At 50.9% G+C, this 70,664-nt stretch overlaps 2 protein-coding genes across 2 annotated transcripts; one reads left to right on the top strand and one right to left on the bottom strand.

Annotated features, from left to right (window-relative positions):
• The first annotated feature begins 26,349 nt into the window (after window positions 1-26,349).
• Window positions 26,350-33,721, top strand: CIB4 (calcium and integrin binding family member 4). The gene is made up of 5 exons (XM_065587284.1): window positions 26,350-26,568; window positions 28,389-28,530; window positions 30,070-30,179; window positions 30,401-30,489; window positions 32,888-33,721. Exons 1-5 carry the CDS (start codon window positions 26,350-26,352, stop codon window positions 32,907-32,909), a joined length of 582 nt encoding a protein of 193 aa, XP_065443356.1. The 3' UTR covers window positions 32,910-33,721.
• Window positions 33,722-39,239: 5,518 nt separating this feature from the next.
• Window positions 39,240-61,245, bottom strand: CIMIP2C (ciliary microtubule inner protein 2C). Its single transcript, XM_065587283.1, has 4 exons — window positions 61,228-61,245; window positions 60,672-61,025; window positions 57,974-58,086; window positions 39,240-40,092 (listed from the first exon to the last, which is right to left on the bottom strand). Exons 1-4 carry the CDS (start codon window positions 61,243-61,245, stop codon window positions 39,948-39,950), a joined length of 630 nt encoding a protein of 209 aa, XP_065443355.1. The 3' UTR covers window positions 39,240-39,947.
• Window positions 61,246-70,664: the final 9,419 nt, after the last annotated feature.

The following is a 70,664-nucleotide window of genomic DNA, read 5'->3' as shown; positions in this document are numbered from 1 at the left end:
ACATGTCCGGGAAAATGCCGGCCGGGCTCTTCCCCTCCTGCGGCGGCTCTGCTCCTCCCCTGACTCTTCGGCTCTGTTTAAGAGCCGAGCTGCCCGAGCACTATGGGCTTCAGGCAGCCCCCTTGCCTCCAGACCCCAGCTGCCGGCCGGGCACTTCCCCTCCCGGGCTCCAGCGGCGCAGGGTCCGGAGGCATGGGGGCTGCCCGAAGCCGGTAGTGCTCGGGCAGCCCGGCTCTTAAACAGAACCGAAGAGTCAGGGGAGGAGCAGAGCCTCCGGCTGCGGCGGCTCTGCTCCTCCCCGACTCTTCGGCTCTGTTTAAGAGCCAAGCGCTACGGGCTTTGGGCAGCCCCCATGCCTCTGGACCCTGCGCCGCTGGAGCCCGGGAAGGGAAGTGCCCGGCCGGGGGCGCAGGGTCCGGAGGCAAGGGGGCTGCCCGAAGCCCAAGCGCTACCGGCTTCACGGTTTGCCGGGCAGCCTCCAGACCCTGCACCCCCGGCTGGGCGCTTCCCCTCCCGGGCTCCAGCTGCGCTGGGGAAGCGCCGGCCGGGGGCTCAGGGTCTGGGGGCTGCCCGGCAAACCGTGAAGCTGGTAGCGCTCGAGCAGCCCTTTTCGCGTGGCTGGGAGTGGGAGGGAGGAGGGGGCGGAGTTAGGGCGGGGTTGGGGTGGGGAAGGGGCGGGGTTGGGGTGGCGCTGGGGGTGGGAAATGGGCGAGGCCAGGGCCCCGTGGAGGGTTGTTAAAGATGTTAACCCTAGAACAGAGTCACCTGGCCCTCAAGCTGCAGCTTGGTGCTCTCAATCACACAATAGCAGGCTGCGATATGGGGCAAAACCCCTGGGCATTCTGGGAGGTGTAGTCCCCAGCTTGCTTGGACTGGACAGAGGAGGTAAACTTCAGCTCCCAGAAGGTAGCACAACTGGAGGGTAGCGCTGCATGTGAGGACCCAGGATTGTAGCCGCCCTGCCCGGAGCAGGGAAGGAGGTATGGTGGGGGTGGAGCAGGTGGCAGGTCAGGAGGTCTCTGGGGAGAAGTGGGGGGGCGGTTGGGGGTCAGGGGCTTGGCACAGCCTATTGTTTTCTCAGGCCAAAAGGCTGCTGGAACTGTAGAAGAACCCTGGGACATGTATAAGAACCCTTGGCACTGCTGTGTGGCGACCTGTGGAGCTGTTAGTAGAGCCCTGCAAATCTCTGGATATCCACAGAGATCCGCATCCGCGGACAGTTTTTGCAGGTCGCGGCTCGGATGCAGATACCAATTTTGTATCCATGCAGGGCTCTATTAATGACTCTTCTGCACTACCTGAATGGGGTTTAAATTGTGGTTGAGTCTAGAAGCTAAAAGCTTCAAGCTAATTTAAATGAGACTGAATTTCCTCTTGTAAAAGCAGGGGGATTCCAAGCGGGAGTAGGGAGGCGGGATTCCCTCTGGATCGGGACTTAGTGAGACCAGGTTCGGGAATGCTGCATCCAGTTCTGGTATCCACACTTCAACCAGGGTTTTGAGAAATTGGAAAGGGTTCAGGAAAGAGCCACAAGAATGATCTGCAGTCTGGAAATCACACCTCATAGTGGGAGACTTAAGAAGCTCTATCGGGTTAGTTTACCCAAGAGAAGGTGAACAGGTGATTTTCTTTTCACAGTCTGCAAGTACCTGCATGGGGAAGAGATTTCTGACTCTAGGCAGCTCTGTCAGCTACCAAAAAAGGCAGAACAAAAGCCAGTTCTGGAAACTGAAACTAGACAAATTCAGACTAGAGAAAAAAGTGCAAATTTTCATCAGCGAGATTAATTAACCCTTGGCACAGGGCTGCCGTCGATTCTCCATCGCTTGGAGTCTCTAGAGCAAGGCTGGGTGGCTTTCTAAAAGATACACTTTGGCCAGGGCCGGCTCCAGGGCTTTGGCCGCCCCAAGCAGCCAAAAAAAAAAAAAGCCACGATCGCGAATTGCGGCAGCAATTCAGCGGGAGGTCCTTCGCTCTGAGCGGGAGTGAGGGACCGTCCGCCGAATTGTCGCCGAATAGCTGGACCTGCCGCCCCAAGCACCTGCTTGCCAGGCTGGTGCCTGGAGCCGGCCCTGACTCTGGCTCAAGCAGAAATTATCGGCTTGATACAAAAATTATTGGGTGAGTCTCTCTGGCCTGTGTTATACCGGAGGTAAGATGTGACAAGTGTAATGGTCCCTTCTGGCCTTAAAACTTGCCTAGAAGGAGCTCTCTAGCTCAGGCATTGGTGGCTTATGCATTTAACACTAAAGGTTCTGGGTTCAATCCCCACGACTGAGCGAGCCGGGAGTATATGGCAGGTCAATCTGTAATTGGTCCATAGTACCCCCTGGGGCATAGCTAAGCACTACTTAAAATTACTGCTGTGGTTTCTTTGTTTCAAGGCTGATGCTATATTCTTCAGGTGTTTTAATGCTAACAAAATTATATCCTTTGTAATACAACCGGTGAGCAATTTTCACCTGGCCAAATCAGTATGTCAGAAAATACACTTGCTAGGACCCACCCAGATGTACTTCCAGGATCGCAAGGCTCCATCTTGAATTCCCAACCCCAATAATGCTTAATTATATCAACACACGTGTCTTTACTGCCCACATTTGTCCATGGCATAGGAAATACTTTCCTCTTTCCCAGAGAATAGAGAGTAAAAAAAAAACACAAAGTGAGTTATACTTAAAGAATCAAATGACTGCTTGGGCGGGTTTGATTAAAATTCAAGAAATAAATGTATTTAGATACACGGTCGCGTACTTGCTGTGGGTTTTGTTTTTACATGTTTAATTAAAGTCATCTGCATGGAGGGCAGCACACTGTGACTGTGTGTATTCATTGAGTCGAGTAACAGGTCTGCTCTGCCAGCACCTGGAGTGCATGTTTTATGAGAAACCTTTCGATTGCCAAACAAATCCAGCCAGCTGAAAAACCCAAGAAACGTTGACAAAGGTTTTCAGGGAGGCTCCAATAAAAAAATTGTATTTTCAATACAAAAAAATCATTACTCAACAGGCTGAAAAATTCAGCCAGCTGTGAAAAGAACTCCTTGGTGCCATCATTACAGTAAAGGTGGGCAAATAGATTTTGTGTCTGGGCTGGTACATTTTGATTTTGCAAGGCTGTGCTCTGGGGTATAGATTCCACGGCCTCCAGGGACCACTGTGATCATCTAGATGGACCTCCTGTATCACACAGGCCAGAGAATTTCCCTAAAATAAGTCCCTTAGAAAAACACCCACTCTTGATTTTAAAATAGTCTGTGATGGAGACTCCACCATGATCTCTGGTATTTTGTTCCAATGGTATTTTAATTACCCTCACTGTTAATTTATGCCCTAGACTGAAGAGCCCATTATTAAATATTTGTTCCCCAGTGGGTACCTACAGACTGGGATCAAGTCACCCCTTTAACCGTCTTTGTTACACTAAATAGATCGAGCTCCTTGCGTGTCTCACTAGAAGGCAGGTTTTCTAATCCTTTAATCGTTCTTGTGGCTCGTCTCTGAACCTTCTCCAATTTATCAACGCCCTTCTTAAATGGTGGACACCAGAATGGGACACAGGATTCCAACAGCGGTCACAGCGGTGCCAAATACAGAGGTAAAATAACCTCTCTCCTCTTACTCGAGATTCCCCTGTTAATGCATCCAGGGATGGCATTAGCCCTTTTGAAGACAGCATCGCCCTGGGAGCTCATGGTCAGGTGCCTAGCCACAAGGCCACCCACATCTTTTTCCAGAGTTACTGCTTCCCAAGTTAGAGTCCCCCATGGTGTAGCTATGGCCTGCAGTCTTTGTTCCTAGATGCATATGTTTACATATAGCCATATTAAAACACATATTGTTGGCTTGTACCAATCATAAAATCTCAGGGTTAGAAGGGACCTCAGGAGGTCATCTAGTCCAACCGCCTGCTCAAAGCAGGACCTATCAGACAGTTTTTTTTGCCCCGGATCCCTAAATGGCCCCCTCAAGGATTGAATTCACAACCCTGGGTTTAGCAGGCCAATGCTCAAACCACTGAGCTATCCCTCCCCCACTGCTCTGTAGCAGTGACCTGTCTTCTCCATTATTTACCACTCCCCCAATTTTTGCATTCTCTGCAAACCTTCTTGGTGGTGGTTTTCTTTTCTTTCGGGATCATGGATAAAAATGTTACATTGCGTAGGGCCAAGGACAAAACTCTGCAGGTCCCTATTAGAAATACACCCACTCTATGATGATTCCCTGTTTCACAATTACATGTTGAGACCTATCAGCCAATTTTAAATCCCATTTAATAGTTTGCCATGTGACTTTTGTATCATTCTAGTTTTTTAATCAAAATGTCATGTGGTACCAAGTCCAATGCCTTACCAAAGTCTATGTCTATTACACCAACACTGCTACTATTATCAACCAAACTTGTAATCTCAAAAAAAAAAAAAAAAAGATATTGAGTTATTTGACAATATATATGTTCTATAAACCCATGTTGATTGGCATTAATTATATTACCTTTGTTTAATTCTTTGTTAATAGAGTCCTGTATCAGCTGCTCCATTATCTTGCCGAAGTCAATGTCAGACCAACAGGCCTATAATTGTCTGGGTCATCCCATTTATCCTCTTTAGATATTGGCACATTAGCTTTCTTCCAGTCTTCTGAAACTTCCCTGGTGTTCCAAGTCTTAATGAAAATCAACATCAATGGTCTGGGAGTGTCTCAGCCAGCTGTTTGAAAACTCTTGGAGGCAAGTTATCTGGACCTGCTGATTTAAAAATTTCTACCTTTATTATCTTCTGTTTAACACTCCGTCAAGATACTAGTAGAATGGAATGAGGGTTATCATCAGATGATCTGACTACGTCATCTGTTCTTTTTCCAAATATAGAACAGAAATATGTCCTGGACATTTCTGCCTTTTCTGAAATATTATTGATAGTACTACCATTTCCACCTAGTAATGGATCAGTACCATGGTCAGGATTCTTTTTGTTCCTCATATATTTAAACTCCTTGTTGTCTTTAACTCTGCTGGCCATCAAACTCGCCATGTGTCCCTTTGCTTCCCTTATCAATTTTCTATAATTCCTAGCTTCTGATTTATATTTGTTACTGTCAACTTCCCTTTTCCTCCATTTGTTCTATATCAGGGGTCACCAAACTTGCTGACCCTCCAAGACACATACGATAATCTTCAGAAGTTTGAGAGCCAAGGGCATCTGCCAGGGCTTGGGGCTTCAGCCCTGCGGGGCACACCTGCTGGGGCTCTGGGCTTCTCCCCTTTCCTGCTGTAGCCCCGAGTCCCAGCAGGTGCCTGCCATGGGGCTGAAGCCACGGGATGCCCCCCATCCCTGCAGGGCAGAAGCCCTAACCCCACCACCCTGCCGCAGGGCAGAAGCCCTGAGCTCCCCCCGCCCCAGTCTGGTAGTGGAGAATGGGAGGAAGTGTGGGGGCGGAGGGCTCTCACGAGCCAGAGTTTGGCCACCCTTGTTCTGTACTATGTTTTGTGGGGGTTTTATAGCTGCTTTCACGTCTCCTCTAAAACCAGGTCTGTGTGTTAACCAGTACAGCCTTCTTCCTGGACGTGGGACTGTGACTTTTTGGACATCTAGTAAAATCTTCTTAAACAATTCCCAATTATCATTCACATTTTTCTGATTAAATTCGTCCTCCCGGCTGCTTTGGCTCATAAGTGTTTTAGGCTTTATGAAATTGGCCCTCTTAAAGCAGCAGGTCTATATATTACTGGTTTGGACTTTATTCTGTTTGTACATTATAAATGTGACCAAATCAGGGTCACTTGTACCGAGGCTACCATTCACTTTTAGTTCTTTGATCGGTTCTTCTTTATCTGTCAAGATGAGGTCAAATATAGCATTCCCCCGTGTTGGCTGTAACACATTTTGAATGAGGAATTTGTCAGCTGTAATATTAAGGAATTCCGAGGATGGCTTAGTACTGGCAGCATGAGACCTGCAGCATCTGTCGCTCAGACTGAAGTCCCCCTTGATCATGCAGATTTTGTTCCTTAAAAATTGTATTATGACCAGCTCCTTATGCACCTGCCATCCTGTTCCCTAGTCTGATTTGATGGTCTGAAGCAGACACCAACTAATACCCAATCTTGTGCTTTATCTATTAGAACGCTGACCCATACGCATTCAAGCCCATCTTCCAGATTGTCAATAACTCAGAAACTGGCAATGCTCTTTTCAATGTATTATTTCCTGCAACACCTGGAGCGTTTCCCACAAAACAGAGCACATGTTTGCTAGCTAGGTTTTTGTTAATTGAATCATTAGTTCAGTTTTGTTAACTGAACATTCACAACTGGCGCAAAATTAATCATCTGACATATTTTCACCATTTGTTATGCACCAGCATTTCTTTCCTTGACAACTTCATCTGTTAGTAGAGCCCAACGTATTCAAAGGATCTTTATTTAGAAAGTCGGCAAGGCATTTACGTTCAGGAAGTTAAGGGGTTTGTTAAAAAGGCGACTATGGGATGAAAATTATACCATCCCCATCCAAAAAAGCTCCTCTTTTTGACTGACTTTCCACAATGTGTAGTTTGAAGGGTGGGGTTTTTTTTGGTTGTTTGGGTTTTTTTTGTGCCATGGGCAAAAAACTCAGCGAGGTCTTATGTGACTATTTCACATAGTCCTCGTGTTTCAGTTACTAAGCCATTTCCTTGAGACTGGGAATGCAAAGTTTCCCTCAAATCCAGGGATTTAAACGACTGTACAGGTGTTTGCAATGCAACATATGTCTCAGCAAATGTCTTTGTTATCCCCACACAGTGTCAGAAAAATGCTACTCTTGGTAGGAACCGTGATTATCGTTATCTGGATCACAAGCTCTTTCAGAGATGAAATTTAAGGTCAGCTTGTGTCTGTCTCTGGATTCTGTTTCTAGCTGCATATTCAGTGGTCCTGGGGCTGATCTGAGAGCTTGTCTGCCCTTAAAAAGCTGTAGCTGTAGCGCGTCAGTGTAGACACAACCTATGCCAACGGGCGGGGTTCTCCTGTAGGTGCAGGCGATCCGTGTCCCCAAGAGGAGGTCACTAAGGCAGTGGAAGAATTCGTCCTTTCATCTAGCACTGTCTACACCGGGGGTTAGGTCGGCTTAGCTACATCTCCCAAGCCCCTGGAAGACAGAGCTATGCCATTGTAAGACCCCAGTGTAGACCAGCCATCCGTGACAGTTTGCTTTATGGTCTGTCCAATGTTGGCTGAGAGATCTTTCCTCCTTCCTATTACTTTTTCAGCTCCTCTTTCCCTAGAGATCCGATCCAAAGTCCAATGTGCTCCCCGGAAAGACTCCATTGACCTCACCGGGTTTTGGATCCGGCCCGAGATGTCTTACAGCTCCGTGTACATGCTTTGTCGCTTGACTTGGTGAGCCTTCCCATTTCTCTCTGGGAAGCAGCAGGAATTAGCGTGTCTTGGGGCTGGTCTGCCCTGAAAACTTACATCAGCGTAGAGATGTCTCTCAGGGATCCGTAGTCCTGAAAGACGTCGCTCTGCCGACCTAACCCCCGGTGTAGACTGCGCTAGGTCAACGGAAGAATTCTTTCCTTGGCCAACCTACCACCCATCCGGGAGGCGGATTATCCATGCCGACAGGAGAACCCCTCCCCTCAGCATAGTTAGTGGAAAGCTTCAAGTATAGACAAGGCCACGGTCTCTCTTTCTAGCTGTCCTCAGGCAGGTCTTCACCTACACACCTCATGGCCTGAGGTTGTGCTGTAGGCCGCCCACCTCAGTTTCTGCCTTCAAGGGGCTTCTTAAATAAACTCCACACAGGATTATTTTTTATTATTATTATTATTATTACTATTTTGTCCAATAAGGCCCCTTTCCCCAGGATCTAATTTATTGATTGAAGACATAAACCAAAACTTAGTCCTGGAGCTTCTCTTCTCCCCCCGAGTCTGCTCTCTGTAGCTCTTCCCTGCCTTGGCAGGCCACTCGCAGCCCTATCTGGCGGAGTCTTTCTGCTCCTGCGGAGTGGTAAGAAGTGGGGCGTAGTCGGTCAGGCCTAGTGGTCCGAGCCGGAGCCAGGTGTCAAGCTGAGGGTCGGAACCGGGAGTCGAGTTGGAGTCAGAAGCCAGAGGATGAGCCAGGACTGGAAGCCAGTGGTCAGGGCAGAGCGTAGGCACAGGAGTCAGAGAGGAGGTGGGGATCAGGCATGAGGCAGGAACTGAGGGCAAGCTCCCAGGAGTGAGGCAGAAACCAGGAGCAGGGCAGAACAGGATGCAGGACCAGGGATTGAATGCAGATCACAGGAGACAGGCTAAGAGCGGGGTCTGATGGAGGGCAACCCCAGAGTCTGTGGGGTGGCTCGCACAGCCCACCCTGCAGGCTTAGGTAGTGGGTGTGAGCCACTCAGGCGCCTACCCGCCTGGGGCATTCTAACAGGACGTCGTGTGGAGCCCAACCTTCTGGGGCTGGAGGGGTGCTGCTCTGTCTGTCTCCCTTGGTAGTATGAGGGAGCTTGAGACCCGGGGCCCCTGCAGCCCTGGGTTCTAGATCTGCACCCTCAGATCCTTATGTGATGTCTTCTGTCCTTGGCCATCTTCAGCCCCCTGGGGCTCTGGTAGCCTCCTGCTCAGTCTCTGCTCTGCTCTTCTTTTGGACTCCGTCCCTGCTGCTCTTTGCAGGGGATTGAGCCGCTCCCCGCTCAGGTGAGCCGCCTCCGTAGTAACTAGGTTGGCTGGCCCCAGGGCTGTAGCTCTCAGAGGTGCAAACCACCCTGTTACCCCAATCTCGGTACTTGTGTGGCCCTGGTTACCATAGTACCTCAGCCCCTCACACCCTGCACTGTCATTATCCTCACAGCCCCTCGGGAGGTAGCGGGGTGCCACTATCCCATTGTACAGATGGGGACCTGAGGCACCGAGAGGCTTCACTGCAGAGTGAGCCCAGGGGCCGGGCACCCAGCTTAGCCTAGCCTGGGGGTGAACAGACACACTGCAAAGCCCTACCCCAATGACTGCATCCTCACTGGCCCTGCGCTCCCCTGTGTGTGCTGGTAGGACCCCTGGGACAACGTCCTGTGGTTCTTTGTGCTGCTCCGATTCGTTCTGAGCGAATTGTGGGAGAACGTGCTGGTCCCTCTGGGCACCAGGGAAGGACTGGGATTTTTTTCTGTCCTCGTTGCAAAGTGGGTGGGTTCCATAGGGTTGCCAACCCTCCAGGATTGTCCTGGAATCTCCAGGAATTAAAGATTAATCTTTAATTAAAGATTGTCATGTGATGAAACCTCCAGGAATACGTCCAACCAAAATTGGCAACCCTAGTTAGCAACCGCAATGAAAGCAGAACCTGGCTTAGGCACCCCTGGCCAGGCCAGCTAACCTGGGTTGAATGCCCCACTAAACTCAGGCCAGAGGGTTTTGTGTGTTGATGGGGGGGAGTTAAAGGGAATTCCCAGGTCAAAGTCCAGACTAACTGCAGTGAAGACAGATCCTAAGGACCATGCCAAAGGGCACCCAAGGTGTCAGTGGCAGAGTGGGGAACTGAACCTGGCTCTCTGAAGTAAACCCTGGCACCGCCCCGCCTCTCCCTCTGCCAGACGTCATCAGTTCTATTTTGTTACTGTTTGGCAGGGGTCATTTCTCCAGCAGAAGTGACTCCAAGCAGGACTCTGGAGTCAGAGAGAAAGGGTCGGTTTCCTGGTCTCCAAAATATTGATCAGCCTGAGGTCGGAATATTCCTCCGACTCTCAGCACATCTGTCCTCTCACTGGGTAGATTCCTTTGGCTGCTGGTTTCAGGACATCTCAATGCTGCACGGTTGTTTAGGACTTGGCTTTTTCTCTCTGGTGTGCCATGTGACCCTCTCTCTGATGGGTACAAGACAAGCTCCCGACTGCGCTCTCTGGGTTTTTACACTGGCTGAAATACCCAGGTCCCCCCAACCTGCCTGCAGACGTGTGCAGCTCAGAGCTGTTCATTCTCCTGTCTGAGAGAAGAACATTTACAGGGATGTCGTCCAGTTTTGTATATCGCAGTCCCCGGGCTTCCCACAGCGCAACACGGAGGGGAGCAAAACCACCAGCAGGAGCTGTGTAAAAGTGGTGGCAGGTTAACGCTGCCTGAACCCCATTAACTGCCCTGCACACCCTGCGACCCCCTACCTCGGGCACTTTGCAGAATGTAGCCAGGGGCTGGCAGGCAGTAGCCATCAGGGGAGTGCAAAGCAGCGAGCTGGGAGCCACTGGTCTCCTTTGCTTTTGCTAGCCTCCCCCTCTGGCTAGGGGAGGTGCGTTAACCGACTTTAGCTCTTACAGAGCTACTGAGTTGTGTGTTCAGAGCTAGTCCCCAACATGCGTCACCATCAGGGATTGAACACAGGAGCAACTCCTTAAGCCCTTGTAGTAGGTTTATATTCTCTTATGCAGACCAGCCACTAGAGGAGTGAATATCTGCTTAATTGCCTTTTAAAGGGATGTCTGAGGTACAGACAGGTCCCTGCAATACTGTGGCTTTTTTGCTGAGGCGACAAGTCACTGAACAACTCCAGATCGTCTCTTTGCGTCACATCGAATGACTCAGTCCTTTCTAATTACAATGATAGCAAAAGGGACATGTCATGAAGGGTTTGTTGTGTCGTGCTCAGCAGATCCCTGAGCAGTCAGGCGTGGCACAAACTCATTTCGGGTGCTGGAAATGCCGGGGGCCGTGTTTCCTGCCTTTCTCCTGGCCTCTGCTCAGAGTACATGAGAGACAAGGGCCGTCTCACCCAGTGTCTTTAATGGATCGTTTCCGATGAACATTTTGTATTTGGTAAAAACTCCATGTAAGCCGTTCACAAGGCTGCCGCTGCAGGCATTACCCTTGCTGCAAAGACGATAAAGAAGCAACCATGCAGGTGTGCAGAATGGAGAAGCGGCGTTCTCCACCAGACACGGCGAGGGCTCTAGCAGCTCTCAGCCTGTGTTATTTATGCAGAGAGCTCTGCGCTGAGTGTCTGTGCTGTCAAGAAATGGCCAATTATTCTCCTTTGTAGGAAAGTGCTTTTTATAGAGGTGCACAGAAAACAGACAGGCTTCTGCCGCTGCACTTTCAGCTTTTACCTGGTTTTTGCTGCTGAAGTTTGACAATATGGTGCACTTTATTTGTGAGGCTGGACTCCCAGCGGAGATCAGTGTCTCCTTGTGCTAGGTGCAGGACAGATCCAGGATGTGACATTTCCTGCCCTGAAGAGCTTATTGTCTAAACAGAAACACGTGGGAGAGAGGAAGTATCCTGCATCTTTGAAGGGGGTTAGACTGGATGACCCTGGTGGTCCCTAGTATCCTTGGCTCCAGTTCTCCACGTAGATCTAAGGCACCGAAAGATCAAATGAGTTGCCCAAGGTCGTCTGAAAAGTCAATGGTCCAGCCAAGAATCACACCCACATTTCTGCCCAGTGCCGTACCCACAAAATCCCCCTGCCTCTCTCCGTTGCTAATGCTGATAACCCAATCCTGCAAACACTGAGTGTCAGACCCAGCGCTTGCTACCAGGAATAGCCCCACTACCTTCAGTTGCTTCGATCTGGGGCAGATGTAATCGTTCAAGGGAAAGATCAACCTACAATGGAAGCTAAAATAAAACCACGTTTGGCGTTGTGGTCATGAAGGGTGAGGTCTTGCCTGGGCTGAGTGTGCCTGATCAGCAAACGCCTGGCTAAATGAAGTGAGTAAGAGGGGACAGTCATGACATATAATGTTGCTAATAAAAAAGCAAGCACAAATTGCAGGAGGGGGAAGATGGGTGGCAGGTGGAGCCCCCCTTTGGGGAGGCTGGCCTCCACCTCTGCCCCTTCCACCTTTGATCCCCCCCCGTGTGAACCTCCAGCCCCCCACCCCTCTCGCCGTTAGAGACCTGAGACACCCCACCCCCCCCCTGCGGCGGGAGCAGTGAGTCTCCCCCAGCCCCCAAGCCGCCTGGGGAAAGTTGCATCATCACAGCGTCTCCACCTGAGCTTTTGATATGCCCCATGCAGGTTCCAGGGCGGCGGAAGAGGCGGTATCTGCTACTCAGCTTCCTGGGTTCATCAATCATCTCTCTGGAGTCCAGGGACATGACTGAGGAACCCAGGAAGCTGAATAGCACATACCGCCGCCGCCTTGGAACCTGCATGGGGCATAATAAAGCAAAAACTTCCCCCGCCAAACCCGCATCCAGTGCTAGCGGCAGCGCCCGGGGAGGCGTTATACCCGCCGCCCATGAGGGGGAAATAGGGTTTCCAGTTTTGGTTGGACGCTTTCCTGGAGCGTAAGCTTTCATTAAAGGTTAATCTTTCATTCCTGGAGAGACTCCAGGACAGTCCTGGGGGAAACTCGTTCCAAGGGCAACGCCAGTGTTAGCATGAGAGAGAGAGAGAGCAGGGCTGAGGCTGGCACACTCCGCTACATTTCCGACCTCAGCGACAGTTCACAGCTGCTTCGCTGCAAACAGTGCTCCTCGTTGTCTCATTGCTTCCCCCCTCCCTTTCCCTCTCTTACGTGTGTCTGTCGAAAGAACAGGCGTAACCTCAACAGCAATGCCACAATCATCCAGGCCAGGGGGTCTCAAACTGGGGGTCGGGATCCCTCCGAGGGTTGCAAGGTTCCTACATGGGGGGTTGCGAGCTGTCAGCCTCCACCCCAAGCCCCGCTTTGCCTCCAGCATTTATAATGGGGTTAAATGTATAAAAAAGTGTTTTTAGTTTATAAGGGGGGGTCGCACTCAGAGGCTTGCTGTGTGAAAGGGGGCACCAGTACAAACATTTGAGAACCACTGATCTAGTCTGACCTCCTGCACTACACAGGCCAGAGAACCTCAGCCGTTCATTCGGTGTCAAGCCCAGAACTTCCAGTTGCGCTAGAGCATCTCTCTTAGAAAGAGATTTAAAGGTCCGGTCTACACTACAGACCTATTGTGACGGGATCCCCAGAGTGCAACCTAGACTGTGGGACCACTGAGTCCCCTTAAACGCTTCTCTCAATGCTGTGCTAGTGACAAGCAGCAAAACCCCATCCGGGTGCTGTGATCCCGCAGCCAACAGGCAGGGACACCCCTGGCTAAATTGCATGAATGCTCTTAAGCCGCTCATGAATTATACAGAGAACGACACCAGCAAATCTTCCCAAGCCTTGCACCCCAGTGATGTCCCATCTTACCCAGCTCATGACCTTCTCTTGGACAGTGTGAGCTCATTCATTCGTTCGCCACTTCGGCAAAGGGAAGTGGACAGGCACCAGTCTTTGTAATCTGAGCAATTTCCCCAAGCACTTTAGACAAACTCACAGGTAAGGATAAAACCTTAAACTAAGTTTTTTAACTACAGAAAGAGAGATTTTAAGTGATTAGAGATGTTAGGCACAGAGGTCAAAGTTGGGTACATAAGAAATAAAAATAGAATCACAGTCTAAATTCTAACTTTAACAGACTAAGCAAGATTTGAATCAAACAGCTTTTCTCACCCCACTGGATGTTCCAGGCCGTTTACAGTTCTTAATACGCAGGCTGAGTTCCCTTCTCAGCCTGGGACCAATCTCCCCAGTTCAAAGTCTTTGTCTTCCCGACAATCTTCCAGGTGTTGAGATTGGGGAGGAGAGAGGCCAAATCACTGTCCCTCTTTTATACTTTCCTCCAGCTGCTAGAAAGATCCTTGCTGTTGCACAGGAGTGAGGCCCCCTCCATCACGTCCGTGCCCCCCTGAGGAGTCTCTGGGAGGGCCATTGGGAGAGTGGATTCCTCTTAATGGGCCATCAACGCCTGTCTGGCCAATCTAGATGTAAATCTGTCTTGTCAGTTGCTGCTTTGTTGCCACTGAAAGGCTGGCTCTGGGTGTTTCCCGCTTTTCCACGTGTTTCAGCCACAAACACGCAGCGATACTTCATACCGTCACATACAATGGCAGAACACGCAATTCGCCAGGATAGTAACGGTCAACAGATCAAGACTTTTTGAGTGACATCTCACAGCATGTACTTTGTCCAGAACATATTGTAATCCTATCACAGCGGTGAATATGGGGGCTCCAGGGTGCGTTTGAGGTCCAGTGTCACACCCATATTGGTATAAACACGTCACTCAGGGGCGTGAAAAATTCACACCCCAGAGCAACATTGTTATACCCACCTAACAGTGTCGACACTGCTATGTTGGCGGGATTGCGTCTCCCATCAGCACAGCTACCGCCTCCTGGGGAGGTGGATTCACTACGCCAGTGGGAGAGAGTTTCATTGAAGCACCGCAGCGGTGTAGCTGCATCGGTGCAACAGATGTGCCCAAAGACTTCAAGTGATGGAGAATCCATCCTGGCCCTAGGTAAGTTGTTCCAATGGTTAATTACCCTTGCTGTTAAAAAACACACATGCCTTCCTTCTAGTCTGAACTGGTCTGTGTTCCTCGAGTTATTATGTAGTCCTGCCTTGAGTGCAGGGGCCTGGACTAGACGACCTATTGAGGTCCCTCCCAATCCTACCCTTCTATGATTCTTCTATATGAGTCCTTTTCATTTCTGTACATTACAGTTCTTCAAAGAGGGAAACCATGTCAACATTTCTTGCTGGGATGGAAAGTGCTCTGCGGGGACGGGGAGTGACTCAACACGGCCTCCAAACCCTGTGAGAACGAAGACCCATTTCACTTTTCAATTCTGTGCATTTGAACATTTCTGCTTTGTTTGCTCTGTGGAGAGGAGTTCTGTGGTAAATGCAAACCCGAACCCCTTTACTCCAAACCCCATTGGTTGGTTGCTCTATCTCAATCATGTTTCTTATGTCCGCTAAACTGTTCTACTTTTTCCGATCGCTCTCCAGGCCTTTCAGTCATTCTCCTACCGCCTGTTTCTAGACCCCCGTTCGCTTACTACTCGGTCCTGTTTGAGAAGCGAACACGGCATTTCCCGGGAGGGCGCCTCATTCGTGTCTCTAATTGGGTTAGAATGTTTTCAGTCTTCTTTCCTATCTCATTCTTTATTCACACTAACGTCTTGTTTGCTCTGTTTTAACCACACCCATGCGCTGAGCAGATGTTTTCATTGAACTGTCTGTAACGATACCCAGGTCTTTCCTTTGAGTGGTTATATGTAATTTAGAGCCCATTAATCTGTATGAATTGTTCAGATTTATTCCTTCCAATGCACATCACCTTTTGCCAACTCTGAAACTCATCAGCCATATCCTGGTGCTGTTCATCTGGCATTTTTCACTGCTCACTCCCTGTTCCAGATCATTAATAAATACTGTTGCCCCTTTGGCCAAGGCATTAGCCAAAAGTCAGAGTCTTGAAGGGTTGTTTCTGTTGGGAGGAGACATTGGTGATATGAGACTGGTGTATTCTTGGCATAATCTGGTTTGTTTACAAAGGACGGATCCAAAGGGTACGCCTACACTGGAATCAAGAGGCATGACTGCAGCTCATGTAGGCTTTTCCAAGACAACTTTGATCAAAATTAGCTCAAGTAACAGTAGCAGCATAGCCAAGATAGCAGGGGCAGTTGCATGGACTAGCCTCCCAAGTACATCCCCGCCAAGGATCTTAGATATCTACTTGAGTGGTTAGGCCATGCTATGTAGCCATGGGTGGTAAGAAGGAATTGAGGGATAGTTGGGCCTGCTCCACCCTTCATGCCCTGAAGTTGGTGGAGGAGGAAAGGTAGGGTGATGTGAGGACATCTAAGCCACAGACCTGGCCCCAGCAGACCAAAAAAGTCTGATCTCAGAAGCATGGGACACATGTGCACCAAGGATGGAATCCAGGTGGACACCACATCTCAAAGAACCACAGTTATAGTCAAGCAAGTAACCATTCTTTGCCTAACTCAGAAATCACCACGTCTGCCACTCTGGCAAGCTCTGTGCCCAAGAAGCTCCATCTCTTTGCATCTTCTCACAGTCATGCTTACATTTCCTTCTCCAGGCTTTTTACTCCAACACACGGTCACACAAACCTGCCTCCAATCGCTATGTTTGCAACCAGGGAAACCCCTCAGTCCGCGCAGCTTGGCGTCTCAGATTGTTTGCAGCTGGTTTTACAGCTACTTAGAAAGAGGCATAATTGATCCTTCTGGCAAACACACATGAGCTTTAATGAGGTCTGTGATTGTCTTTGGATCCAAGCCCTCACACCCATAGCAGCTATTAGCACCTTTCAGCATAACAACATATGAAACATCATTGCTCCTAATACAGAACCTTCCAGCCCCCTGCTGCTAACCTTTCGCCATGAGGAAAATCCACCATTTTATTTCCTCCTAGCCAGTTTCTGCTCCAGGACAATACTTTGCCTCTCATCCCAGGACCATTCCATTTTCTTACTTGCCTCTTGTGAAGGACTTTGTCAGAGACTCTCAAACGCAGTAGAAATCGCATCAGCCAGTTGTCCTTTATCCTCTACTTTCATGATAAGCTCAACGTCTTCTAACAGATCAGGGAGGTAAGAATTTCCCTTGCAGCAGCCACACTATTGTCTCTCTTGTATCAAGTATCAGGGGGTAGCCGTGTTAGTCTGTATCCACAAAAACAACGAGGAGTCCGGTGGCACCTTAAAAACTAACAGCTTTATTTGGGCATGTGTCCAAGTCTGTTAGTCTTTAAAGTGCCACCGGACTCCTCATTGTTGTCTTGTATTGTGATCCTTTAGGTGTCTTATAATTCTCTTTCGAATTGTTTCCACCAATTTACGTGACAGCAGCCCATCAAAGCACGTTAAGGCACTTTCAGTGCATGACTGCAGGGCCAACGTGGCCACTTAGGGGTGGCAAGGCTCCGAGCCGGGGCGGCTGACTTGGGCTCGCAGGGCTCAGACTGCCAGGTTAAAAATAGCAGAGGGCAGACGTTTGGGCTCAGGCTGGAGCCCAGGCTCTGTAACCTGGTCAGAAGGGAGGGTCCCGGAGCCCGGGTTTGTTTCTCCTTAGTGTGTGGAAGGCTGGTGCACAGCAGGTTCACACCCCAGCTGGCCACGCACTAAATCTCCGTACAGACAAGTTTTAATTACCAGGATCACCCCTCCAGCCTTTTCAACAGACAGATAGAGCCCTTGCAGCCTTCCAGCCCTCTGCTGTAGTAGCCAATGTTCTGTCTGGCCGGTGTCGATAGGGCCCCCATTGCCCTAGTATGGGAGCGCCTCGCAATTTCTTAGTTATATGCAATCTCTCATTAGCGTCAATTATCTGCTTATATGGCCCTCAGTGCTGTGATATCTGAGCATCTCCTCCTCATTCGTGGATTTTATCCCCCCTGCCCCCATCCCTTTGAGACCGGGAAGTGCTGTTCTAGACGTTAACCAATGGGGACCTGCGGGGAAGGTTAAAGTTAGTGACCTGGCTAAGGTCATGCCGGGAATCTGTAGCTCAGCCAGGAACCGAACCTGGGTTCAAACTGTTAACAACGCCATTGTCTTCCGCTGAACGTTCCACTACCACCCCCTACAGGAATCCTGGGGGTACTGCAGCCAGCAGGAGTATCTGCTTTAGTAGAGCCGTGCTGCTAGGGTGCTGGGCTGTTGATTCTCCCCCCTCTGCCCCGTTAAAAGCTCGCAGCACTCCCTTTTCGGGTAAGCATTTGGATGCCGTCTTTACGGCAGAGTTCCGGGAAAGGTTCCTTGCAGGAGGAACACTGCCCTCTTCAGGACAATGGGGTGCGTTACTAATAGAAATGGAATACAGGGGCCCACAGAGTCCAAGATGTCCCAGCCACTCACCAATATTCCACAGTGTTAAACACGGTTTGGTATACCCTGACCTGACACCACTGAAAAGCCTTTGACCATTTAATTAAAGACACAGGAAAAGAAGGAGAAAGAGTTCAAGCGTTTGAAATGTAAAGTATTAAATAAGGTTTTCATGTTAACTACATCCCTTGTTCCCTTCCCCTTTAGCCGGAGCCCACTTTTAGAAGCAACCCCCCCCCCCCCCCCCCCCTTGTGTGACAGTCTCTTAGAAGGTACCAAAGATAGCTGTCCTGCCTGGGGAACATGGAAGAAGTTAGCTGAGACAGGCTGAAAGTGGTGGCGGTGGTAAAGTTCGATCCCATTTCCAAAGAACGAAAAGCAAGACAGCCACCGACAAAAGGGGAGAGAAAAGAACAGCAAAGACAGAAAAGGCAGTTTCTGTCTCTGGCACTGTCCCTGCACCTTCACTGCTGCCAAAACACAGACACAGCCCACAGGCTTCTATCAGCCACTCTGAATCCTGGCAAACTTCTACCAGCATCGGGCTGGTTAGGGCAGTGCTTTTAGCTGCCTCTCTGCTCACAGGCTTACAGCAATGCTGCAAAATATGCAGGCTTGTCTGGCTAAACCAGATTAGGAACAGTTAACATGGATTCACCAAGGGCAAGTCATGCCTGACCAGTCTGATTGCCTTCTAGGATGAGATAACTGGCTCTGTGGATATGGAGAAAGCAGTGGAAGTGACTTTAGCAAAGCTTTTGATACGGTCTCCCACAGTATTCTTGCCGGCAAGTTAAAAAAGTATGGCTTGGATGAATGGACTATAAGGTGGATAGAAAGATGGCTAGATTATCAGGCTCAATGGGTTGTGATCAATGGCTACATGTCTAGTTGGCAGCTGGTATCAAATGGAGTGCCCATGGGTCAGTCCTGGGGCCATTTTTGTTCAACATCTTCATTAATAATCTGGATGATGGGATGGACTGCACTCTCAGCAAGTTCGCAGATGACACTAACTGGGGGGAGAGGTAGATACGCTGGAGGGTAGGGATAGGGTCCAGAGTGACCTAGACAAACTGGAGGACTGGGCCAATCTGATGAGGTTCAACAAGGACAAGTGCAGAGTCCTGCACTTAGGATGGAAGAATCCCGTGCACCCATACAGGCTGGAGACCGACTGGCTAAGCGGCAGTTCTGCAGAAAAGGACCAGGGGATCACAGTGGACGAGAAATTGGATATAAGTCAATAGTGTGCTTTATTCCCCTCTATTCAGCACTGGTGAGGCCACATCTGGAGTATTGCGTCCAGTTTTGGGCCCCCCACTACAGAAGGGATGTGGACAAATTGGACAGAGTCCAGCAGAGGGCAATGAAAATGATTATGGGGTCTGGGGCACATGATTTATGAGGAGAGGCTGAGGGAACTGGGATTATTTAGTCTGCAGAAGAGGAGAGTGAGGGGGGGATTTGATAGCAGTCTTCAACTACCTGAAGGGGGGGTTCCAAAGAGGATGGAGCTCGGCTGTTCTCAGTTGTAGCAGGTGACAGAACAAGGAGTAATGGTCTCAAGTTGCAGTGGGGGAGGTCTAGGTTGGATATTAGGAAAAACTTTGTCACTAGGAGGGTGGTGAAGCACTGGAATGGGTTACCTAGGGAGGTGGTGGAATCTCCATCCTTAGAAGTTTTTAAGGCCCGGCTTGACAAAGCCCTGGCTGGGATGATTTTGTTGGGAATTGGTCCTGCTTTGAACAGGGGTTTGGACTAGATGACCTCCTGAGATCTCTTCCAACCCTAATCTTCTATGATTCTTCTAAGATAGGAAAGTGGGAAAATAAAGTAGGGCAGATAAAGGACACATGGGGGCATAGGTGCCGACTCCGTGGGTGCTCCAGGGCTCAAGCACCCCCAGAAAAAAAATAGGGGGTACTCAGCACCCATCAGCCACGGCTCTTTGGTGATGCCACCGACCAGCTGTTTGGTGGCTGGGAGAGGTGCCTAGCGAGGGCGGAGAGCAGCGAGCTGGCAGGGACCTCGGAAGAGAGGGTGGAGCAGGGTTGGAAGAGATGCAGTGAGGGTGGGGCCTCAGAGGTAGGGGCGGGGTGGGGGCAGGAGTGGAACACCCCCAAGGAAAACTAAAAGTCAGGGCCTATGCATGGCTGGGAGGGGGACAAGCGAGTCAGTCTCACAGCTCAGGTAGCAGGTGGGATTCTGCTGGACCTGATGGAGGTAGCATTGCCACCTGGGTCCCTCTGGCCTGGCCAAGACATCTCTCAGGATGAGGAAGAAGAAGGTCTGGGGTCCCAGGAGATAGTGGGGGGGTGGCACCCATGATGGTGACGCTTGCTCCAGGAGCCCATTTTTCTCCTACTGTCTATCCTTAAGGATCCCAAAATAGACTGATGGATGGATTAGCCCAGACCCTCATTATTTTGTCTACCAATTAGGCCTATTTTCCAACACACCCATTTTGGTTCATGATTTCAGGTCTCACACTGTTCTTGTTCACCAGGTAACACAACCCTTGAGTTCTATCAGGAGGCCTTTTTGCTTGGCCTAATTCAGTCTGTCTCTCTTTTGTACCCTTGGCCATCACCACTTGTCGTTATAGGTTACGGTGACATCTTATGGACGTTCCCTCACTTCTTACAGCTCACAATGAGGGTACATTTGTAGGCCCAATTATCACAACAGGGGCCACTGCCGAAAATGTGTGAAAGCCTTTTCAGATCCCTGAACATCTTGGCTTTCTTCTCCCCAGGGAATAAGTGCTTCCATCATGCCGCTAGCTCTGCTCTCTATAAATACGTCAAAGGGATAAACACCAGGCAGGGAGAGGAATTGTTTAAATTAAGTGCGCGTGTTGGCACACGAACAAATGGATATAAACTGGCCACCAACAAGATTAGGCTTGAAATTAGATGAAGGTTTCTAGCCATCAGTGGAGTGAAGTTCCGGAACAGCCTCTCAAGCGGAGCAGTGGGGGCAAAACACCGAACTGCATTCAAGACTGAGCTTGATAAGTTTATGGAGGGGATGGAACGATGAGATGGCCTACAATGGCATGGAGCCGATCTGCGACTGCCAGCAGCAAATATCCCCAATGCCCGGTGATGGGACACTCGATGGGGAGGGCTCTGAGATACCACAATGCATTCCTTCCTGGGTGTCCGGCTGGTGAGTCTTGCCCACATGCTCAGGGTGTGACTGATCACCATGTTTGGGGTCAGGAAGGAATTTTCCCCCAGGTAAGATTGGCAGAGACCTTGGACGAGGGGGAGCGGGTTCACCTTTCTCTGCAGCATGGGGCATGAGTCATGTGCAGGTTTAAACTAGTGCAAATGGATTCTCTGTAACTTGAAGTCTTTAAATCATGTTTTGAGGACTTCAATGACTCAGCAAGAGGTTAGGGGTCTGTTACAGGAGTGTGTGGGCGAGGTTCTGCGGCCTGCGATGTGCAGGAGGTCAGACCAGATGATCACAATGGTCCCTTCTGGTCTTAAACTCTATGTGTTCGCTGCTCAGGTTGGACTGTGCATTACAGACATGGATTATCTTTAACTTGCCCATTATTATTATCCTGGTAGCACCAAGATCGGGGCCCCAAGGTGCTGTGCAGATGCATAGTGAGAGGCACTTCCTGCCCTTACAGTCTAAATGGACAAGACAGACACAAAGGAGGAAACTGAGGCACCGAGGGAAAGTGACTTGCCCAAGGCCACACAGCAGGTCAGTCCCAGGCAGAACTGGGAATAGACCACACATCTTCTGACTCCTGCGCTAACTGCTAACCTACGTTGCCTCACGTGCTCTGCTTTAACTCGGCCCGACTCCAACTCATTCGGTGGATGGCCAGAGCTGTGGCAGACGTGGCTTGAGCGGCAGCTGGAGCTCCTGGCTCGGTTTGGACCTGTTTGGGGTTGAAAGCCAAGTGAACGGTTTTAAGTCCAGAGCAGGAATGAGGCCGAGAAAAGCAGGTGACTTTGTTTGCTCCACTGGGAGTGGTGGTCAGAACTGCCGTGCGGGCTAGTCCAACATGACTTAAGCTCCTTTTCCCGTAGGCGAAGGAGAGGGAGCATTCCCAAGGGTCCAAGCACTGCTGCTGCTAATCTGAAGGTTCCCTTAGGAGGGACATCCTGTTTGTAGTGCTGAGTAGAGGGTTGGCTCCATCTCTGGGCTGTCCCTAGTCCCACCCAAAATTGCACAGAGGCTGCCTAGGTATGTAGGTTCCCGTGTTAGTTACGAGCTTTTGGAGAGGTAGGTACTGAGCACAAGGAAGAGACAGGTGTGGATTTATTTGACCACAGAAGAAACTAGGTTGATTCTGGTAATGGACCCGCAAGGAGTGTCAAAGAGACTTCCTTCTGGGCCCGGTTTTTCAAATGCTCACCACTGGGGCTGCACTTTCTAGACTGTGTTGAGTTCTCTTTGAAATCTGACCAATGGGATGGATGCCTGGTCTACACTTAAACGTTTTGCTGGCATAACTCCATCCGTTTGGAAATCTCACCCCTAACCAACAGAGCGACGCCGGCAAAAGCCCTAGTGTAGACACAGAGCAGCAAAAGCGTGGTGCTGGCACGAGAGCATATTAAATCTGGGGAATTGATATAAACTGTCTCTCCAGTAGGAAGCTTCCCATTCACTGCTACAGACTAGGGACCGAATGGCTAGGCAGCAGTTCTGCAGAAAAGGGGTTACAGTGGACGAGAAGCTGGATATGAGCTGACAGTGTGCCCTTGTTGCCAAGAAGGCTAACGGCATTTTGGGCTGTATAAGTAGGAGCATTGCCAGCAGATCGAGGGACGTGATCATTCCCCTCTATTCGACATTGGTGAGGTCTCATCTGGAATACTGTGTCCAGTTTTGGGCCCCACACTACAAGAAGGATGTGGAAAAATTGGAAAGAGTCCAGTGGAGGGCAACAAAAATGATCAGAGGGCTGGAGCACATGACTTATGAGGAGAGGCTGAGGGAACTGGGATTGTTTAGTCTGCAGACGAAAAGAGTGAGGGGGGATTTGATAGTTGCTTTCAACTACCTGAAAGGGGGTTCCAAAGAGGATGGATCTAGACTGTTCTCAGTGGTACCAGATGACAGAACAAGGAGCAATGGTCTCAAGTTGCAGTGGAGGAGGTTTAGGTTGGATATTAGGAAAAACTTTTTCACTAGGAGGGTGGTGAAGCACTGGAATGGGTTCCCTAGGGAGGTGGTGGAATCTCCTTCCTTAGAGGTTTTTAAGGTCAGGCTTGACAAAGCCCTGGCTGGGATGATTTAGTTGGTGTTGGTCCTGCTTTGAGCAGGGGGTTGGACTAGATACCTCCTGAGGTCCCTTCCAACCCTGATATTCCATGATTCTATGACAGCTATGTCAGCAAACCCTTTCCACTCTAGACAAGGTCTTGGGATCGCTGCTATTTCAAATGCTCTGTTGTCCCAGCAATTGAGGGGATTGATAGAGAGCCTAGTTCTTACCTACAAATGAAGGGTCTGACCCTGCAGACTCTTAAGAAGGTAACTTCACTCCCATGAGTAATCCCGCTGAACTCAATGGGGCTGCTCCTGTAAGTCAATGTACTTTGCCAGCGTGAGCAGTTGTAGGATGGAACCTGTAATCTTGCATTTTAAGTGTTCCCAAGTAATATTACGTGGCTAAAGCTAAGCACTCCCAATAAACCACACTTGGTTTTCAGCTCAGCTACAGACAATTGAATGGACTGCAAGACCCTGGATGACGCTTTGAATGGCAGAGCCCAACTTTATTCAAAAGAAAAATGACGAGTTAAGCAAACAGGCCTACGGTTACCATTGCCACTGGTGTTACCATGATACACACACAGAACGATGGACTGGAGTATCAGGGGGTGATCCACTGACAACAGCAGGACCAGCCTTATTACCCGCTAACCTAACAGTACCCTTGGATGTTAATTGGAGCTCTCTTAATTTAGCAAGGCCACTCATTTTATTCTCCATTATAAACTCCTATTAAACCCACCCATTCCCATAATCACATTTCAGACACCTCTTTGGTGGCTGTCTACATCACACACTATTTAAATTAACATCTGTACGAAGGCTCTCCCCATGCTGTCACTATAGGTAGCATTTCAATAAAACATTCCACATCCTCAACCACTTATTACAAACCCTGCTAAAACCAGTTACAACCAAAACATGGCCCCAGTATAACCTGGGCCAGGTCCTTGCTAACGTCAGTTTGCCCATGTTACTGTCTCCAGCTTAGCTCTAACTTTTGCTCCCACTAACAAGCACAATTTCCCATCCTCCTCTTTTCTTAGTCTATCTTAGGTCAAACCCTAACATCTGCTTATTTCTTAACCTAACACGTTTTATAGGCTCCAAACCCCAACTGTATTTGTGTGTGTGTTAGGCAGGGGTGAAAGTGAGCCGGTCCGAGCCGGTATGGCACACTGGTAAGAAACCGGTACCAGCCCGTACGCAACCCATGTTGGAGCTTTAATGTCATTGCCTCCTTTTGCCTCCCCGTGCCGCCGACAGGGGAGGGCAAAAGGGGCCGCTGCCCCGGGGCCGGCGATTTAAAAGGGCCCAGGGCTCCGGCCGCCACTGCTCCCGCGTAAGAATTTAATATTACTTTCATCCCTGGGGTTAGGGTTGCCAGGTCTCCAGTTTTCGACCGGAACGCCTGGTCGAAAAGGGACCCTGGTGGCTCCAGTCAGCACCGCTGACCGGGCCATTAAAAGTCCAATTGGCGCCACAGCGGGGCTAAGGCAGGCTCCCTGCCTGCCCTGGCTCTGCGCACCTCCTGGGAGCAGCGACATGTCCCTGCAGCCCCTAGGCGCAGGAGCGGCCAGGAGACTCCACGCGCTGCTCCTGCCCTGAGCGCCAGCTCCACAGCTGCCATTGGCCGGGAACTGCGGCCAATGGGAGCTGTGGGGGTGGTGCCTTCGGGCAAGGGCAGCATGTGAATCCTCTTTGGCCCATAGGGGCTGCAGGGACATGTCATCACTTCTGGGAGCCACCTCAGGTAAGCACTGCTTGGAGCCCGCCCCGCACTCAGAGTCCACCCCATACCCTGAACCTCCTCCCCCACTCCTGAGCCCCCTCCCACACCCCAATTCCCTCATAGAGCCCACACCCCACACCTCCTCCTGTACCACAACCCTCTGCCCAGCCTGGAGCTCCCTCCCACTCTCCAAACCCTTCGGCTTCACCCCCCAACCCAGAGCCCCCTCCTGCACCCCAAACCCCTCATCCCCGGCCCCGCCCCAGAGCCCACACCCCCAGCCGGAGCCCTCACCCCTTCCCACACCCCTGCCCCAGCCTGGTGAAAATGAGTGAGTGAGCGAGGGTGGGAGAGAGCAAGCAACAGAGGGAGGAGGGATGGAGTGACTGGGAGTGGGGCCTCAGAGAAGGAGTGGGGCAGGAGCGGGGCCTCAGGCAGGGGGGCGGGGCAAGGGTGTTCGGTTGTCTGCAATCAGAAAGCTGGCAACCCTAGTTGTGTGTGTGAGAGAGATCCCCTGGCATTAAACATTTTTACTGTTTTTGACATGCTCGATTTGTAATTTGACCTACGGCTACCACTTGGGGTTGAATTATTTGCTGTGACCACCTTGCTGGCCCAGTACAAGAGTACTCTGGTTCTAGCAAGTTCTTTCCATTTTTGTGAGCACTTCTATCTGTATAGCCGGTGGAAGAAAACCATAACCCTATTTTTATTGTTGCTTAAAAAGGGAATTAAATGTTTATTGCTGTAAACCATATGTGCGTTTTGATTTCCATTGCAGTTCCTTGGTCTGAAAAAGGGAGTCCCTCCCCCCTCTAGATGGCAGTAGAGCATCACTTGTCCTTTGCATTTCTTCGTTTTGCTCTAAAAGGACTAGTGCACCTCGCACCTCTGCCTCCATGAACCAGGCTCCTCAAACTCATGAGACTTGGCTTAGAAATCATGATGTTTTAATTTGGCAACACTAGAGGAAGCCCAGTCATGGTTCCAGGGCCCCAGAGTGCTGTTCAGACACAGAACAAATGATCACCTCATCATTTTTTAAATTAATGGAGATATCCCATCTCCTAGAACTGGAAGGGACCTTGAAAGGTCATCGAGTCCAGCCCCCTGCCTTCACTAGCAGGACCAAGTACTGATTTTGCCCCAGATCCCTAAGTGGCCCCCTCAAGGATTGAATGAACAACCCTGGGTTTAGCAGGCCAATGCTCAAACCACTGAGCTATCCCGATAATGTCTTACAGCTCTTCTCTTTGTAAGAACAGTGCTGGTCTTATAGAATCATAGAATCTCAGGGTTGGAAGGGACCTCAGGAGGTATCTAGTCCAACTCCCTGCTCAAAGCAGGACCAACCCCAACTCAATCATCCCAGCCAGGGCGTTGTCAAGCCTGACCTTAAAAACCTCTAAGGAAGAAGATTCCACCACCTCCCTAGGTAACCCATTCCAGTGCTTCACCACCCTCCTAGTGAAATAGTTTTTCCTAATAACCAACCTAAACCTCCCCCACTGCAACTTGAGACCGTTGCTTCTTGTTCCGTCTTAGTTGACGCAATGTGATGTATTCCATCATCTGAGCCAGCCGGGCTCTAAAGGGGATTTGTATAAAGCTTTTTAAAGGGGTTGGGGGGGAGGGGGGAACTATGTAAGATTTAAAAGAACAGTCACAGGTGTCGCGACGCACCCAGGAATCAGTTTGTTTAGTAACAACTTTATGTAACCTACATGTATGACCAGTACAACAGATGCTATCCTGTCCCTGCCAGTCGATAGCTCTCTCTATGTAGAAGAACCGGATACCCTGAGACGAGATTTTGTAATGGGAGGCGTGGGGGAGGGAGAGGATGAGGATGACAGTGGTGGGAATCGCTGGTTACCTGCTTATGGAAATAACGCGGTGGGTTTGAAACCTTTCAATTGCCTGTGTTTGTACGAGTGGTGGGTCTGGGTGAGTATATCCCTTACCTGCGCAGGGCTCTGGGCCCACCACCAGACAAATAATACCTAGGTTGATTTGCAAATAGTTTATTTTAAAGTATGTTTATTTGTAGTGCTGCTCACCCAGAAAATGAGCACCTCATGAGGGGCCGGCTGTGACAATGCTGATTTCAGTGACTTGCCCAGCATCACACAGGGCCTCTGTGCCAGAGACAGGGACTGAATCTACTTTTCCAGTGGGGCATTCAACTGTCTTACCCACGAGACCCTCTTCTTTCTTCCTGCAATCTCCTGCCTCATTTGCTGCACATTTGCCACTTTTTTGCAGCAAGAGTCAGGGAGCCTACAAACAACAGCCTCCTTCACTATACAGCCCTGATTTCATTCATCCGGCCCGTGCATGGAATGGGGCAGGGCTCCTGTGGGAAAAATGGTATGTGGTCATGTAATCAAAGATTATAGCATAATGCACAAGTGGACAGAGTTAAGGTTATGCAATCCACATGCTTTATACCACAGCATTTGGTACTCTGGGTCATGGGAGGGGCCAGGGATGCTCAGGCAATATTTTATAGGCTGATCCCAATCATTGCACCACCTTGGATACAGGCTACAGACTTGTGTTTCACTGGCAACTGAGAGGACCAGTCAGCTATTGCCCCAAGGGCTGGAAGCTGCTAACTGGGGAGCTCCCCAGAGTGTTGATTTGCTGCCAGGGTCTGAAGTGTTTGACAGGACTGAGAGACGCTGCCGTTTCTCCAGCTCTGAAGAGTTCAGGTGACTCAAGTTCACACTACTCCGGTCACACTGCAAAGAAGATCAGAAGGGAATGTGTTTTGACGTGTGAACTGATGGACAGAAAATGTTATGTGGAAACCTTAGATGTCAAAATGTTTGAAACAGAAACAAAAGGGGGAGAATTGATACAAGCAACACCAGTAGACTTTCAGACAGTAAGCTTTTGTTTACAAGTTATTGATAGTATTCCATATTTCATATTATTTACAAGGTGTTTTGTGAGCATTTACTAAGAAAGTGGCTGCTGCTTCTCCAAGAAATGACTGGGAACTATGACCCTCCATTTCTCGTGGTTTTACACACAATAGCTCTGAAGTTTAACACTGTGTAATGCCTTCTGAACAGACAGCAGTCTGGCCAATGCTTCAGCAAAGAGTTAAGCTCTGAAGAACACAGCACCTACTATGGCCACACTATAGAGACTGATAAATCATCTCTGAGAGAAGATCAGAGAGAAATGGGTCTGTATGTGTGTGTGATAAAGTGTGTTCTGTTGAAACGATGCCCTGAAATATATGTAAGACAGGAAAGTGCTGCTATCTGGGTGAGTGACACCAGGAGGTTTACAATCTAATAGCTTTTCTTTAAGAGTTAGCCAGAAGTATTCCAAAGACCATTTACAGGGCTGGGTGTGTATTAAATGGTTACTAAGAAGTTGTCTTTCTCCCTTTGAAGCTGACTGGGAACTAGAATCACCTATATTCAGGGTTTTGCATGCAGTAGCCGTGAGGTTTAACTGTGTGTAATGCTTTCTGGAAAGTCATGGAAAGACAGACTCTGGCCTGTGATTCAGCGAAGGGTCAAGCTGAGGTGCAGGACAAAAAAACAGGAGCATAAAGGTATGGAAAATACTGTCTCGGTACCACCTAGTCCATTACAGTTGTCCACGTAGCCTTAATTCTGGCGTTTCCTACCTGTCAAGAATTCTTTTAAAAGAGAGGTTGGCTGGGACAGGGGATTGTCTGCAGTATATTTTATATATATATATATAAACAGGGTATATTTAAACAAATCCCGCTTCTTTTCACACAGGTGAATCCCTTTAGGGACAGAATTTGCCGAGTGTTCTCCACGGACGGCACCTTTACGTTCGAGGATGTCTTAGGCATGGCCTCTGTTTTCAGCGACAAAGCTAGTCCCCGTCTAAAAATAGAATATGCCTTTTATATTTACGGTAAGAGGTCCCACTCCACCAGCAGCAAGATTTAACAAGCCAACAAAGCGCCAGGCTGTCCCCGGGGTGCGTGACGAGCTCGTGCAGGGTTTCATCTGGGCTCCCGGGACACAGGGTTTTACTGCGCTGGTGTTGGGACAGATGTGTTAGCTTTTGACGTGTGCGTTTTAATAACCCATGTGCTTAAAGCCTGCAGCAGCCACTATTTTATACATTGGAACAAATAGGCCAAGATTTTAAAATATAATGAGTGATTTCGGGTGCCCGACGTGCGCCACCTCCAAGGGGTCAGGTTTTCAGTCAGGGCTGAGCAGCCCTTTGAAATGCAGGCAGTGACATGCCCCAGCTCCTCCCCACTCCCTGCCCTTCGCGTGAGGCAGGCTTCTCTGTGCCCGCTATGGATCAGGTCCCTGAAACCAACAGCCTCTGGCAGCGCAAACGGTGCCCTCCGGGTCTCGAGGCCTCAGAGCGTCTCTGGACACTCCCAGAACTGCCAGCAGAACAGGGCACACTGGCCTGTAAGGTCCAACTCAGGATCAGCACTTTGCTTCTCACCACAGCCCTGAGATAGATTGATAGTGTAAAGAAAAACAGGCTTATTATCAAAGACTGGCGATCCAAGGGATAGTGACTGAGGATATGGGAAACAAATGGCTACATGTGAAACAAAATCCGACCATGCTTTCTAGACACCAGACTTGACTACAAGTCACACTCTTGTCTAAAGAAGCTTTTCTCATGCAAAGTTCTCGCCACATCTGACAGAGACCCTTTCTCATGAAGCAAAATCGCTGCCCTTTTTTTCCCTCAGTGAAGGGTGCCTGGGCCTCTCCTTTGGCCCCCCATATATACTCAAGCAAACCTTTGATATGCACCTCAAGATCAGGTTCTCTTCCCCAGTTGGGTTTCTCTTCCTGTTATTCTTTCTGGAGTTCTTTCTTACACTCACTCATTTGCATTCAGTCCAGACTGGTTATGGGGAACCCATTGGGAAGGAGACAATACTCAATTTACATGAAAACAGATAGATGGGATGGCAGACACTGCCTCTTTCATCACCTCTTTGTCACCTTGGCTGATGCCTAATACCTCGATGCAGACTTTAAGAACATATTTTCACTCTATGTACATAGGTCCTTATATAGGATCTGTACACACATTGCACAGTGATATCAATGGCTAGCATGACACCAGCTTCCATTTGAGACCTCACATGATGTTCTTTGATGCACCTTAATGTACAACCAGAATTAGGAGATTCATAGAATCATAGAATATCAGGGTTGGAAGGGACCTCAGGAGGTATCTAGTCCAACCCCCTGCTCAAAGCAGGACCAATCCCCAACTAAATCATCCCAGCCAGGGCTTTGTCAAGCCTGACCTTAAAAACCTCTAAGGAAGGAGATTCCACCACCTCCCTAGGTAATGCATTCCAGTGCTTCACCACCCTCCTAGTGAAATAGTGTTTCCTAATATCCAACCTAGACCTCCCCTCTGCAACTTGAGACCATTACTCCTTGTTCTGTCATCTGGTAGCAGATTTCAACGAGAATGGCTTTATTGACAAGGAAGACCTGCAGAGCATCATCCAGCGACTGTTAAACAGTGACGACCTACCAGAGGAAGAGCTCATCACACTGACAAACCATGTACGTGTCCACGTTCCTGCTATTTGATTTGTTCACGTGGTATCCTCTGTGGTTTCACGGTGTTACCAATCGTGCTGTTCTCGCTCTTTCTGGGATGGATTGTTTCATCTCGAGCCTCAGACCTTATCCAACACCCGCTGGGTCAAAATAAACACAACAGCGCTAATCCTTCTCTCTCCTCTAAGTCCTTTGTCTGTCTCTCTCCCGTCCCATCCCAACAGGTGCTGGAGGAGGCCGACCTGGACAATGACAACATGCTGTCCTTCGCAGAGTTTGAACACGCCATGTTGAAATCGCCGGATTTTTTACAGTAAGTGCCATTCTTGTGATGGGTGTTTGAAACAGAGAAGTGGGAGGGGTGGGGGGAGGACACGGGAAAAGTAAAAGGGGTTCATGTTGTACGCAAGGCAGTTGTCTCCGCTTGCCTCCTGCCTAGATGTTGGATTGCACTGTCCTCTAAGCAAGGGCTTACATGCCATTGGAACCATTTACCAAGGGCCGGGATGGATACTCCATCACCGGCATGTTTAAATCGAGATCGGCTGTTTATCTGAAAGCTCTGCTCTAGGAATTATCGGGGGGCAGGTCTCTGGCCTGAGCTACGCAGGAGGTCAGACTAGAGGATCACAATGGTCCCTTCTGGCCTACGAAAGTGATGCTTGACCATGTGCTAGAAAAACCATGCTATTGAAATATTACAGGTGTCACGGATCCACAGGATCAGTGCTACGATCCCAGCTTTGGAACGGTCTTTAGGAGGCGCCCTTGCAATGTGCCAGACCCCCAGGGGGTCTCACTCGTCCTCTGGTGAGCGTTATGCACCCTCACCACCTCCTTAGACTGATCCTGTGGGGCCCCAGCCCTCCCCTTTCACACCGCGAGCTCTGTTCAGCGGGTCCAACTGAGCCAGACTCCTGGCAGAGACTTGTCCGCTCTTCAGGGATTCATGCGCCCAGGACTGCAGTGACACTCAACCAGTGCTGTCAGCAGGAACCCAGCCTAGGAAGTCCGTAGGTTATCACGGAGATCGGCAGGTTAAGGCATAGCCCAAGCCCACTCTGGTTAGCCCACAGCCCAGCCAAGCTGTAGTGACCCCCGTTGTTCCAGTTCTGTCTGTCTCTTCTTCTGACCCCCTTGGTCAGTTCCCAGAGGAGAGCCCCGACTCCTTCCAGCAGCCAACGCTTATCATAGAATCATAGAATCTCAGGGTTGGAAGGGACCTCAGGAGGTATCTAGTCCAACCCCCTGCTCAAAGCAGGACCAACCCCAACTAAATCATCCCAGCCAGGGCTTTGTCAAGCCGGGCCTTAAAAACCTCTAAGGAAGGAGATTCCACCACCTCCCTAGAGAACCCATTCCAGTGCTTCACCACCCTCCACCTCACACCTTCCCAGTCCTTTGTTCTCCCACTGGGCAATGTTGCTCAGCTTCCCTGCGAGAGGCGGGGAAATCCTTCTCCATTAGGGTTGTTGGGTGTTGGGGGTCAATGTCCTGCTGACTGGCTTGGCCATTGTCTTCTCAGAACCTCCATTGATATGAGGCCGTTTTTTTTCTCAATGATCCATTCAGGCAGCGAGGCGAGATTCATACCTGTGCCCCTGGGCCTGGTCTACACTAGAAAATTAGGTCAATTTAACTACATCAGTCAATGGTGTGAAAAACCCACGCCCCTGAGCGATGCAGTTAAACTGACGTAATCCCTGGTACAGACAGTGTTAGGTCGACAGGAGAATTCTTCCATCAACCTAGCTACCACCGCTTGGGGGATGGTCCGAGAGAACCCCTCCCATTGGCCTGGGCAGTGTCCACACCGAAGCGTTACACCAGCACAACTGTGCCAGTGGATCACTGTAAGTGTAGACATGCCCTTAGCCTGCCCTGAGAGCAAACAGCTTCCCCCCACCCCCACCAACTGGGTAACAATATGAAATATGGGGAAACTGAGGCACACATCGGCATCATAAAAATATTACAGAAAATTCCCATTTTGTCACATCAGGCAAAGGGAATCTCACCATGTGGGAGCAAATAATATTCTGAAGGCCTGATCCTGACCTCTGACAACACTGGGCCCTCTGGGTTATGCTGTAGGGCTGAGTTAAAAGCAGTGGATCTCAAACTCTGGGTTGGGACCCCAAAGTAGGTCATGACCCCATTTTAAGACTTGCTGGGACCCAGGGCTGAAGCTGAAGGTGGCGGGGCTTGGGCTGCGGCCCCCTCTTCCCCCTCCCAAGGTGGCGGGGTGAAACAAGGGTCGAGCGAGGGCCGGTCCTAAACTTGCCGGTGAAACAGTTTCTCAACAGAAAATTGGGGGTTTCGACTAGAGTGAAATTTGCGGTGGTCAATTTCCATTTCTCACAGTCAAATCAATCAATGAATAAATGCTGCTTTCCCGGCTGTGTCCCTGCCCCGGAAGAGCTCACACTCTAGACACTGGTCTCCCACCAGAGGCGACACATTGGGGGAGATTTGGGGGGTCATGTGTCCCCCCAGATTTGCTGCTTGGCTTGTATTGAGCATGCTCCCATGGACTGAGCATGCTCGGTAATGGTGCAGAAGTCAGCTGCCCTCAGGGTCGGCAGGCGGGGGGGTCATCTGTCTCCCCCTGAGTCTGCAGCCCTGTTTTCCGGGTGACGCTGGGGTTCGCAGAGGTCCACACTGCTTGTGACCCGACAGGAAGCGTGCAAATAATCACCGTCTTTCCCCAGTTCCTTTAGGATTAATTTCTGACCACGGGGCACCGTGCAGGACACAAGCGGCTTAAAGGGATCGCAAGGCAGCACATCGCTAAAGCCAAACCCTCGCTCAGTCCCCTGGCTGGTTAGTGAGGCATCTCCTGTGTTCTGCACAGCAAGAGACGCAGGGGAGAGAGAGCCTGGACTACTGGACTTCAAACCTCAAAGCCCGTCTGTACTTTGTGAAACCGAGGCCAATCTAATCATATGGTGTGTGTCGTCTCCTCTCTCTGGGCACGCGGCCTGGGGGGAAGCAATTGACAGGGAAAGGAGCAGAGACATTGTTTCTTGATGTAAAATATCTCTGAGAGAGGAAGCGTGGTCCAGTGGTTAGGGTGCGAGGCGGGGCCTGGGGAGACCTGCTCTTCAATGGGATCTGGGCAAGTCACACCCAGGTCCTCGCATCACTATTAATCCTGCCCCTCCAGGGAATCCTGAGTCCAGCTCTCCTCGGGTTCAGCCCAGTTTATAGGGCATGAGGCTGCCAGCCCTTGGCTCTGAAGCCTTCGCCCTTGGTGGGCCAGGCCTGCCCTCCGCCCAGGGACCCGTTTGTTCAGCCCCTCTGCTGCATCCCTGGGTTGCTTCCTGCTGGGGCCTTCCCCAGTCTCTTCCCGGCTGGCTCTTCTGCAGGTCCCGAGACGTAGGGGAGCCGAACGCGTGAGGAGAAACAAAAGTCCTGCCCCAGGGAGGCTCTGGTCCCAGCCCCCAGCAGGTCCTGCCTTCTAGGCAGCCCCGAGGCAGTCTCTGGTTCGGTTCTGGCCCCAGCCGAGCTCGGGAGCTCCCCTCCCTCCAGTCACCACGGCTGAGCTGGGCCTTTCCTCTTGAATCTCCTCCCTCCAGGCTCCGCACCGGGCACAGGGTGCAACGGGGTGGGGCTGGCTGGGCCCACAGGCCCCCATTACCCCCTTCCTGGTCAGCGTGGGGCCTGTACCCTATCCCGGGTGCCTCACGTCCATTGAAATCAATGGGAGTTAGGCACTGTGGTGGGATGTCTCCTCCGCCAGCCCCAACCCCTGCCCCCCGGCCATGGACACTGCTACAGATTCACAGTCCCAGTCTCGAGGGGGGGACGTACGGGGAGTGGTCCCAGCCGATCCCAGTCTTTCAGGTGGGGGAGAGGTCCTGGCCTTTGGGGATAGGAAAGGAGCTGATTGAAGGTGCCAGTGCCCACCATGGGCTGGAGAAGAGACAGCAGTTCCTCCTGGAGCTCCGGCCCCTGACACACCGCCCCCCCACACACACACCCCTGGCTCCTTGCTTCCCAAAACCCAGGGCCGCCAGCCCCTCCAGCTGCTTCCTCTCCCCCTTCTGCGCCCAGCCTGCTCTGGGAGGAGAGACGGCGGCTCAGCGAGGACATACGGGTGCCAGGGGGCAACACAAAGTGCGGGAACCCCTTACACACACACACTGCTTGGCAGGTAACCCGGGCCCCTCCTTAGGACAATTCTGGTTCTGCCTTTGTCCTCCACAGTGGCAGAGCAAGAGTTAACAGCGCCAGAGAGCAATCAGTGCCCCCGGTTACACCTCAAGGGGGGCCGGGTTTAGGATCAGGCCCAGCTGAGGGCTGCCTAGGGGTGGTGGGTCCCAGGGGAGCAGAGGAAGGCCAGCAGGGCAGGAGAAGGGAGCTGGCCAGGCAAAGGGAAGCTACAGGAGTGGAGTGAGCTGGGAAAGGGCCAGACCCAGGGCGGCAGCCCGGGGCAAGAGGTTCTGACCAAAGAGCCGTGGGCAGACAGAACTGGGGGAGAGGCAGCCAAGGAGCTGGGTCTGGAGGGGGCGTTGCTCTGCTCCGGAGCTGTACAGAACAGGGCCAAGCCTGGGGAGGGTGAGCCCACGAAGGGGCTGGGGAAAAGGCCTGGAGACAGGCTGAGGTGGCAGCAGATCTGAGCTTCGGAAGGTCCCTGAGCCGAGCGGTGTACAGACCACTGGGCCCAGAGTCGGGCTGAAGACCTGGACTATTGTTTGGGGGACTCCCTGTTACCCGGGACAGGGAGCCTACAAGGGACCTGGCCGGAGGGCAGAGTCGTGAGGAGAAGCAGACCAGAGCAGCTGTGGGTGGGGGTGCTGGGGCGAGACCCTGCTATGACACCCCAGTCACAAGGGGCATTGGGAGGATAACAAGGACTATCCCTTTGGTCCCCAGAGCTGATGAAAGTTCAAGGCCCTCAGGGCTGTTCCAGGTGGGAGGAGAAACTGAGGCTGGAGGCGGGTACCTGTGGCACAATCCTCTTTATTTACAAAGAATGTACAAAGCCTGTGTGTCCCGGCGCACAGGACGCAGCTGCCGTGTTCCCAGCACCGGCGCTCTGACCCCAAACCTCTCCAGGCTTCTCCCACGCACCCATCCTGCAGGTCGTGGCTGCTTTTCCCTGCTCGCCCTCTCCCTCCTTGCGTGACTGGCTCCTTGTGCTGTCTGACCCTCTCCACGCCCCCATGACACGCTGAGTCAGCAAACACCCCTCTGCCCAGTGGTGCCCTGATCCCGGGAACTGTATTATTTCACACATTTCACCGGAAGGAAAGGTAGCTGTTAACCTCAGCAGTTTCAGGGGGTTAACCCAATGATCCCGTAAAGATTGTGGGGCCAGCTAAGTACCTTAGATGGCTTTTGGTGTACAGCTCCCCGGGAAGGGCTCAGCTGTGCCAGTGCGGGGATCCTGCCTCGGGGAGTCCCAAGCCCTCCCGGAGCAGGGGGGAGATGCTCTTTTGGGGGTGTAGCGTACTCTCCCCTGGCTAAGGGTGCACCCGGCTTATGGTCCCCAGGCGGGTGTGGAAGGAGGATGGGGCCTGATCCCTCACCCCCCTGTGCTAAGACTCTGGCACAGCTGCGCTAACAAGAAATGGGAACAGGAGTCTCTGACATTAGCCCAGAGTCGACATCCCTGATGGCCAGGCTCGTGGTTACCCCCGTGGGGTGTCTTGTGCCCCCCCGGGGTGAGAACTGGTGCTGGGCGGATGTGCGAGAGGAACAGGAAGCTTCTTCAATACTGCAAACCCCAAGTGCTCAAAAATAATGCGTCAGGGCCCCTAAAATCATGCCTGGCCTGAAAGAAGCATAAGATTGCTTCACAAAACACACACGTGGGCTTCTTTTTATTTGTTTTCTGCTTTTTGAGCCTTTAGGGTTTGTGTTTTCAGCCCTGGGAACTAGAAACTGACTTGCATTTTTTAAATGAAAGCTGAGAGTCTCAGATGATCACCTGACTCCAGGAGCTGGAGCTTGGAGAAAGACAGAGACTATTGCTGGAGCTGGCAACACTGCTTCTTGCCTCCTTCGGGCTTACGTGAGACTCCAGTGGAACACAAGCCCTGAGCTGGCTCAGTTTGAGAGCAGCAGAGCGGGGATGTAACATCCATCAACGGTCACTAAAAATCTGCGGCGCCTGGGCAGGCAGCAGGTTCTTAGTACAGGGTATATCTCAGTGGCCGGCAGCCTTCAGTTCATGTCTTCGGATGCTCATGAGTGACCCCCGCAAGCCAGCCCCCCTGCCTGCACCTCCCAGCACAGCCTGCCCCTGCACTAACCGTGATTCCTGGAGCCCGGCCTGTAGCAGAGATGATGCTCAGTTACACAGTAGGGGCACTTGTCAGTGTCTCTGTTTTTAGACTGAGATTTCCAACGGAGCCTAGAGTTGGGTGCCTGAATCCCACTGAAAGTTAATGGGAGTCGGGCACTCCTCTGGGCTCCTTTCCAAATCTCAGACTTAATCCTTACAGTCAAAGAGCCAGTTTTGCTGTGGGGAGGTGCCTGAAGCAGACCCAATCTAGCCTTGTACGCAAGCGACTCCTTTCCTGAGACAGGCTCCTCAAATGGGGAGAGTCCCAAAGCCTGGGCCCCAGCCTGATCCTGGATGTCTATACTGCAGTGTCTAAGTCAGCTGACCCGGGCGAGCCCCGGGTGTTTACTGCAGTGTAGACATACCCTTAAAGAGCTCCATCGGTTTGCCTCATCAAAAAGACTGAAAGGTGACTTGATTGCAGGGTACCAGTACCTCCCTGGGGAGAAAATAATGGGCACTTTAATCTAGCAGAGAAAAAATAATCACAAGAACCAGTGGCGGGCAGTTGAAGCCAGATTGTCACAAGCTGACCATGATGGAGTTGTCCTTGTAATGACTGACCCCAGCTGCAGGGGATCAGAGCACTGGCTGGTTAACCAGAGCTGTGAAATCGGTCTCACTCCAAACTCACAAATCTGGGAGGCTGGGCAACAAAATGGCAGATGACATTCAAGGCGGATCAATGCAAAGTGATGCACATTGGAAAACATCATCCCAGCTATATGTCTAAACGGATGAGGTCTAAATTAGCTGTTACCACTCAAGAAAGAGATCTTGGAGTCATTGTGGATAGTTCTCTGCAAACATCCTCTCAATGTGCAGCGGCAGTCAAAAAAGCGAACAGACTGTTAGGAACCATTAGGAAAGTGATAGATAATAGGACAGTAAATAGCATAATGCCACTACATAAATCCATGGTACGCCCACATCTAGAATGCTGTGTGCAGTTCTGGTCGCACCATCTCAAAAAAGATGTATTAGAATTGGGGAAAAGTACAGAAAAGGTGTGGTATGGAACAGCTTCCATCTGAAGAGAGATTAATAAGACTCGGTCTTTTCAGCTGAGAAAAGAGATGACTAAGGTGGGATATGATCGAGGTCTATAAAATCATGAGTGATGTGGAGGAAGTGAATAAGGAAGTGTTATTTACCCCTTCACATAACACAAGAACCAGGGTTTACCCAATGAAATTAATAGCCAGCTGGTTTACGACAAACAAAAGGAAGTATTTCTTTACACAACGCACAGTTAACCTGTGGAACTCATTGTCAGGGGATGTTAAGAAGGCCAAAAGTATAACTGGCTTCAAAAAAGAACTAAATAAGTTCAGGGAGGATCGGTCCAGCAATGGCTATTTGCCAAGATGCTCAGGGATGCAGTCCTATGCTCTGCGTGTCCCTACGCCTCTGACAAGGGGACCGATGGTGGGACTGGACAATGGGATGGATCACTCGATAATTGCCCTGTTCTGTTCATTCCCTCTGGGGCACCTGGCATTGGCCGCTGTCAGAAGACAGGATACTGGGCTAGATGGATCATTGGTCTGCTCCAGTTTGGCCAGTCTTATGTTCTGGGGAGTTCCCTTTCTGAGAAGGGCCTGGGGGAGCAAGGCTGGCTCAAGGAAGGCTCCCGACAAGAGCACTGAGCCAGGGCTTTCAAGGAGCAGAGAGATCCCTGTGGGAAGCTGCCAGAGTCCTGGGGCAGGAGAGGCAGTGGGGAGAAAGCCTACGAGGAGGAAGGAGCAGCGGAGAAGCTCGGCAGGGCCCAGGAACAGGGGCCGAGAAGCAGGGAATGTCAGCGAGCCCAAGAGAACCAGACGCAGTATTATTCGGACTTTCAGTTGGACCTTTCGTTACTGTGGAAGGGGCTGAACTTAAGAGGAAGGCCCAGGGCTAGGCCAAGGAAGTGGCCACCAGAGGTTGGCCGGGGCAAAATCCCCTGCAAAACAGCACCCTGCTGGCCGGGGGCACTCTGGCAGGAAGAGGCCCGCCTTACACAGACACATTCAAATTAGCAATAAGACCACAGGGAGGGCGATTAACCATTCGAACAAACTCCCAAGGGAAGCGGCAGCTTGTCCATCTCTCCATGTCTTCAGATCCTCACTGGTGGCCTGGCGGAAGGCATTCCTTGGCCACACACAAGTGGCTGGGCTCAGGATGGGGGGAACTGGGTGAAATTCTCTGGCTTGTGCCACACAGGAAGCCAGACTGGATGATCTCCTGGCCCTAGGAACTCTGAATCTATGAACTGCCTGGGAAAGCCAGCAGCATGATTCACGAGCCATAGTGCCAAAGAGGAGCGATACGGCCTATATCAATGGGACCCCCTGACTCACAGCCCCGTCTCTGGGGCAACTTCTTTCAGCACTTCTGCTGCTTTACTCTCACTGTTCACCCAGGGTGAAATTGGCCCCGTGCAGACGGCCCAGACAAGCCCTATGTGCTCAGGTGGGACTCCCTGGGGCTGGTGAATTTCACCCTGTGAACCTGACATTGAGCTGACGGGCGATCAGCATGGGGGCTCGTCAGACTATGCTGGTTCCTGGGCTGGTCGGAGGCTCAGAATCAGCGCAGCGACAGGCTGCACTCTGGTTCTTAGGATTATGAGGGACTACTTTTTTACAAAAGATGGAAGAACACCGAACAGAAAGCAGCTCTTATATTCTCTGTATAAATAGTTCTCCCAGGGGGTTGGCAAAGGAGAACTATTTATACAGAGAATATAAGAGCTGCTTTCTGTTCGGTGTTCTTCCATCTTCTTCCCTGCTGCCTGCCCTCTTAGCTCCCAGAATCTAAGCTCTCGTTTAAAAACAAGTTTCTGGCCCTTACACTGGAGTAGAAAAGCATCCCGTTGTGACCCTGAGTCCTCAGAGAGCCTGAAACAACAACGCTGAGAGAAGCGACAATGGTTCTATTGACGCCGGTGGGTGTTAACTCTGAAACCTAATGGTGACCATTTAATTGTCAACATTATTAACTATTTCTCTGCCAACAAACTATGTGAGGAAGGGGAGAGGAAAACCTATTATGGAGGCCTGCCCGCCTGCTGTGAGCAGTGCCTCTTGGCATTACGAAAGAGCTGAGCCGCGATTGTTGGTACAGTTTGAGTTGTGGGCGGAGCTGCCGCTTTGACCCCGACCTCTCTGGAGGACAATAAAAGGCTGTACCGGCCAGAGCTGAGCCTCTACATTCTCACCGACAGCTGCTGAATCTGTTGCGTTCAGTGCACACCCCACCTGTCCTTTATCTCTGTGTAAAATGTACATCTACCGTGGCAGGCACGTGGTCTGTGACTTATTGCAGCCACATGCCTAGCTGCTCCTTGCACTGCAGGTGGGTAACGGAAGAGCTGTCCTGTTTAGAAACAGCCGCAGCCTGGAGAGAGAATCCAGGGAGTCGCTAACTCCCAGTGTTTTATTTCTCACCGCTCCTTCCTCATCTAGGAACCGGGGGTGGAAGGGGAACCTCTCTCCTCATGCTCTGTACTCAAAATAGCTGTCTCTGACTTCTCTCTCCTGGGCGGTCACCCTCTTCCCTGAGGGGAAGGTTTGGTACGTCCGCAGATTCTCCGGAGACACGCGGAATAAATGCCATTGGGTCTTCGCGCTCAGAGGTGGGCTGGGGAGGAACAGAAGAGCAGAACGTGGGTTACACGGCGTGGGATCAGCCCCTGAAAACTCAGCCCTGTGTCCAATGGGAGAGGAAGGGTGGGCAGGGGACACATGGAGCCTTGCACAAGTGAGTTCACTGGGGTGTGTACGTGCTCACTGGTGCAAATACGGGTCGCACGGTCTGGCCCTGACTGCAAAAATGTTTAGGCGGGTTGGAAAGGGAAATCCAGTTGGTTATCACAGCTGGAGTCCCATGGATCTTCTCCAGCTCTCTTGGATCACACTTGGTGGAGGACCAGGATGTGTGTGTGTGTTTGCAACAGCAGGTGGTAAATTATGTGTGTATCTTAGGCTCTGCTTGTACAAACACACCCATACAGCCCTGAGTATCCTCCCATTTCATTCTACTCAGAGACGGCATGCAGCGCTCGCTCAGGGGTTGACCCTAGCCCCCCTTCAATCTACACACACAGCCCTCTCTACTTTCAACCTGGGCTAGCTGGGGGGGGGGGGAGAGTGCGTTAGAGCCCCAGGGGCTGCTTTCACTGAAGCTGGCAACGCACCCTCTCGAACGCTGCCAGTCCTCCAGTGCCTTCCCCCAGGCAGCCTGGGTGCCCAGAGGGACAGACAAGCTCTCCCACAATTCCCTAGGAAAGAATCACAGAGCCCTGCAGGAGAGCCTGCAATGCTCATGGGATGGGGGGCCGGACGTAACGCCAGTGAGTACACACTAATGCGGGTCTGGCTTTGCAGTGCGGCTGGTGTGAAGACATGGGCCAGTTCACACTCTCCAAGGGTCACATCCATGTTCAAGGGGCTGAAAATCAGCCCAGCTTAGTTTTCAACTTGATTCCTTTAGGCTTGTCTACATGGCAAGTTACGGTGCTGCCAGACAGGATGTGAATCTGCAGTGCACCTGACCATCAATTTATCCTCTGCTCAGCTCTAACCCAGGGTGCCATTTCAGATGTTGGGGGGCAACTTTAACCATGATTCCAAAGGCTACTTGGGCACCTGAAAACTCTTGGTTTTTTGCAGATAATAACTTAGATACAGTGCTCCTGTTGGATAATAATTTCTAATTCCTATGTAAAGAAAGAAAATTAAATAAATACACCTCTACCCGATATAACGCTGTCCTTGGGAGCCAAAAAAACTTACCACGTTATAGGTGAAACAGCGTTATATCGAACTTGCTTTGATCCGCCGGAGCGCGCAGCCCCGCTCCCCGGAGCGCTGCTTTACTGCGTTAGATCCGAATTCGCGTTATATCGGGGTAGAGGTGTATTAGACCCACCCAGCTCTAATACTTGTTGCGCCAATTCACTTAAGGGACACTGGTTAGGTTTAAAAAATTAATATATATTCTTACTTTGTTACTAACTCTTGAATATAACAATTGTAGAAAAACCTAGATCACTTTCTATCACTTTTTTGCAGTTCATCAAGCTTGGAATAGAGCATTTAACTTTTGGAAACATCCTATTAGGGCCAGGCCCCGGGAGTTTATACTGCACCTGCCTGGGGCTCTAGGGGTGTTACCCCACTACAAATAACAGACTAGAAACTGACTTTAAACAGGAGTGAAACTGACACTTTCAAGTCACTTTCATAGTATTGCCGACCCCAAATGTTCAAAAATCAGGCTCACCAAAAATCATGAGATTGGCTTTAAAATATTGAGATTATGTAAAAATAATGGATTTATTGGCCTTTTTATTTACATTCTGCTTTTTGAGCCTTTAAGGTGCCCTGGAGTCACATTTTGAAGCTGTTCCCACAGCCGCAATGGCTAGAAACTTCATTTTTCTTTAAGAATGAAGGCTGAAATCATCGCATATCACTTGATTCCAGGAGCTGGGGCTTTAAGGAAAACCATAATTATCATGAGACTCAAGACACATTCATGAGAGTTGGCCACACTGCTTTCACTTCTGTTTAAAGGCTAACTACTTTCCAGAAGGCTCTTAAACACAACACTACAGTGACTGAGGTGCAGTTTTCACAGGAGAATATTTTAAGTCAAACACCAAGAAACTTCCACATTTTAAAGTTGGGGAAAAAAACGGAGACTTCTGAGGTATCTCAGGGCCACGGCAGGCAGGAAAGGAAAATAAACAGTCACAGGTGCTCTGGGCAGCTATTCCTCTTGAAAGAAAGTTGGAGGGTCAAATCTTCTAGCCCTTAATCAAGTAAAACTTCTATTGCCATCAGTGTCTCCACTCATATAAACCTCACAGTGACCATGTGATAACATGTGGGATCAATAACTATACACTTCATACTTAAATATCTGAGCCGTCTTACCCAGAGCTACACAGCTTACATGCCTTGGCTCGGGGACTGGATTTTCTGGCCTATTCTGAACAGTGCTGAGCACACAGATGGTGCCCAGTGAATAATGAAAATCATGACAATAACGGTCGACTTTTTGGACTCTGTGGATGCAGTTTCTGTTCTTTGTTCCAGAATTGGTCTGAATACAGCTGACACCCTACGAATTTGATGTATGATCCCATCTGATATTCATCTGACACTTTCTCGTTCCTTCCTTTTCTCAAACTCAGAACAAAAAATGACCAAACAAAATGGTTTTCAGTCATGGGAGAGACCGGACACGCTTTCCTCATACACTGCTGTGACTACACCTCAGTTTTAACCTCCTGGGCTGCAGACAGCTCTGCCAATGCCTCTCAGGCCAGACCTGCAGCCCTTCCCCCTGCTGTCCGGCCCTAGGTCCCCCTATTCTGTCCTGGGCTAGCCCAGCCCTGGGCTCCCCACACACAGCCCTGATGGTGCCCCTCGAATCCTGATTTGAACCCTGCTCCCCCTGCTGTTCCGTTCCTTGGCCTCTCCGGAGCAGAGACTGACTCACGATGGATTAGCTTTCACATTGAACATGTTAGGAACCAGCATGGTAGTAATGGTCTTGCTTCGTAGCGACAAGGTGGGGGAGGGAATATCTTTTATCGGACTAACTTTGGAGGGTGAGAGAGACATGCTTTTGAGCCACGCAGAGCTCTGCCTCGGGTACTGCGCGTGTCAGCTAAATACAAGGCGGAATGGATGGTTTTGCTTGAGTAATAAGCAGGTGCTGTAAGGGACCATTCAAGGCAGAGTATGTCATAGAAACATTCTATTTCTAAATGGCTACTAAAGGGTTAATAAAGGATCAACAGACATTATAGACACAAGCAGTGTATGTTATCGATGGTGCTAAGCAATATGTGGATGACCTGACAGAGGTCTATAAACTCATGACTGGTGTGGAGAAAGTGAATAGGGAAGTGTTATTTACTCCTTCTCCTAACACAAGAACTAGGGGTCACCCAATGACATTAATAGGCAGCAGATTTAAAACAAATAAAAGGAAGTATTTCTTCACACAACGCACAGTCAACTTGTGGAACTCCTTGCTGGAGGATGTTGTGAAGGCCAAGACTATAACAAGGTTCAAAAAAGAACTAGATAAATTCATGGAGGCTAGGTCCATCAGTGGCTATTAGCTAGGATGGGCAGGGATGGTGTCCCTAGCCTCTGTTTGCCAGAAGCTGGGAATGGGTGACAGGGGATGGATCACTTGATGATTACTTGTTCTGTTCATTCCCTCTGGGACACCTGGCATTGGCCACTGTCCGAAGACAGGATACTGGGCTGGATGCACCTTTGGTCTGATCCAGGATGGCCGTTCTTATGTTCTTATGACCTGCCAGGCTCCATAACAATTAATTGGACAAATTAGATGAACAAAGACAGGCCGATGGACGCGCTTGATCACAGTCTATAAGTACCTACACTGGGAACAGAAATTTGACAATCGAGGGCTCTGGAATCTAACAGATAAATATCCATCAAGCTCCAATGACCGGAAGCTGAATCTAGACAGATTCAGACTGGAAATAAGGGGCATTTTTTAACAGTGAGGGTGATTAATGATTGGAACAATTTTCTAAGGGTCGTGGTGGATTCTCCATCACTGGCAATTATTAAATCAAAACTGGATGTGTTCTGCCCTGGTTCAAGCAAGAATTAATACCGGGAAGTCCTGGGGTCTGTGTTATTCAGGAGGTCGGCCCAGATAATCACAGTGAACCCTTTTGGCTTTATAATCTATGCCCCGTGTATGAAAACATCTATTAATCATTTATCAACCCTTCGTAAACTATTTATAAAGGCAGCCTTAATACAAAGCACGACTGTTACGGCCCCGTGACTCTGTTATCAAGTGACTGTACCTTGTCTCAAAAACATCCTGGTTCCAGCAGACGTTTGCTTCCATCCAGGTTAAGGCCCAAAGGAACCATTAGCTCATAGCCTGACCTTGTTCCTTTCAACTGGACTCAGGAAGGGACATGGTTTGATAACCACTGAGAATGGGCTTGGTACGGGACACGCAGAGCTCAGCCCCTCTTCCTTCAGAGCCTAACCATGTATTTAGATGCCTGAGTCTGCCCTGTACTAATATATTTGCCCTTTGACACAACAGTGTGGGTGGGTTAGCTTTTGTGGCCCGCATCATGCGGGAGGTCAGACTAGATGATCATAATGGTCCCTTCTGACCTTAAAGTCTATGAGTCTTTCAGTCTTATTCCTTGCTTTCCAGGCACTGACATAAGGGGCCACTACACCAAACCCCACAAACACTGTAGGAATCCATGCCTGGGGAGTGGGGGGGTCATATGGTATTCAAGGGGCAAAATCGTTATCAAAGGCCTAAATTGCTAATACCATTAGTGACAAGCATGTGTGCTAATTTTAACGTGTGCTCCTTTTATCATTAGTCTAATGAGACCCCAGCATTACACATCAATGTGCATAGGAGAAAAATCTACAATGCCTTTCTCCTCCGCTGAAAGGGGTTTATGGGTCAGAGTGGGTGAGCCCCCCGCCCGCTGCTGTGGCCACAAGAACGTACGCCAGCCTTGCGGTAGGGAGCAGGAGTCGGGGGGTGATTTTACCTCTGAATGCGGCATTGGCAGGGCCGGCTCCAGGCACCAGCTTGGCAAGCAGGTGCTTGGGGCGGCCGCTCCGGAGAGGGGCGGCAGGTCCAGCTTTTCGGCGGCAATTCGGCGGACGGTCCCTCACTCCTGCTTGGAGCGAAGGACCTTCTGCCGAATTGCCGCTGCAGGTCGCGATCGCGGCTTTTTTTTTTTTGGCTGCTTGGGGCGGCCAAAACCCTGGAGCCGGCCCTGGGCATTGGTGAGACCAATATTGGAAACCTGCCTCCACTTCTGGTGGCCATGGGCACAAAAGGCTCCAGGGCTGCAGAAAATGCCGTACTGTGGGAGACTTCCAGAGCTCCAGCTGTTTAGCTTATTACAAAGATTAACCGGTGACATGATTACGATGTGTAAGGACCTTCCCGGGGAGACTATACCGGTCTAATGGGCTCTTTATTCTGGCAAAGAAAGGCAGAACAAGAACTAGTGGCTGGAAGCTGAAGCCAGACAAATTCCAGTTAGGACCTGGACGCACATTTCTGCCAGTGAGGGGGATTACGCCCCGGAACAAACTACCAAGGGACGTGGTGGATTTTCCATCTCTTGATGCCTTCATATCAAGACTGGCTGCCTTTCTGGAAGATGTGTTAGCCAAACACAAGTTATTGGGCTCAGTAAGGGGGTAACTGGGTAAAATTCTCTGGTCTGTGCTACACAGAAGGTCAGACTAGATCAGGGGTCAGCAACTTTCAGAAGCGGTGTGCCGAGTCTCCATTTATTCACTCTAATTTAAGGTTTTGCGTGCCAGTAATACATTTTAATGTTTTTAGAAGGTCTCTTTCTAGAAGTCTATAATATATAACTAAACTATTGTATGTAAAGTAAATAAGGTTTTTAAAATGTTTAAGAAGCTTCATTTCAAATTAAATTCAAATGCAGAGCCCCCGGACCGGTGGCCAGGACCCGGGCAGTGTGAGTGCCACTGAAAATCAGCTCGTGTGCCGCCTTCGGCACGCGTGCCATAGGTTGCCTACCCCTGGACTAGATCATCCAATCTTCTGGCCTGAAACTCTGACTACTTTTTCTCTGCTGGGCAATGTGAAAATGAACCTGCGTCCCAGCACTAGATGGCATCTGTGCATCTTGGTTTGAACTTCTTAGCATTTTGCAGCCCACAAGAGGCCACGGTTGAATTCCCACACTTCCACTCAGACAACAATGTATAGGCACTGTCTGTCTATTTCAACCCACCCCAGAGACCGGCAGAAACTGATTGCCAAATGCCGTTAGTCTTTTGCTCAGGAAACTTTGGAGAGCAAAGTCTGGGAGTTGGGGATGCTGAGCATCATACAGTCTATGAAGAACAGACTGAGATCACTATCTTTTTTTCTATACGGCATCACCACAGAAATCATTGGCAAATTTTGAATGCTCAAGCGTGTGTATAAGGAGGAGGAAGGGATGCATCTGTAATAATGTTATGGCTTCACATGTACAGCGATCATGTTCACTGGCGATGCGCATCTGTAATTTCACCCTCTTGTGCGAACATATTACAATACTTTCTTTAACTACATGCTCAGATACTTTTTCCGCAGGAGCCCTGTCACATTCTGTGCACAGGTTGGACAGTGAATGAGGCCGGGTGGTGTAGGGAGTACAACTGGGATGCAGAAAGGAACAAAAGCTTGATTCACTGATGAAGTTGCAGAGGGTTTTGAATGAGAGGTTCTGAGGAAAACAAAGCATCTGACTGTAATATGTTACCTTGCAGTATGCGATGCAGCCACTAGATGTCTGAGTGCTATGAAGAACTGCAGACATGTTATATTTCCTGGTAAACAGAGGACAAAGCTGGAACTCAAGCTATGTGGAAGTCTGTTTGTTTGTGCCTATAGTCTGCACTACATGCCTCCGGTTTCACATGGACTGTGCTTCTATATGTCATGACAGTCTTTAATTACATGATCACTATCTCGTAATGCATATGCACAAAGGGGCAAAGTTAAGGTTGCCCAGGCAGCCTTGCTCTGTCACTTCCTGACTACTGAGTGCTTGACTTTGCAACCCTACTGTCCTTTTAAAGTAGGTTTTTACTTTTTAAAAAAATGAAAGTATGTATAGTTGCTTCTCCTTGGAGAAATAATCTAATCACTGTGTCAATGTTCCTGGGATTTTTACTTTTTATACTCATGAGCAGATGGCTAGACACAATGTGACAATTCAAATCTGCCATCTGTTACTGAAACACCTGGTCCAATATTTCCCTCAGGAGAAGAAGCCTCCCAGTGCCATTATGTGAAACAAGAGGAGTTTTGACACACACCGGAACAATGAGCTCGCAGAATGTGGTGGCGTCATGCTAATGATTTGGTTTGTGGGTAGGAACTGGACAGTCAGATCCACTAATTTATTCCATAGTTTAAACAAACCGTTTGGAAACCTAGCGTGTCTTCACTGCAGGTGTGGGACAATCAGGAGATCAAGGAACTAAAGGGTTGTCTCCAAGCAGAGGAGCTTTCTTGTGATGACTTGGTCTCCCGTGATATGGACAGGGCTGGAACATGGAGTTGGGGAGCTGTCTCCCTAAAGAGCTCCTGATGGGATCCCACACATTCCCAAGGTGCTAGCAGGAAGGTTTGCATAGCACTTTCAGGCCATCTATGGGAAATGGTCTTCTGCCCTTCTGACCACCCAAGGACTGACCGTGACCCCTAGCCATGAAGAGTAGGAGAAAGAAGGATCAGAGGTTGCTCTCTCCATATCAGGGTGCAGTATGAAATCGCCCTCAAAGCGTATTGATTAGGGTTCCTGGGCGCTACAATGAATAACAACAATAATAATGTCAATCCCACCAGAGAAATGTGCCGATGAGTCAGGTGAAGCTTGTGAAGTGCTTTGAGATCCCTGGATGAAGTCACCGATGACTATCAAAGTGAAGGCATATCACATAATGAGGGTAGGTGTCACCTGCTCTGACGCTGGCATCACGGCTGCTGGCCCAGCGCCTCAGTGGGCTAGGCAGATACCGCTCATTAGCCAAAGGGCTGCCTCAATGAATCCGTAAAGGTCATTTGTAAATAGAATGGGAGAGAAGAAATTGCCATTTGAGATAGTCCCAAAGCGGCTGGTTCCTTATTAATGCCCAGGGCCCCCGGAGATTACACATGACCAGTTCTGCAGTTCTTGCAGAGTCACGTTTCTGCACTGCAGGACAAGCATAAGCACTTCATATGTTATTGAACAGCGTTCGACAGATAGAACACCGTTTTCGCGGGAGGGAATAATTCTTATTTCCCAAGCACATCCCTCTGGCCATGAAACAAATAAAACCTCTCTCTTCTCTTCAGAGTGCTTCCCAATGTCAGAGCTGTGTACAAAACTGAACCGAGTCTCAGAACGGCCCAGGTAGGTAGGTACATCCGCATTGTCAAGTCACTTAGTCTCCCTGTGCCTCGGTTTCCCATCTGTGCAATGGGGCTCATAGCAACTGCCCCCAGCTCACGGGGGTGTGGAGAGGATCAGTGCATTAAAGGCAGGGAGGGGCTCAGCTTTTATGGGGTTGGTGGCCATGGGAGCTAGACAGTATTAGAACCCTGTCACATGCTGGCTGGGCCCAGTAAATCAAGTAGGTCTAGGGCCCCCGTGCCAGAGCAGGTGCTCCCATTTGACAAATTAAGAAGGCAGGGCAACGCCTGGAGTCTATAAAGGACCAGAGAGAGAGCCAGTGAGTCAAGGGCCGCCTGGATCAGTCAGAGAGATACAGAGAGAGCCAGGAGATCCGGTGAGTGAGAGAGTCAGGCTGGGCAGATGGGAGCTGCCAGAGCCAGACGGTGGTTCCTGGGGGAAGGCTGAAGGCAGCAGAGCAGCAAGGAGGGGTTTCTGTCCGACATCCCCAAGCCAGAGGGCCAGGGCTGGAGAGGAGCTTCCCTGCTGACATCTCCAGGGCCAGAGAGCTGGACCCAGGGAAGGCCAGGGGGGACTGAGGGATGCTCCCTGCTAAAGATGATCTCCCAGCAGAGCGTCTGCGGAGGTTCCCGCTGGGAAGAGCGGGGTTGCATGCTGGGGTGGCTATCCTGGTACAAGGACAGGAGACGGCTATGCTGGATAGCTGGGGGCAGGGGATGCGGGGGGGCTAGGGAGCCAGTGGGGTGAGGGATGCTGGGGCTACGCCAGATACTCGGGGCGGGTGAGGGACGCTGGAGCATATGCTGCATTTACTGTAAGAACTCTGTTGGGGGAATTCTGCGGTATTGAACTGGGACTTGTTACGATTTATGTGCTCAGGACTCTTGTAACAAATGAACCCCACGATATATTTATACTTGGGAAGAGGCTTTGGACTATTTCTGGGGAGTCTGCAGGAGGGAAACTGAGGCAGGCGTGCCTGTTGTGGAGCAGCCTACCACCGCAGGGCACTCCAGGTGGGGTGGCCCTATGATGCACCCCCATTTTACAGATGGGGAAACTGAGGCTCTGCGAAGTTTGTTTTAAGTGACCTGTCCAAGGATACCCAGGAAGTCAGTGCTGGAAACAGAACCAAGGTCTCTTGAAGCTCAGGCATGTGCTTGGACTACAGCTGCTCAGAAAATTTCCATCAGGATGATGTTCCAGGGTAACATTTCTGTCTGCCCACAGACCTTGACCCACAGGATAGAATAGGGGCACCAAGCGCCCGAACAGCAGCTCCTATGAGGCAAGCGTCCCTGTGGCAAAAGGCAGGTTAATGTCGAACTGACTTGAAACGTAGCATGTTGGGTCCTTTCAACAACCAGAAACGAACCAGTTGGATTTCAGGAAAGTCGAAATGTTTCAACATTTCTGAATCAAAAACATCAGAATTTCTGTTTCATTAAATCTTTTGATATTTCAACTTCTGGTCCTGATCTGGGTTGAAAACCAGTGCTGAAAATATCCGCCTCAGCTCTAGCTTTAACTGCTAGGCGATGCTCCTCTTTACAGCATCCTACCCCAGCATGGCAACCCGACTTTTCCCTTTGGTCGTCTTTCTTTGCTCTCCTGTTGTGTGAGGGCAGGGATGGGGCTGGCTGATTGGAAGTCTGGGGGTGGTGGATGGAGCCCACAGGAACTAACGACCCGCCCACTCAGGAAGGAGGGGCCACAGGAGCCAAAAATCACACGCTCACTTGGGACAACAAAAAAAGAAAACGAGACTGGGAGTGTGGGTCAGTGGTATGAAAGAAAGGAGAATGATGCTGGATTGACCACCCGGGGGCTGAATTCCTCTATGGCAAGGGCACCCACCCCCTCTGACATGCCACCAGTCAGGGGACACCGCTAGAAGAAAGATGAGATCCAGTCTCCATGGCCCATTCAGTTTTTGGTGCCTTTGCCAAAATTTCCAGCACGTGGTGATCAATTAGTGCTGCTTGTGGTGGTGGTTTGTGTCCTGAAGTCCCTGTGGTCCTGGTGTAACCCCAGTGACATGAGGGGAGTTACCCAAGGGATGAATTTGACTCTCAGCTCTTAATGCACGGTTAAAGCAGGCCTAGGGGCACCTCCTGTGGATGGTCATTTGAGGCTTTAAGGCAGGTCGCGTAGCCACAGGGGCAGGGAGCTGTGCCAAGGCCGCTAGGAAAGCGAAGGTCCTGAGGCTTGGGCTGACGTTCGGAGGCGGTGCGATCAGGAAAGCTGAGCACAGCAGGGTACTAACGCTGCCTCAGATTGCGAGATCCCTTTTGGGTGCGTCCACGATTCGCAGCTCCTAGGGGCAGGCTGTCCAACGCGTGCTGAGCTCTGTCTTGGTAGCGCTCTGCCTCCTGGGGGAAGGCAGTGAATGAAGGACGTGGGGAAGATGCCAGCGAGAGCGGATTAGTCCCTTAACACCGGAACTCTCAGTCCCCAGGGTTCTGAGCACATCATGGGGTCCAGGTGCGGCTCCGCCTCCCAGGGTGATTCTGCAGAGCTTGACATGCACCTGGGCGTGAGCCAAGACTCTCAGTCGGATCATAAGACTGTTAATCTATTGGCCCAGATTCTCCTCCGTACTGCTGAGCCGGCCCACAGGGTCCCTAAAGCCAGTGTAACTACCCCCAGTCACCGCTGCCTAGATGGACCCTCCCGCAGGGCAGTGCTGGCATCATGGCTCCTACGCCATCCACCCGGCTGCTGATACAAAGGGGCCGGGCAAAGGGCTAGGGAGTGTGGCCAGGGCTTCCCCATAAACAAGGGATAGGTTATTTGACCTCTGTCTTTGGCATTGGTGCGACCGCTGCTGGAATCCTGTGTCCAGTGCTGGAGCCCACAATTCAAGCAGGATGTTGATAAATTGGAGAGGGGCCAGAGAAGAGACACAAGACTGATTAAAGGATTGGGAACCTGCTTTATAGTGACACATTCAAGCAGCTTGATCGATTTAGTTTAACAAAGAGAAGGTTACAGGGTGACTTGATTACAATCCATAAGTATCTACATGGGGAACAAATATTTAATCATGGGCTCTTCAATCTAGCAGAGACAGGTCTAACACGATGCAATGGCTAAATGTTGAAGCAGAACAAATTCAGACTGGAAATAAGGCGTCCATTTTTAACAGTCAGGGTCATCAACCTCTGCAACAACTTACCAAGGGCTGTGGTGGATTCTCCATCACTGACAATTTTAAATCAAGACTGGCTGTTTTTCTGAAAGCTCTGCTCTAGGAGTTACTGTGGGGCAGGTCTCTGGCCCGTGTTATACAGAAGGTCAGACTAGATGATCACAATGGTCCCTTCTGGCCTTGGAATCTACCGACCACTCAGGGATGTAGGCACCCAGCATAAATTAGAGCAGCTCTAACTCTGTCTTCGGACCAATCCAGCACAGAGTCGGCCCAGAATGAGATGGGGGAGTGCAAAGGTGGCTATCCCTGCATCACATGCTCGGTAGCTCCAGAGGTAACCAGCCAAGGAGCGCCACCAGCTGGCTCTGTACTCCTTGGGCATGAATGCACAAAGCCCAAGAGGTTTGGCATTTTGTGCCTGCTTGTGTTTTGCCTTAGAAATACCGGGAATGTCAAGTCTGATCTTCCCCGGTTTTGCTAGGGGACTCTTGGGGGCTCGGAGGAAAGGTGCATTGAGAGAGCTAATTTCAACAAAGAAGTCCTTTGTCCCAAGTGTTCTTTAGGTAGCAGAGTCTGACTAAAATCCTGTCCCGTCTCTGGTGCTCACTTTCCAGGCTCTGGTGTCATGTGATGTCCACGTTTCATTAGTTCTCCAAAGACCCTTCCAGGGCAGACATGCCATGAATAGGGCTAAAAAGGGTTTAATGGAAAGAAATATTACACAGCTGGAAACAGAAGAAATCGTTTGTTGGAATATTGAGCTGGGCAGCTGAAATCATGGGGTAGGTTTTATTCTGAAACCAGCGATCTATTTCCACTGTTACAAGTCCTTCCACTGCTGAGAGTCCTAACGAAGAGCTCTCCAGGTGAGCGAGGACTCTGTCAGCAAAGCCAATGGGTTACAGTTCACACCTCTTCCTCAGAGGCGGAGTCTGCGCCCCCTATTGCAAACTGTACAAGAAAGAATGAGATTGGCTAGGCAGGGTTTTAAGCAACCACTCTTCAATGAGTCCCCTTCCCTCCATCCCAGTACATACGTGCCAGGCGCTCTCCCTCTTCCCTCCCAATGCCCAGCTAGACTGCAGCTGCCAGGCGGCTGGCTCTCTCAAGGGTGTGCGGCCAGAAAGTGGCAGCATGCGCCAGGTCTGTCCATGCAGAGCTCGCCTGCTTCACAGCTAAACAAAACAGGACAGCCAAAGCCGCTGAGCTGCGCTGCAGCCCACGGAGATGCCCATGGAGCAAGGGTCTGAGCGTACCAGGGATTGGTGCCTTCCCTGTGTCTGAACAGTCCAAAAATGTCTTAACATTCCATTTCTCCTAAAGGATCCCAGAGGGCCAGAGGCTGCACAGCAGGTGCAGTGGGGGACCCAGCACCCAAAGGGTTAATTAAAACAGACTCAGTGGAGCCTAGGAAACTGGGAACAGAAGCCCCTTCCTTCTTTGCAGCATGTCAGGTAATTCAAAGGGCTCGTGTTTGCAGAGAGCCCACCTCAATCCCCCCAGACAAAATCAGTGCCTAGAAATAAGCCCTGTGTGTTTTATCCTACAGGAGCGATGGAAACACGTAGAGGGTTGTGCCAGGGTCCCTGGTGGAGCGGGGGGACGAAAACGCTGCTGAAAAGAACAAAACCAAAACACTGGCAGCAAAATGAACGACAACAGACATTTGGAAAGGACCGGCTTGCCCAGGCTTTGTGCAACCAGCGCAGAGTCGAGGCGGTCCAGGGCGTGGTTATTACAGAGTCGAGGCGGTCCAGGGCATGGTTATTACAGAGTCGAGGCGGTCCAGGGCGTGGTTATTACAGAGGTGAGGCGGTCCAGGGCGTGGTTATTACAGAGGTGAGGCGGTCCAGGGCGTGGTTATTACGGAGTCGAGGGTAGAAAAGCAAATGCAAATGAGTCATTGCAAAACTAAAAGCTGCCTGTGTTTGGTGCCTCCTGCTTTCAGCCATTCCCTGGAGGAGCACAGTCTTGCCCAGAGCTCTCTCTCTGAGCTAGGGGATGCCAATCAGGATGTCCGGAGGGACACAGACAGCGCTCGCCCTATGGCAGGTGCATTAGGGGCATGTATTGGCAGCAGACTGAACCCTGCTTTGCTGCCATTCAGTGATGCTCAGGCCAGGGGTGATCATCAGGAGGGGTTCGGGCTCCTGCCTGGCGTCGCTTACCTCGAGTGGCACCGGGGTGGCAGTGGTGCACAGCGGGGCTAAGGCAGGCTCCCTGCCTGCCCTGGCCCCGCGCCGCTCCCGGAAGTGGTCAGCATGTCCGGCAGTGGCTCCTGGGGGTGGGGTGGGGCAGGCAGCTCCACCACATACTGCCTTCACCTGCGGGTACCACCCCCGAAGCTCCCATTGGCTACGGTTCCCCATTCCCAGCCAATGGGAGCTGCGGGGGGCGGTGCCTGCAGGTGAGGGCAGCACACGGAATCCTCTGCCCACCCCCCACCTCACCCCCAGGGGCCACTGGAACGTGGTGCCGGATGCTTCCGGAAGCACCACGGGGCCAGGGCAGGCAGGGAGCCTGCTTAGCCCCGCTGCGCCACGGGGCTGGCAATCCCGTGGGCCGGAGTGAAAGCCCTGATGGGCTAGATCCGGCCCATGGGCCGTCGTTTGCCCTCCCCTGCTATAGAAGATTCTGAAGGACCCCCACAAAACTAACCTCCGTGCCCACTGGTTAACCCTGGGTGTTTAACCCTTTAGGGACTTGCCGGTTGGCTGGTTTGGAGAGGCGAGATGTTGTGCCATGGCATGGAGGGTTTCTGTTCGTAGGGAGGTGGGACTGGGCCCGGACTCTTGGAAGGAAGCAGTTTAAATGCCACCTGCCTCCCCCGGTTTGAAACAACGATGCTACCAAACGGGCAGTGTTAATATTACCGCATGCTTTGGACGCTGACTGCCCTGGATAGCTCGGGCAGGGGGATGGGGCATTGGCCAGGGCTTCATTGGCTCTTTTAATTCAACTTTCTGGGGTCCCGGCCTGGAAGCTATTTCACCTCAATTGTGGGGTGGCTGGACTTGCAGACATGCCTTCCAGCCAGTGTAACCGTGGCAGGTGACTTGCTGGTATAATTTTGAATGTGAAGACTGGGCCAATCTACTCTCATGCTTCAGGGCACTGCTGATTGCTGGGGGGTGGAACAGAAAGGAATAATCCCACCCTACTATTGCCCTCTCTTAAACCCCATTTACAGCAATGCACAACTGGCCAGGTGTGTGATGAGGTTATTTTCATAGAATCAATCATAGAATCATAGACTATCAGGGTTGGAAGGGACCTCAGGAGGTATCTAGTCCAACCCCCTGCTCAAAGCAGAACCAATCCCCAACTAAATTATCCCAGCCAGGGCTTTGTCAAGCCTGACCTTAAAAACCTCTAAGGAAGGAGATTCCACCACCTCCCTATGTAACCCATTCCAGTGCTTCACCACCCTCCTAGTGAAAAAGTTTTTCCTAATATCCAACCTAAACCTCCCCCACTGCAACTTGAGATCATTGCTCCTTGTTCTGTCATCTGCTACCACTGAGAACAGTCTAGATCCATCCTCTTTGGAACCCCCCTTCAGGTAATTGAAAGCAGCTATCAAATCCCCCCTCATTCTTCTCTTCTACAGACTAAACTATCCCAGTTCCCTCAGCCTCTCCTCATAAGTCATGTGCTCCAGCCCCCTAATCATTTTTGTTGCCCTCTGCTGGACTCTTTCCAATTTTTCCACATCCTTCTTGTAGTGTGGGGCCCAAAACTGGACACAGTATTCCAGATGAAGCCTCACCAATGTCAAATAGAGGGGAACGATCACATCCCTCGATCTGCTGGCAATGCCCCTACTTATACAGCCCAAAATGCCGTTAGCCTTTTTGGCAACAAGGGCACGCTGTCGACTCATATCCAGCTTCTCGTCCACTGTAATCCCTAGGTCCTTTTCTGCAGAACTGCTGCCTAGCCATTCAGTCCCTAGTCTGTAGCAGTGCATGGGATTCTTCCGTCCTAAGTGCAGGACTCTGCACTTGCCCTTGTTGAATCTCATCAGGTTTCTTTTGGCCCAATCCTCTAATTTGTCTAGGTCCCTCTGTATCCTATCCCTACCCTCTAGTGTATCTACCACTCCTCCCAGTTTAGTGTCATCTGCAAACTTGCTGAGGGTGCAATCCACGCCATCCTCCAGATGATTAATGAAGATATTGAACAAAACTGGCCCCAGGACCGACCCTTGGGGCACTCCGCTTGATACCGGCTGCCAACTAGACATGGAACCATTGATCACTATTTTGCCTTCCTTCCAAGTGTTACTGTTAGTTTAGAGCTCCCATCAGGTTGCTAGGCTCCTCCTAGAACAGCACTGTCCTGAACAGCCTAGACAACGGGCTTGGCAGCTGAATGAGGATGTAACGGAGCAGGAAAGGGCCAGGTTACACAGTTACTCAGGTCAGGCAGACATATGCAAGGCTTAGCTCTCCTTTGCTGTCTTTCGGTCTTAAGAGCACAGCACCCTTTGCAAAGGAAAGTCATCACCCCCATGTTACAGCTAGAGAAACTGAGGCACAGAGAAGGGACGCGATTACAGATCACTTGAATGAGGCGAGGGTGGTTCCTAACTGCTGGGCCAGCATGGAAGGAAGCACAGAGACGGCTGGGGCGGGAGGATACAGACCGGGCACCACGGCTGGCACACAGGTGGCACGGCGATCGCCAGGCACGGGGTGGGGGGAGAGATGGGGAACACAGGAGAGCAGATCAGAGATGGAAGTAAGAGACGAATGGCTTGAGAGGAAGGACAAGAGGTTAGACTTGGAAGCAACTCAAAGGGAGGTTCAGGGGCACGCTCAGAGCTCTGGGGGAGCAGGACCATTCAGGCAGTGTTTTGGAGGCAAGCACGGTTGGTTGCAGAAGAGACTGCAGCAGTTGTGGTGGCAGAGGATTAGCGGGTGGACAAGTGATTGACCCATCGAGGCACATGCAGGACAAGAGAAGATCTGCGCTAGGAGTAGGAGAAGGAAATGGGAGGACGCAGAAGTTACAGGACCGGGTGGAGGGAGGGGAGCAGGTTTGGGAGGAAAGATCGATTTGACCCTATTGAGCTGAAGGGGACAGAACGTGAAACTGCCCAGGAACAAAGGTGAAAGTGACCTGCCAGGTGTAATACAGAATCAGCAGCAGTGAGGGAAGCACATTCCAGTTTGAAATGGATTTTATGCTTTCACAATCCCGGGCGTTACTAGTCCCACAGGGCAGGGTGTCTGCTTTTTAAATCTCGGTGGTGACGCGGAGTCCAGCGCCTCAGCGCCCTGCACAATGCCTGGCGACCGTGAGGTGCCCCAGAACGGGATTCACAAATGCCGGCACAAGAGGCGGCTCCTCCCCTAACCTACCAATGGGCGGGGCCAAGCCGAGGAGAGGGGTGCTAGTCCTCGCCCCTCTGGTGGGAGATGCCTCCCTCCGCTTGGGATCCTCAGCTGAAAACTCTCTCTTGGAGTTAGGTACCTTTAACAAGAGCAGGGGGGAGGAGCACCACCCTCATGGCTTTTAGCTCAGCAGTCAGAGCATTCACCTGGCCGTGGGTGACCCCTGGTTCAAATCCCACCTCCACCTGAGGGGGAGAAGGGATTTCAACGGGGATTTGCCACTTCTCCGGGGAGTGATCTCACCATGGGGCTAATGGGAAAATCTGGTGTGGGGTTCCCGCAGGCCAAGTCTACACCTAAAACTTAGGTTGACCTAGTGATGTTCAGGGATGTGAAAAATTCACACCTGAGAGACGCAGTTAAGCCAAACTAAGCCCTGGTGTAGCCAGCGCTCGGTCGATGGAAGAATTCTTCTGCTGACCTAACTCGTGCAGGGGGAGTCACTACAGCGACGGAAAAGCCCCTTCTGTTGCTGTAGCAACCATCTACACTACAGTGCTGCAGCTCTACCACTGTAGTATAGACATACCCTCACTCTCCCCTGGTGAAGCTGTTCCACTGTGGATAAATAATGAAAGAACCAGAGAGAGAGAGCGCCAGCCATACCACCAGCATGCATTAGAATGGCTCTGTAGCCTAGTGGTTAGAGCACTCACATAGGAGTGGGGAGACCCAGGATCCAGCCCCCTGCTCCAGTGACTTTTTAAATTATTCCCCTACAGCTTCAACGGGCGAGACTGAGAAAGCCCCACATCAGAATACCCCAGAGCCCCGGGGGTAGGGCATTCACCAGAAAGATGGCAGAACAGATCCTTCTTCAAATCCCCTCTCCTCCTCAGCTGGAGAACACTGACCACTGGGCTAAATGCTATGAGGGTGGTCTGCCTTCTTCTTCCCCCCCCCACCCCGGCCATATTGGACAAGTTTGCCCATAGGGGAAAGGGCTGCTACCCAGCACACCTTCTGGGGGCTGCTTTTGCTACTCACAGATCAAGAGGGTGGGGGTACTTGTCCTTCTCCTTGACCGGCAGCACAAAGTAGGGAACCACATGTTCTGTCCCAGTCTTGTCGCGGTAATGCTCGCGGTGCCTCTGGGAGAGCTGTGGGACAAACAAACTACTCAGAACCCGGCTTCCGGCACAGGGCAGAGCTGCATTAGCCGGCCAGGCAACTGAGGAGTTAAAATACCAAATAGGAAATGCAATGGGAAAAGATAACAGGTCTTCTGCTGCATCCCTCCGGCCTGCTGCGGAGGGAGGCTGCCTACACGGGGCCCAGGCCCAAAGCCTTAACCTCTAGCTGGGATAGATTCCTTAGGGCAGGGTCCTCTCTTCCAAAGCGCAACACGCTCTCCGCTGCTGGAGAAATAATAACAACCATGTTTCTAAAACTGCCCTCCCTAAGGTGCTCTCCAGGCAGCGGAGTAAGTGACGATCGTGCTAAATCGCACGGGGGCTTGGCTTGATGCAAGCTGTACTTATTCCCGATGCACCGTGGCTCTGGGCCTTCACTATGGCTGAGAAGTGGGGAGACAACACTGTATTTTGGGCGCAAATCGTGAAACGTGCGGCTTGGCCGAGTCAGATGAGAGAGATGCTGCTCTCTTTAGCAAGGGGAACATCTCCCATGTGCAATTAGACGCGCCCAGCCTGCATGCTCCCACACTCACACACACACACATCTGTCCTCCTCTCACGCTGTTTATTACTGGGATAACATGCTCTGGGCTCCAGTTCCCCCTCCCGTTCCAGAGTGAAGATTCGGGGAGACGGACAAAGTTCCGCTGTACTGAGCAATGGGGCTACACTCCAGCTGTGTCCTACGCTGTAGGGTGACCAGATGTCCCGATTTTATAGGGACAGTCTTGATTTTTGGGTCTTTTTCTTATATAGGCTCCTATTACCCCCCTCCCCATCCCGATTTTTCACACTTGCTGTGTGGTCACCCTACCTATGCTGTGAGCTGCGCCAGCTGGGTTACACTCTCATTCCTTCCCCCTTTAGCTGCCACGTCCTCTTTCCGGCAACTCAGCAAAGCTCAACGACTCCTCAAACAGCTCCCCAGGCAATCCCGCCCGCTGCAGCACATGCAGAGATGTCTGCACGGTCACCTCAGGAGGGGAGCCCTGCTCTTCAGCGACCACCCACTGCTAGGGTTACCATATTTCAACAAGCAAAAAAGAGGACAGGAGGAGCCCCGCCCTAGCCCCGCCCCTGCCCCTCCCACTTCCCGCCCCCCCAGAACCCCCAACCCTCCCCCCGTTCCTTGTCCCCTGACTGCCCCCTCCTGGGACTCCTGCCCCTAACTGCCCCCCGGGACTCCACTCCCTATCTAAGCCTCCTTGCCTCTTGTCCCCTGACTGCCCCAACCCTTATCCACACCCCCACCCCCAGACAGACCCCTGGGACTCCCACGCCCCATCCAACCACTCCCCACCCCCTGACAGCCCCCCCCAGAACTCCCAACCCATCTAAACCCCTCTGCTCCCTGTCCCCTGACTGCTCCGATCCCTCTCCACACTCCTGCCCCCTGACAGCCCCCCCAGAACTCCCAACCCATCTAAACCCCTCTGCTCCCTGTCCCCTGACTGCTCCGATCCCTCTCCCCACTCCTGCCCCCTGACAGCTCCCCCCCAGAACTCCCAGCCCCCTACCCCCCGCTCCTTGTCCCCTGACTGCCCCCTCCTGGGACCCCTGCTCCTAACTGCCCTCCAGAACCCCACCCCCTACCTAAGACTCCCTGTTCCTTGTCCCCTAACTGCCCCCTCCTAAGACCCCCCCCAACTGCTCCCCAGGACCCTACCCCCTACCTGTACCCTGACTGCCCAAAACTTTCTCCACTCCCCTCCAAAAGCCCCCCCCCCCCGTTTCTTGACTGCCCCCTCCAGAACCTCCCTGTCCCTTCTCCTGCCCCCCCTTACCCTGCTGCTCAGAACAGGGTGTTGGGCTCTGTGCCAGCCGGACACATGGCTGAGCTCCCCTGCACAACACAAAACCCGGTCCCTGGCCCTGCACAGGGCTGCCGGAGCGGGCTGCAGGAGGAGGAGCTGCCGGCCGGCTCAGAATGCAGGGAGGGGGGGGGTGGGAGGAGGAAGCTGCTCCGGAGTCCAGCCCGGGACTTTCCTGCAGCCCTCCCAGCCGCTCGCTCTGCCGGGGGAGGGGGAAATCCGGGACATTGTGAGTGCTTTACAAATTCCCCCCGGACGCTATTTTTAGCACACAAAAGGAGGACATGTCCGGGTAAATCCGGACGAATGGTAACCCTACCCACTGCGTTCCACGCTGACTCCTCCCTCTGCATGCCAGTAAGGAACATGCAAACCGTTGGAGACGGGACGACCGGAGCCTCCCCTAAAACAATGCCAATTGGGTTTTCTGGTGACTGTCTGCCTAGGTTCTTATGTTCAGGAAGCTGCCTTCAGAACCAGTATTAGGGCAGTGAAAAAGACTGTCTCAGTGTGGCGGGTGGGTGCCAGAGGCCGAGGGCCCTGGCTTTTGGTTGTGACTGATTATATATTTGTGTTGATTGCATTTTGGCTCAGTCCAGGGCATTTCTGAGGTGCTGCCCAGGTGCTGCCCTGACTGCTTTGCGCTGGCTACTGTGTAGCGCTCAGGTGCTGCGTGTTGGATCACGCCCGCCGTGCCGTTGCGTGCAGGGCATGCCGCCGCGAGAAACGCCTGCTCACCTTGTAAAACTCCTTCAGCTCTTCGGAGCGGTTGAAATCCAAGTTGAAGCGGGAATAGGAAGGGGCGTGCAGCCACCTGTCCCAGCCCCGCGCCCTGCACCCCAGCACTAAGCCAGGGTCGGGCGAGAAGAGGGTGGGGAACTGGCCGCCTTTGCTGTAGGGGCAGCGGCTGGTCTCCATGGCAGCATTGCGGAAATCCTGGAAGTATTTCAGAGTGGTGTTCCCGTAGGTGTCGCCAAAGGAAAACACCGTGTTGGGGACATGCCCACGGTACCTGCAGAGGAGAGACAGAGCCAGTGAGGGACAGGGAAAGGCCAGGGGCACCCCCTGGGGACAGGGCCCTTGTCTCTCCTTCTAAATGCAGCTTGCAGAAGTGAGGGGCTGATGGCTCTGGTTTAAATGCGTCAGAGAGGGGCCATGCAGCTCTCCCGCACATACACCCTGTGGCAAAGTCCCACCTTGCTCCTGGTTGATTGAGCCATGTTGGGAGGGAGGAGGAAGGGGCTCCTCCCAGGTCCTGGGGGCCATCAGTCTACACCCTAAAGCCTTTTCTTACCCTGATCTTCACATGCATTACTGAAGATATTATCAGCCATCCAACTGGCCAGCTGCTGGGACTGCCGACCAGTGAGACGCATGGGATTGGAAGCCAGGAGCTCTGTAGCCCGGGTCTCAGCTGGGCCTCACACTTGCTGTCTAAGCCTTGCCCCACCCCCTTGCGTGGGTCCAACTGGAGACTCCTAGGGCCTGCTTTCCAGAAGTGCTGACGTCAACGGCCGTTACTGGTGCTCAGCATCTCTGGAACTCAGGCCCCGGTTGGACACCTGGAATTAAAAGGCGCTTGCAATGTTGAACCTTAACTTCCAGCGTCTCAACTTCCCCATCTGCAAAATGGGGCTATGACCAGCTAGGGCTGAAGAGGGGTTTGGGAGGGTTACCGAGTCTTTGCACCGTCCTCTGAACAGATGAAGCATTGGCAAAAGGCTCTTGTCAATTTAAAGATCACCTTGGCTGGATTATAAATCCCAGGATTGTGGTACATTAATGGTGGTAACAGAATCACGGGCTGTCCCATGGCTAAACGCCTCACGGATGCCTCCATACTGGGCTCTACACTTCCACAAACATGCAGCTTATAAAACAGACTTTGGCAAGCTGTGATGTGGGATATGAAAGCTATAGTCGGACTAGAACAGACTGGAGGATGACGGCAGAGACACCTTTATCACGGCTTCGGTCTTTTCATTGGCACATTTCATGTGTGATGTTCCATAGGAGGATAAATTGCTATCTAATGGATACTGGCCTTCCCGACCCAGGACATGTGCAGTCCTTCATCTTCCTCAGTAATTGCTCTTCCTTGACATCGACAAGAGCTATCCCCCTACAACGGACTCCCCATCAACCATGCCAGGTCCACAACGCATGGGGCTGCGTCCAGCCTTTCTTAGAACCGTTGCGGGTCAGGCGCTTTCAGTGACGTGGGGGAGGAGAGAATCCGAATTTCCTACGGGCAAAGCTCTAATTTTATTAACAATGTCACACCTCCCAGGTACCGTCCGTGCAAGGATCCCAAAGCACTTGATTAAGCCTCACTACAAATAGGGAAGTGAAACCGAGGCACAGAGCAGTTAACGGGACTTGGCCAAGACCACTTGGCAGGTGAGTGGCAGAGCAAGGAATGGCGGACTCCAGCGTAAGGATGAGGGGCCAGTGGGCCGGCTCCTGTGGTACAATCCGTGGGGAGGGGCTCTCCCGGTGGAAATCTCCATGAGGAATGCCTTGCAGAGTTTTCCCAACAGCATGTCATTGGAGAGGGGCTGGGTTTGCCCCCACCCTGTGAAAGGATATGGACCCCTCACTCAAAACCGAGTGGGGATCCCAAGATCCAGGAGTTCGAGGCCATCCCGCTATCCTTGCTCCAGCCCCTGGTGGTCTCCTCCCCCAGATTCATCACAGCGCCCCTCAGGTACCACCCGGGTGGGGCTAGCTGAACAAGGTAATAATAAAGGGTGTACACAGGGCCCATGCACATAACACACTGCGTAAGGAAAAGGGATGGGGTAATTAGCCCATCGCCCAATGGGACATGGTGCTTCATGCCAGGTGGAACAAGGGGGCGTGAACATCCGGCTGACGAACACCAGCTAAGGGGGGGCAGTTAAGCAACAGCTGCACAGTGCCTACTGCACCGAATCCACTCCTGGTTGGTGGAGCTGTCCCTCCGCGGTCAAAGCCCGGTGAGCCATGTTCTGCCTAGGCCGCTGTCTCTGGCAAGGGGAGATGAAGTGGGACCAAGCCCGTAGGGTTGGGACTAAGGGGGAGCGGGGTGCCCAGGCTGTCCCAGCCCTGGTAAGCACTGGCTGTTTCCATAGAACACGGCTTGCTGGTTCACCCTGAAACGGCTTCCCACCCGCCGGGACCCCAGGGAGCAGCTGTCTAGCTTGTCAGAGCTCCTCACCAAGTGACTCCCATCAAGGCACGGAGCTCGACTCGCACGCCCTGCTTCCCGGCGAGCTGGAGCCGGCCCTGCTACGAGATCCAGCTGCTAGACACTGGAGGGGGTGATGTACCCCAGCCTAGGCATTAGCATGCAACCAGTCGCACACATCCCCAGTTGCCCACCCTCCGGCAGCAGCGAGAAGATTTTTCTTCTTTGGATTCTTCCCCCCTCCACTAAAATAAAGAATTCTGCAAGCTGTGCTTTCCCTGGGCTGGGCTATTGATGGAGAACTAACCTCTTGGCCACAGCCCCAAGCCCCCAGGTTCGAAAGAGATCCTAGCCGCACTCCCACTTCATTTGAATAAAAGAACAACCTAGCCACTTTGGTGGCACATGAACTGAATTTCACAAAAGGTTCAGGAGAAGGGGAGGAAAAACCACCGTAGACGAGACGATCAAAGAACTGCCCCGGCAGCTAGGGGCAGATATGTGCTGCCGAGCAGCCCCCCCATTTCCTGTAAGGTAGAAACCCCCGGATAAGTGGAGGCCCGTTGAAGTGCCTAGCTGCCCTAGCTGAGTGACAGAACCCAGGTGACTTCTCTCAAAGGGACATTCTGATGTACGGCGATTGCTGCTAAGGACCCAACAGCGGAGATGGTAGCGATTCTCCCTCTGGGACAGCTGCTTTCGGGGGGAGGGATAGCTCAGTGGTTTGAGCATTGGCCTGCTAAACCCAGGGTTGAGAGTTCAATCCGTGAGGGGGCCATTTAGGGATCTGGAGCAAAAATCTGTCTGGGGATTGGTCCTGCTTTGAGCAGGGGGTTGGACTAGATACCTCCTGAGGTTCCTTCCAACCCTGATATTCTATGATGGTGAGCTGCAAACACACCCGCAATTGACCTGATAGCAGGCTGCCTAGATACTGGGGTGACTGGCGTGCTGTGAACAGCAGATACACAGATCTGACGCAGTCTGCGCAGACACGCATCTGCCGCTGTCTCTCAGGCCTCTTTTCCCAGACGCCACAATCACAAACGCAACACACTGAGCACACATCTCGTCCTCTCCCTCCCAGCAAGCCGTCCCCATCCTCCTCCTCCATCACACGCAGTCCGCCAGGGATTCTGCCGTTCTCTATGCTCGCACTGCAGGGTGCAATTACCCTGAGATCAGTGGTGTGACTGCAGCACAGGCTAAAAATCTAGCTAGCACGGCTAAAAACAGCTGTGTAGATGCAGTGGCGTGGGCAGTCCAAGCACACCAGGGACCCTCCCAAGTACTTGCATTGCTAGCCTGAGCTGGCGCCCATTCTGTCAGGAATCAGGGCCTGCAGCAGAGCCAATCTCCAGATTATCTACCGAGCGCAGCCGGCCCGTAGTACACTGCCTGGTTGGCTGGAAGCATTAGCAGCCTGGCTTTTAAACCCTGCAGCAGCAGCAGGTCAGTAGCTGCTCAAAGCACTCACTCTTCTCACTCCAGATAACCCGGACCGGACCCTCAGCTCCGATTCCTGACCTCAGCTCTCACCCTGAGCGCTGCTTCTGACTCTTGGCGCTGACGCCTGCTCTAACCACTAGGCCTGAGGCCTGTTCTAACCACTGGGTTCAACCACTCACGTCCTGGACACTGACACATGCTGCCCTGTTGTCACTGTGCTAGCTAACAGGTGTGCAGGCCCGTGGTGCAGTGCAGGCACAACCTGTATGTCGCCCCTCACATCCTAGCTGGCTGCTCAATCCTGACGCTTCTTCCTTTGTAACATCTCCAAAATCCTTCCCTCAGAACCCTGGCCCATGCTTTGACAGTTCCAGACACCTACCTGGCTTCCCTCCCACCTAGCCAACCCGCCACTGCGAAACCCAGCGGCCTCTCTTGCTGCTCCCTCGGCACCACCCCCTTCCCAAAGGCCTCAGAGTTGGCTCTGCAATTGCCAACGACTTGCCTTCACTTCTCGGGCTCCCCCCTGCGCCCGTCGCAGCTCTTGGCTGCCTGGCGGTACGCGGCCGCCTGGCTAAGATTCAGCACAGCAGCGGTTTCCTATCCTCTGTTGTGCGATCGTCCCCATGCTGTTCTGGCAGGGGGTCGGAACCGATCATCACCTAGCTCGACACGCACATCCTGCTTCAGCACCATGGTAAATATGTAAAGTTTCCCAGCTGGGGGAAACTGACATCGCTCTATTCACTTCAGGATCTGGCTCGTCAAATAGATTGGGTGGAATTCCTGGTAGCTCTGGCAACATTTGTAGCTGAAAATCTTACTAATAATAAGAGCTTAAAGAGTAGCTATGAAGCTGTAATATATCCCCTCTTCTATCCCCTCCCCCCCAAAAAAGCCATTTATGCCTTCAGTAAGTCTGCACAGAATTTATACAAGTTGACATTATTCTCACGGTGGCTCATTGTAATGATTGCATGGAACCAGCTTTACTGCAATGCTAATACCCTCAGGCTTTCTGATTTCAGTGGGAAAAATTTACATTACAGCGAAAGCAAAGAAGGCAAACTTATGATGGATTCACAGACAGTGTGTTTGATCCCTGGTTTCAATTCTGCACGAGGCTGGATTGAACAGAGCACTTGCTTTTCTTTCTGACTGTGTTAATTCATAGGGGGATCCGGAGTGAATTTGGTGGCAAGGTAAAGATTTTCTGCATATTGCCTCTAAAGAGCATTTCGGATGGTGAAAAATAACCAATTAGTGAGGTTGTAACAATAGGATCTTGCCAAATAAGATGCTGCTTAGAAATCTAAAGATATATGCTTTATAAACAACTGAAACATCTCAGAGGAGAAGAGAGAAATCTGTCCAATAACTACTGTTATGGTGAACAACAACAAAAAAAACATAGATGCAAAGGAACCCAAAGGGTCTAGAGAGGAAACCAATTAAATTCAATGGGAGGTGGGGTCCTAAATCCCATTGGTTCCCGTGAAAATCTCGGCCTGACAGTCTCTGTTGCGAGGGACTGATGGGGAGAGAATCAATGTGTATAATTCACGGTATGTGGGATCCAGACGTGGCGTGAGAACAAGATCGATTCTGCTTTAAGATAAACATTTATGACTCAACATATCTAGACTGCCCTGGGATATTTTTTTCCCCGTGTCTCAGTGGTGGAATCCTGAGAGACACTAGCCTGAGACACGTCTCTTGAAGACAGTCCTTGGTGTTGCCAAGTTCTCCTCGCTCTCAGCCAATCCTCATTTCACAGACGTACCATAACTGGCAGTTATTGTATGCCTCATATAAAATCATCATGTGCTGCTTATTTGATGGACAGAATGCTCCAAATTACCCCTCTGGGGTCTGGAGAGATGAAGCAAAGAAACAGTACCTGTTCCAGCTAGCTCCGTTCTATCTGCACTGGGGGGAGGGAGAAAACCCAAACCCTACAACTAACTGTTTTTTTTTAATTTCTTTCTTTTCCTATCAATCCAAATTTCTTGTGCACGAAACGGCCTGGATTGGCATGGAAAATCTAGAGCACCTGCTGGGTTTTCAGACAGTAAGTGCGTTCAGTGCCGGGAGCTTTCCTGAGCTCATCTTTAAATGAGAAGCAACGTCAAGGTCTTGCTCATTCGTGGTCATTAAAGGCCCCAGGGCACTTTTCATGAGAGCGGGAGTGTTAATCTCAGCGTCCTTGATAAAAAAAACAGCTGTTTCCAACAATGGGCCAGATTTTGATCATCTGATTTGTTGGGGTCACTAGGCCTGCCTGAGCCAAAGTTCTTCCATGTTTAAACTCTGTCCTTCCATGTTTAACTCTAATCGGCCTCAAAAGCCAAGGACAGGAATTGGAATGTGTAAACAGGCAGTTAGCAATTACGACCTTGCTCATACCAGGTACCAAGCGATAATGATGAGGTTTGCATGTTTCTAGCTGGAGAAGGGGTAATAAATTAAGGGTAAACAAGACCAGGTAACTGTTTAGAGGAGTGTTACTAACAAGCTAGATTTATAGCCCTAGAATGATTTAATTGCTTAAATGTATAAACATGCCTTCGGTAGAGAGGGGAGGGGGAGTAGAGGGGGGGTGGTAGAGAGGGGGAGAGGGGGGGCTTAGTTGTAAAATGTATAAGAAGAGAGAAACTGTTTTTGCTGGTGTGCTTGATTTGAGACTTGCCTGTCTCCTTGCATCACCTTGAGATCTCAAATAAGCTTTGATTGTTTCTCCAGCCCGGTATGTTTATTGGCGCGAAGCACACCGGGCAACGAACCCCGCTGCTGCTGTCCTCGGGCCTCTGTGCCGGCAACAGATTCATGCTAAGTACGGGACTAATCAGCATGAGCAAAGTATGAGAGCCTGGTCCATCACTTCCTCCGTACTATGGACACTGCCTTTTCCAGCAGGGATGTATTCCACCGCCTTTTCCAGCAGGGAGAACGGTAAATGTCAGTGATGCAGCCAGATTTGGGTGCAACACATGGGGCTCGTGTGGGGCTTCTTCCCGCCTCCTACTCCAAAACGTGGCTAGAGCGACTGTGATGCAAACCCCACATTGGCTAAGAAAGAGTTAATGAGGGGCCTGTGGCAGGTGCCGGGCTGGGAGGGAGAGAGCACAGCTCAGCTGAGTGGGAAGGAGGGCGGATCTGGAACTCACACTTCCTGAAAGGCCTGGTTGGGATCAGGAGCTGCACACGAGACTGCGGCCTGCCAGAGCCTGAGTGTAGGCAGACCCGAGCTGTGGCTACTGTTCCTTTATCACCAGTGACTTACCTGCTGGTGCTGGGTAAGTCTGATGCAGGAGGACTGCTAAATAAAAGACCGTTTGTTTTCTTACACCCAACTACTTGCTAGTAGTTTGCCCTGAACTGATGCCTGCCCTGGGTCACATCTAAGCAAGTGAGCCCACCCTTCCGGTCCCTAAGGAGTGTTCGGTGCCCGTCTCCAAGGAACAGCTACGAAGAATGACTTGTTCAGCCACAAAGTCTGCCTTCCGTCACTGGCCCTGCAAAGAAACGCTGGCGAGCCATGAAGCGATTGCACTGCAGAATCCAGGAGCTCTTCTAACTCTGCCAAAGCGCAACCACATTTCACCAGTCTGTGGAAAGGCCCAGCCGTTCTCCGTGCCAAATTCCTCAGCTCTTCTTCCACCCGGCACCAAAGCATTGGAGATATTTAAGAAGTCCCTTTTTTTGTAATGGGAAAGGTGTTTGTTCCCCATCATCTTTGTTCTTGAAAATGGCTCAACCAATTTCGCTGAAACTTAACAAGAAAACCTATCGCTCTCAGCCAAGAACAAACCGGTCAGAAAATTGAGACTGACAAAGTGACAAGCAACTGTCAAGGATTCCTCAAAATGGAAACACTCGTGCAGCCTTAATTATTGTTTCCACCTTTAATAGAGAAACTGGCTCCCAGCTGGCACAAACTTGCCTGAAAGCAATGGGAGTTAAGGGTTGAAATACCTTTAAAAATCTAGCCTAAGAAAAAGAACGGGGAAAGAAAACAGATGAAGATGGGAAGAGAGGTGGTAGATGGTACAGCACTGTGTGCTGCTCTCCACACACAAAGGGAGGAAGAGCAGATACCCATCTGAATTCCCTGGGACAAGGGTGTTTCAGGCCGAACGGAAGCTAAGTAAAGCTAAAAGCAGGTGAACTACTTTCAAGACATGGTCAGATACCGTAGTACAGTGTGTTTGAAAAGTCTGTCTCGCTCGATCACATAACGTATTCTGTATCAATAAGGAAATATTAATGAGGTGAGACAATCCTCCGCAGTTTTCTTCTACCACACAGTAAAAAAGGCAACTCCGACTCAGGCAGTCATCTTAAGAAATTAATGACATGGGATTTTAACTTAATTAACTGTTCCGTTCCCTCCCCCTGAGGCTCTGGGACTGGTCACTGTCACAGACAGGATACTGGGCTGGGTGGACCGCTGGTCTGACCCCATATGGCCGCTCTTCTGAAAACAGGTTGATCCATTAAATGATCTACAAAGATACTCTGAACCTACAGAACCCTCGGACTTATTACTGAGACTAGACACCACAAATCTGGTCCGACAAAGAAGCCCTAAGTTTCAGCTGGAGAAAGCCTGCAAGTTGCAAGGCCTTTAAAGGACACAGAGGAAACTCACCAGGAATGAAAAGCGTTGACTGGTTTATGGAACACTGTAGTTGAGAATTTATAGGCACAAAAAACAGGAGGTGCAAAGCCATGCGTCCTACAGCAACCATATCTTGTGCATATGAGGTGTTTTGCATGACTGTAAGTGCTGTTATCTAGGGGACTGGGCCCAAGGCTGGGAGCCAGGACACCTGGGTTCTAATCACAGCTTAGCCAATGGCTTCCTGAGGCTGAAGGTCTCACATCCCCTCTCTCTATGCCTGAGCTGCCCCATCTGTCAAGGGGTGCTAATGATACTTGCCCACATTTGCAAAGCACTTTGAAACCAATGATTGATTGGTTTCTATTATGGTAATGCCTAGAGGCCAAACTGAAATTAATGCATGGATGAAATGTGTTCTCTAAATGCAAAATGTTATTAATTGTTGAATATTTCTCTAACCTATATGTGCAATGTGGCTAAACTATGGGTGCCAAGTCAACCACACCTGCAATTATTTCCCGACTTTGATATGATTCAAATCTCAACCTCAATATTTCTGCATCTTGACTTTCCTTGGGATTGTTTAAGAATTACTTTTGTGAAACCCACTAGCAAGGTGTGTACCTCATTTCCTACTCCCATGTTGACTGGGTCACTTAGAGGATAACAGCCTACTACTGTTAGCTCAAGTCAGAGAGATCTGGGTTGTGGATCTAAAGAGCCAAACATGGCTGATGACTCAAGTGGGAGTCAGTGGGAGTCCATGTGATTGAATTACTGTTTGTTTGTTTGTTTAAAATTAGGAAACTACATCTTAAACTATGTTAATATAACATTAAGGTTGCAAAGTCAAGCACTTAGAAGTTAGGAGATGCCAGAATTAAGGTTGCCTTTGCAACCCTTGTGCATGTGCATTATGATACAATCTTTAATTGCATGATCACATAGTATTGCTTCCACAGGACTCCTGCCTCAGTGCACTGGATGGACCTGCTCTGAGAAGAATCAGGGCTGTGCAGTGAAGGAGGCTGTTGTCTATTAGAACCCCTGCCTCATTTGTTGTTGCAGAAGTTGAAAAATGTATAGTGAAGGAGGCCAGGGACTGCAGGAAGAGTACGTCTGGCCTTGTGGTTAAGGAAGTTGAATGCCACCCTGGCGAACTGGAGTCTATCCTTGCCTGTTCCTACGTGATGAGGGGCAAGTCCCTTAACCCACACTTTTCACACCTGGCCATCACTTGTGTGTTCCTGCTTGGCTGGGTATGCAACTTGAGTCACTTGGGATCTGATCTGCAGAAATGCCGAGCACTTGCAGCTGCAGCCCACATTGATTTGGAGCCATGCTTTGAAAAAAATATCCTAAGTACTACAATTGTTTAGTGTAAGTAACTAACTCATAATCCGTTCCACCGTGCATTTAGCTGTGATGCTCAGAGACGAGCTCTTTGTGGCTCTAAAGTTTGTCTCTCTCCCCAACAGAAGTTGGTCCA

The sequence above is a fragment of the Chrysemys picta genome, chromosome 3 (genome assembly GCF_011386835.1).
Source record: "Chrysemys picta bellii isolate R12L10 chromosome 3, ASM1138683v2, whole genome shotgun sequence".
NCBI lineage: Eukaryota > Metazoa > Chordata > Testudines > Emydidae > Chrysemys > Chrysemys picta.
Note: the sequence above shows the minus strand (reverse complement) of the source record. Positions and strands in the feature narration are given on the sequence as shown.

Bases quoted from the DNA above. Each gene is read 5' to 3' on its own strand.
- CIB4 (XM_065587284.1), top strand. From the start codon at position 26,350: ATGACCAGTACAACAGATGCTATCCTGTCCCTGCCAGTCGATAGCTCT. The intron at 26,569-28,388 runs GTGAGTATATCC...CTTTTCACACAG, and splicing joins TGTACGAGTGGTGGGTCTGG to GTGAATCCCTTTAGGGACAG. The intron at 30,180-30,400 runs GTACGTGTCCAC...CCATCCCAACAG, and splicing joins TCATCACACTGACAAACCAT to GTGCTGGAGGAGGCCGACCT.
- CIMIP2C (XM_065587283.1), bottom strand. The intron at 58,087-60,671 runs GTGAGCAGGCGT...TTTGTCCCACAG, and splicing joins AGCTGAAGGAGTTTTACAAG to CTCTCCCAGAGGCACCGCGA. The intron at 40,093-57,973 runs GTGAGTAGCAAA...GTTCCTCCCCAG, and splicing joins TACCCCCACCCTCTTGATCT to CCCACCTCTGAGCGCGAAGA.